Here is a 72,089-nt window from a genome sequence, read left to right on the forward strand (position 1 = left end):
AACAGTGAACAGAATGCTATATAGTGTGGCTGAGCGAGCGGTGTACCACTATTCCCAGCAGACACAGAACAGTGAACAGAATGCTATATAGTGTGGCTGAGCGAGCGGTGTACTACTGTTCCCAGCAGACACAGAACAGTACACAGAATGCTATATAGTGTGGCTGAACGAGCGGTGTACTACTGTTCCCAGCAGACACAGAACAGTACACAGAATGCTATATAGTGTGGCTGAACGAGCGGTGTACCACTATTCCAAGCAGACACAGAACAGTGAACAGAATGCTATATAGTGTGGCTGAGCGAGCGGTGTACCACTATTCCCAGCAGACACAGAGTGGCAGTAAACAGAATGCTATATAGTGTGGCTGAGCGAGGTACACAGAGTGGCAGTAAACAGAATGCTATATAGTGTGGCTGTGCAAGCGGTGTACTACTATTCCCAGCAGACACAGAGTGGCAGTAAACAGAATGCTATATAGTGTGGCTGAGCGAGGTACACAGAGTGGCAGTAAACAGAATGCTGAGCGAGCGGTGTACTACTATTCCCAGCAGCGACACACAATGACTGGGGGGGACCCTGGCTAGCGTGGCTGGAGCGCGAACTACCCTGCCTGCCTACCCAAAGCTAAACCCACAGACAAATGGCGGAGATATGACGTGGTTCGGGTATTTATTTACCCGAACCACGTGACAGTTCGGCCAATCAGAGCGCGTTCGGGTCCGAACCACGTGACCCGTTCGGCCAATCACAGCGCTAGCCGAACGTTCGGGGAACGTTCGGCCATGCGCTCTTAGTTCGGCCATATGGCCGAACGGTTTGGCCGAGCACCGTCAGGTGTTCGGCCGAACTCGAACATCACCCGAACAGGGTGATGTTCTGCAGAACCCGAACAGTGGCGAACACTGTTCGCCCAACACTAATCAGGGCCCTTGGGCTAGAGGGGCCCCGAGAGGCCCACCCCTCAAACACAGTATTAGCTCTTTATTGGTCCTGCACTGATAATATTCACTTCTTCAGTTGATTTGAATAGTAGTGATCATTAACACACAGTTTCCAATCCCCTTCTTGCACCTCTGACACTGAGGTTGTCGTTGATTGGTTTTGGTGTGCTGTATCAATTGTTATCTATAGCATGCTTGGGGGGCCTCAATGCTAAACTTGCAATGGGGCCCCCAGCTTCTTAGCTATGCCGTTGGCAAGGAGTTTGTATGCTCTCCTGAGTACAATTGGTAGTATTTGTAGAGAGCGGGGCTGGGCCGAGTCAGAGGCGAGAGAGGCTCCAGCCTCAGGGCGCAGTGTTGGAGGGGGCGCACAACTCACTCAGCTATCATTCCCCTATTGCGTTTGAAGCAAAGAGAAATAAGAAAAGGGGATACATGGCAGTGACTGCAAGCCAGAAAACTAGAGATTAAGATGTTGCGGGGTTTGGGAGCTCTGGGGCTGCTCTTAGTCTAATAGCAATCAGTGTGAGACGGCTGTGGTTGGAGGGATGGGGGGGCGCACTTTAGTGTCTCAGCCTTGGGTGCTGGAGGACCTTGTCCTTGCTCTGGTAGAGAGAAAGGACCTGAGGATCATGTCTCTAATGGGAAGTATAAGAAAAAGGAACGCAGGGTTTCTGGGTCACCTCTAATCCACAGTGGCATGTCAGTGGACATTGTTGATTGATACCTTCATGCTAACGTAATAGTTTTCAGCATCTTGTAGCAGACTGATCGCAAATTCTTGATACTATAAAATAATTTGTTCAGCACTAATATATGTTCTATAAATTAATAATGAAGTTAGCTTTTTTTTTAAAAAGCATAACTTGTCCATAAAAGTGCCCTCCCATTTGCCAAATGTCTACAATGCTAGGGACGGAGGGTTGCGAGGAACCATAGTGACAGGTGCTGCACTATTTATACTTACCTGGGGCTTCCTCCGACCCCCAGCTCCAGCCAAATTAGTGGAGGTGACCTGGGGAGAATGGAGCACACAAGGAGGACAGCAAGAAGCCCATGGACCACATGGGGCTGGAGGAAACCCCAGGAAAGTATAAATACTGCACTACCTGCCATCTCAGGTACACTTTAATTAAGGACCATAGTTAATTAAATGAAGTGGTTTACCAAACTAGTGCATTGATTTCGGGAGTTACATTGAATATCTGACTGATGTATAGTGATGCTCAAATACCCCTATTTAAAATTCGAGTTTGGTCGAATTCGAATAGTAAATTATTCGAGGTCAGTCGAATATTCGAGTCGAATAATTTTTACTATTCGATTCGACCTCGGACTTCGAGCTCACTATTCGAGTCGGTATTCGAGCTCACTATTCGAGCTGACTATTCGAATTGGCCTTAAATAGCTTCCAACACTTGTTTTGAGGGTGAATGATGCAAGAAACATCTTTTTTTCCAAGTAACAACAGCAAGTGATTATGTGGGGATGTTCCTTTAAAAAAAAAATGTGGAAAGAGAAGTTGTGTCCTAAATTTTGTTCAGTAGTGTTACTGTATATACTTGTTCTTCTTCTTCTTTATCTTTCTTCTTCTTCTAGATCTTCTTCTTCTATATCTTCTTCTTCTTCTTCTTCTTCTTCTTCTTCATCATCTTCTTCTTCTTCTTCTTCTTCATCATCTTCTTCTTCATCTTCTTCTTCATCTTCATCTTCATCTTCTTCTTCATCTTCATCTTCTTCATCTTCTTCTTCTTCATCTTCTTCTTCTTCTTCTTCTTCATCTTCTTCTTCTTCATCTTCTTCTTCTTCATCTTCTTCTTCTTCATCTTCTTCATCTTCTTCTTCTTCATCTTCTTCATCTTCTTCTTCTTCATCTTCTTCTTCTTCATCTTCTTCTTCTTCATCTTCTTCATCTTCTTCTTCTTTTTCATCTTCTTTTTCATCTTCTTCTTCATCTTCTTCTTCATCTTCTTCTTCATCTTCTTCTTCTTCATCTTCTTCATCTTCTTCTTCTTTATCTTCTTCTTCTTTTTCATCTTCTTCTTCATCATCTTCACGTATTTCTCTTTTCAATTTTTTTTTAAAGAAATGCAGCTATTTTTGAGCGTAACAAATAGCTGGTGGGCGCACGCATGTTGGAAGCGCCATTGTATGTGCTCCCTGGCAGTGGAAACACAAAGACAGCAGGAGGTAAATTCAGCAGCAGGAGGAGGAGGATGAGTGTGTGGCAGCAGGCAGTCAATGAGGCAGGCAGCTCGCCGTGACATAATAGCCCTGGTACCTAGCGGTGATACCAGGGCTGTAAATAAACAAAACAGGAGGTCCCAGACAGCGGTCGTGCAGCCCACATTGTGTCCAATACACAACTGGGACAACACAGTTTTCAACCCGGGCACCTCAGAAAAATAAAACCTTTTTTTTTTTTTAATGGTTTTTTGGTTTTTGGTTTTACAACCAATATAGCTATTGTTTGACGTAATAGCTGGTGGCAGAGTGGCAGCAGAAGAAGGTAATGCTGTGTACCCTGGCAGTGGGAAACACAGACAGACAGCAGCAGCAGGAGGAGGAATGGAGGAGTAGGCGAGCAGCTATTGTTTGACGTAATAGCTGGTGGCAGAGTGGCAGCAGAAGGTAAATCATCTGTGTACCCTGGCAGTGGGAAACACAGACAGACAGCAGCAGCAGCAGCAGGAGGAGGTGTGGAGGAGCAGTGTGAGTGTGGCAGCAGGTAGGCAGCGTGACATAATAGCCCTGGTACCTAGCGGTGATACCAGGGCTGTAAATAAACACAACAGGAGGTCCCAGACAGCGGTCGTGCAGCCCACATTGTGTCCAATACACAACTGGGACAACACAGTTTTCAACCCGGGCACCTCAGAAAAATTAAACCTTTTTTTTTTTTTAATGGTTTTTTGGTTTTTGGTTTTACAACCAATATAGCTATTGTTTGACGTAATAGCTGGTGGCAGAGTGGCAGCAGAAGAAGGTAATGCTGTGTACCCTGGCAGTGGGAAACACAGACAGACAGCAGCAGCAGGAGGAGGAATGGAGGAGTAGGCGAGCAGCTATTGTTTGACGTAATAGCTGGTGGCAGAGTGGCAGCAGAAGGTAAATCATCTGTGTACCCTGGCAGTGGGAAACACAGACAGACAGCAGCAGCAGCAGCAGGAGGAGGTGTGGAGGAGCAGTGTGAGTGTGGCAGCAGGTAGGCAGCGTGACATAATAGCCCTGGTACCTAGCGGTGATACCAGGGCTGTAAATAAACACAACAGGAGGTCCCAGACAGCGGTCGTGCAGCCCACATTGTGTCCAATACACAACTGGGACAACACAGTTTTCAACCCGGGCACCTCAGAAAAATTAAACCTTTTTTTTTTTTTAATGGTTTTTTGGTTTTGGTTTTGCAACCAATATAGCTATTGTTTGACGTAATAGCTGGTGGCAGAGTGGCAGCAGAAGAAGGTAATTCTGTGTACCCTGGCAGTGGGAAACACAGACAGACAGCAGAAGGGCAGTACACAGCAGCCCACTGTAGGTGTAAAATGTGTGGCTGCAGGCGACGTAATAGTCAAAGTGAACCAGGCTGGCTTAGTGAGCAGGAGCCAGGAGGTGGTAAAGGGTGGTAAGGCACATTAACGATGGTTCCGGCAGCCAGTTCATGTCCCCCTCTCGCCGACAACAGGGGCCAGGAACTCGCCTTCCACCCACGCCTGGTTCATCTTGAGAAACGTCAGTCTGTCCACAGACTTGTGAGACAGACGTGAGCGTTTCTCGGTGACCACGCCACCAGCTGCACTGAAGCAGCGCTCGGACAGCACGCTGGAAGGGGGGCAGGACAGCACTTCCAGGGCGTACTGCGCCAGCTCGCTCCAGATCTCCATGCGCTTGACCCAATACTCCATGGGATCAACAGGGGCATCGCTGTCAAGCCCGCTGTACGACCCCATGTAGTCAGCCACCATGCGGGTCAGGCGCTGGCTGTGACCGGAGGAGGATGCTGCTGCATGCATCTCCTCTCTAGTCACTGCTGCCGGAGCCTCTACAGTCCTGTAGAGCTCGTGGCTGAGAGACAGCAGGTCTGTGGGGCGCTTGCTGCTGCTGGATGCAGGCACCTGCTGCTGCCTCTGTGCTGGCTGCTGGACAGTGGGGGCGGAAGGCTGGGGGAAGGCTTCCTCCAAGCGCTCAACAAGGGCCTGCTGCAAGCTCCTTATTTGTTGCGCTGGGTCTCCTCCTGCAGGCGGCAGGAACTGGCTCAACTTCCCCTTGAGGCGTGGGTCCAACATCATGCTGATCCAGATCTCCTCCCTCTGCTTCATCTGGATCACCCTGGGGTCCCTGCGCAGGCACGTCAGCATGTGCGCTGCCATTGGGAAGAGGCGGGCCACGTCTGCTGGCACATCGACGTCAGTGCTGTCCTCATCCTCCTCCTCTGCCGCCTCATCCTCTCTCCACCCCCGCACCAACTCAGCTGCGCTGTGCTGATCCCCCTCATCAGCAGCCAGGTCAGGGACCTCCACCAAGTCCTCCTCCTCCTCCCCCTCAGAGGTGGACTGCGCAGCTGGTTGCCGCTCCTGCTGGTCCAAGGCTGCCGCTCCCTGTTCCAGCAAAGCATCGAGGGCCCTGTTCAGCAGAGAAACCAGGGGCACCCACTCGCAGACCATAGCATGGTCCCTGCTCACCATGTTTGTGGCCTGCAGGAAGGGAGCCAGCACAAAGCACACCTGCTGCATGTGCCTCCAGTCATCATCGGGGACGATGGACGGGATGTTGCTGGTCTTGTCCCTTCTCTGAGCTGCGGAAACAGTGGCCAGGGCAAGGTACTGTTTGACAGCGCGCCTCTGTTCAACCAGTCGCTCCAACATCGCCAGGGTGGAGTTCCAGCGAGTCGGAACGTCAAGGATCAGCCGATGGCGTGGCAGATCCAGCTCCTTTTGCACGTCTTCCAGGCTCGCACAGGCTGCAGCCGAGCGCCGGAAGTGACGCACAACATTCCTTGCCGTTTCCAGCAGTTCGCCCATCCCCTGGTAGGTGCGCAGGAACTTCTGCACCACCAGGTTCAGCACGTGGGCAAGACAGGGGATGTGGGTCAGGTTTCCCCTGTCTATTGCGGCAACCAGATTGGCCCCATTGTCGGCCACCACCTCTCCGACTCTGAGGCCTCTGGGGGTCAGCCAAATCCTCTCCTGCTCCTGGAGTTTGGCCAACACATGGGTTGCCGTCAGCTTGGTCTTCCCAAGGCTGACCAAGTGCAGCAGCGCTTGGCAGTGGCGGGCCTTCACGCTGCTGCTGAGGCGGGGGGTTTGGCCAGGTGTGCCGGAGGATGGCAGAGGATCGGAGGAACCTGCTGCAGTTCCCCTGAGCCTGCGGGGTGGCACCACCCACTGTGTTGCTGCTGCTGCTGTGCCCGCTGCTGCTCTCCCATCCTCACCCCCTTCCACCAAGCTGACCCAGTGGACAGTGAAGGACAGGTAGCGGCCTGTCCCGAAGCGGCTGCTCCAGGAGTCCATGGTGACGTGGACCCTTTCACCAACCGCGTGCTCCAGCCCTCGCTCCACATTGGCCATCACAAAGCGGTGCAGTGCAGGAATGGCCTTGCGGGCAAAGAAGTGTCTGCTGGGGAGCTGCCAGTCTGGGGCTGCGCAAGCAAGCAGCGCACGAATGTCGCTCCCCTCCTGCACGAGCGTGTACGGCAGGAGTTGGGAGCACATGGCCCGTGCCAGCAAGCCGTTCAGCTGCCGCACGCGACGGCTGCTGGGAGGCAGAGCCCTAACCACCCCCTGGAAGGACTCGCTCAAAAGGCTCTGGCGTGGCCTTTTGCTGACACGGGAATCAGCAGACACAGCGGAGGAGGCCACTGAGGACTGGCTGCCAGAACAGGCCTCAGTGTCGGCGGCAGGAGTTGCAGAGGGGGGAGGAGCAGTGCGTTTCCGCACTCCTGCTGGTGCTGCTGGAGGAGCAGGAGGGCGGGTGGCTGCTGTTGCTGCTGCTGCTGCTGCTGAAGGCTGTGCAGTGATGGGTGTGGTGCCACTGCCAGCACCAGATGCCTTCAGCCTCTGGAACTCCTCATGCTGGTGGAAATGTTTAGCCGCAAGGTGGTTGATGAGCGAGCTGGTGCAGAACTTTAAGGGGTCTGCACCTCTGCTCAACTTCCGCTGACAGTGGTTGCAAGTGGCGTACTTGCTGTACACAGTGGGCATGGTGAAATATCGCCAGATTGGTGACTTAAACATCCCCCTACGGCATGGAAGCGCTGCTGCCTGTCTCCCTGTGGTGGTTGGGGGGGGGGCTTGGGTGCGGCTGGTGGTGGTACTGGCAGATGCTGCTGCTGCTGAGCCTGAGACACCAGCAGGCTGTGGGACCTGCCTACTGCTGCTGCCAATGCTTGCAATGATGCGCCTCCTTGCAAGGCCCACAAGAGCATCCTCCTCCTCCTCCTCAGAGCTGCTGAGGGCGACATCCCCTGGAGGTGGTGGCACCCAGTCTCTGTCTGTCACCGGGTCATCATCATCCTCCCCCTCCTGAAACATGTCCTGCTGGGATGAGGACCCCCCAAACTCCTCTCCTGATGCATGGATGGGCTGCTTGACTGTCGCCACAGTCTTGCTGTCCAATCCCTCATCCCCCAAAGTGCCCATCAGCATCTCCTCCTCAAGATCGCCAACAACAGCAGACAATTTACTCATGATGCCTGGGGTCAAAAGACTGCTGAATGACAGGTCGGCGAGTGACGGTGAACTGGCCTCCTCCCCAGACCCTGCTGGGCGGCTGCTGCGAACAGGGGTGGTGGTGGTGGTGAGGGTGGAGGCCTCGGATGCAGAGCTGATGGCGGGCTGCTCATCCTCCGTCATGAGTTGCACCACAGTGTCTGCATCCTTTTCCTCAATGGGACGTTTCCGACCCGGCTGGAGGAAAATGGGAGCAGGTGCTACACGCTGCTGCTGCTGTGTCTCTGCAGCGTGAGTTGCAGATGCTCCTGCTGGGCGGCGCCCAAGGCGTCCACGGCCAGTGGCTATGGGAGGAATGTTAGCCACTGACGCTGCTGCTGCTGCTGCGGAACTGTGCATGGTGGCGCGCCCGCGGCCGCGGCTTGCCACAATGCTGCTCCCTCTCCTCCTGATTCCCTTGCTGCCCTTCCCCTTGCCCAAACCGCGCTGGCTGCCACTTCCAGACATCTTAAATGTTTTGGGCGTATAGACAAAAGTTTTGTAAAAGGGCGGGTGAAAAGTGGGGTACTTTAATGGAGTGGGTTGGTTGGTGAGGTGACTGAGTGAGTGTCCCCTAGTACAGTAAGTAAGTAGTAACAGTCAGGAAGTACAACTAGCAGTTACAATAATCAGTAGTAATCACAAGTAAATTTAGTGTGTGTACACTCAGACAGTGAGTGCACGCACGCAGGAGCTAGTAGCCTATGAACACAGTGACTGAGTGTCCTAGACTCCTAGTACAGTAAGAGTAAGTAGTAACAGTAAGTAGAACTAACTAATTACAATAATCAATCAGCGATCAGAAGGAAATGGAGTGTGGGTGGTGTGTGTACACTCAGACAGTGAGTGACCGCACGCAGGAGCTAGTAGCCTATGAACACAGTGACTGAGTGTCCTAGACTCCTAGTACAGTAAGAGTAAGTAGTAACAGTAAGTAGAACTAACTAATTACAATAATCAATCAGCGATCAGAAGGAAATGGAGTGTGGGTGGTGTGTGTACACTCAGACAGTGAGTGACCGCACGCAGGAGCTAGTAGCCTATGAACACAGTGACTGAGTGTCCTAGACTCCTAGTACAGTAAGAGTAAGTAGTAACAGTAAGTAGAACTAACTAATTACAATAATCAATCAGCGATCAGAAGGAAATGGAGTGTGGGTGGTGTGTGTACACTCAGACAGTGAGTGACCGCACGCAGGAGCTAGTAGCCTATGAACACAGTGACTGAGTGTCCTAGACTCCTAGTACAGTAAGAGTAAGTAGTAACAGTAAGTACAACTAACTAATTACAATAATCAATCAGCGATCAGAAGGAAATGGAGTGTGGGTGGTGTGTGTACACTCAGACAGTGAGTGACCGCACGCAGGAGCTAGTAGCCTATGAACACAGTGACTGAGTGTCCTAGACTCCTAGTACAGTAAGAGTAAGTAGTAACAGTAAGTAGAACTAACTAATTACAATAATCAATCAGCGATCAGAAGGAAATGGAGTGTGGGTGGTGTGTGTACACTCAGACAGTGAGTGACCGCACGCAGGAGCTAGTAGCCTATGAACACAGTGACTGAGTGTCCTAGACTCCTAGTACAGTAAGAGTAAGTAGTAACAGTAAGTACAACTAACTAATTACAATAATCAATCAGCGATCAGAAGGAAATGGAGTGTGGGTGGTGTGTGTACACTCAGACAGTGAGTGACCGCACGCAGGAGCTAGTAGCCTATGAACACAGTGACTGAGTGTCCTAGACTCCTAGTACAGTAAGAGTAAGTAGTAACAGTAAGTACAACTAACTAATTACAATAATCAATCAGCGATCAGAAGGAAATGGAGTGTGGGTGGTGTGTGTACACTCAGACAGTGAGTGACCGCACGCAGGAGCTAGTAGCCTATGAACACAGTGACTGAGTGTCCTAGACTCCTAGTACAGTAAGAGTAAGTAGTAACAGTAAGTACAACTAACTAATTACAATAATCAATCAGCGATCAGAAGGAAATGGAGTGTGGGTGGTGTGTGTACACTCAGACAGTGAGTGACCGCACGCAGGAGCTAGTAGCCTATGAACACAGTGACTGAGTGTCCTAGACTCCTAGTACAGTAAGAGTAAGTAGTAACAGTAAGTACAACTAACTAATTACAATAATCAATCAGCGATCAGAAGGAAATGGAGTGTGGGTGGTGTGTGTACACTCAGACAGTGAGTGACCGCACGCAGGAGCTAGTAGCCTATGAACACAGTGACTGTCTGACTGAGTGTCCTAGACTCCTAGTACAGTAAGAGTAAGTAGTAACAGTAAGTACAACTAACTAACAATAATCTATCAGTAATCAGAAGGAAATAGAGTGTGTGTACACACAGACAGTGAGTGAGTGCACACACGCAGGAGCTAGCTAGTAGCCTATAAACAGTGACAGTCAGTGAGTGTCCTACTCCTAGTACAGTATAACTACAATACTATTAGTAAAGGACAGCAGAAATACTGGTATAGATGAGAGAAATAAACAGAGGACAGCTGCCCACAGAGGCAAGGCCCCCCTGAGGCCTAAACCTGTAAGCTTGCAGCAGCTGCCTGTCTCTAATGTAACACACAAGCTACTAACTAAAATACAATGTCTATCTAACTAACAACAATATAGGTGTATATGGCAGGTGTAGGTGAGCAAAAACGCTAGGTAAATGATCACAATAGAGCACTTGCTAAGCCAAAGCACAAAGGAGCAACTCTCTCTCTGTACAAGTCTCAGGCAAGCATGGAGAAACGGAACATGGCGGCCGCTATTTATAGGGTAGGGGCTGGCCAGGGTCCCCCTCTGTGATTGGCTGCCATCAGAGGGCCTGGGAGCCCTCTGATTGGCTCTAAGGACATCAATCTGGGCTATGACGCTATTCGAGCTCGGTACCGAGCTCGAATAGCGCCGTTTGCTCGAATAGCTCGAATAGTGAATGGGCTATTCGAGTGTACTCGGATAGCCCATTCGAATAGCTACAGCTATTCGGAGCTCGAATACCGAGCTCGGATAGCTGAAAAAGAGCTCGAATATTCGAGCTACTCGAATATTCGAGCTCTGCTGAGCACCACTGCTGATGTCGATCAATTTGCTGTTTGTCCCTTTTTGTCAACCAGTCCGCTCAGCACCAGTCTTCACCTCACTTAGTGACTAATTTGTTCATTGCATGCATAATCACTAGATTAGTTAAAGGGGTTCTTCCGCTAATAACAAGTGGTTTATGCATAAACTATTAAACATCCTTCTAATATAGTTAAAAAGTTTTTTAAAAAATGAATGGTTTCATCAATACAACATGTAATGTAAACAGTGACAGATGACGGCTGGGAGGCTAATCCATTTGTGTTTTTTTTTATTTTCTTTTCACAACCATAACTCCTGTCTAAGTAGTTTTCAGTGGTATAACCCACTTCTAGCAGGAATAGCTGTTATAGCCCTAATGGCTGAGCTCTGCTGAGCTGCTGAATATGTGTTTACATTGTTGCTAGGCAACCAGAGGCAATGCAGAGACTCGTTTGTAAAAAGAGTCATAAGGTGCTGGGAGAATGAATCAGTCCCATCTACACCATATGATTCTTTGTCAGATTCGATTCAATTTGATTTGATTCATTGATTTGATTTTATTCAATCTGACATGTCCGATTCATGATTCGATTCAATTTGAATCAAATCATGAATCAGACATGTCAGATTGAATCAAATCAATTTGAATCGAATCTGACAAAGAATCATATGGTGTAGATGGGACTGATTCATTCTCCCAGCACCTTATGACTCTTTTCACAAAGGAGTCTCTGCATGGCCTCTGGTTGCCTAGCAAGTACAACAATGTAAACACATATTCAACAGCTCAGCAGAGCTCAGCCATTAGGGCTATAACCGCGATTCCTGCTAGAAGTGGGTTATACCACTGAAAACTACTTAGGCAGGAGTTATGGTTGTGAAAAGAAAAAAACACCCCTAACAAATGGATTAGCCTCCCAGTCCTTCATCCGTCACTATTTACATTACATGTTGTATTGAGGAAACCATTCATTTTTTTAAAAAACTTTTTACACTATTTTAGAAGGATGTTTAATAGTTTATGCATAAACCACTTGTTATTTTTCTCCTCATTCGCGGAAGAACCCCTTTAAGATAGATGTTCTGTTTGATCAAAAGGTTTCCTATGTAATATTGACTGTAAGACGCTTAAACTGAATGCAAAGATTATATTTTTGGAGCAAAGGTGACATCATACATGACGAGAAAGCCGCTGTCATACATGTAGAGTTTGTGGTCATTCGGGTTGTAGGACAGGCTGTGCATAGTCCCTAGCATCTTCTCTATGATAACACTCAGGTGTCCTTCCTTGCCAGAATTAGTGTCGTACATGTAGAAGAGCTCCTCCATCTTGGTATCATAGGTTCTGGTAGCATAGAAGACTCCGCAGGCCATGAAAGCATTGGTGACGCCTGGCTTGTATAGGGTGGTGTTCCAAGTCTGCCTCACCACCAGTGTAGTAGCATCAAGTTTGCTAATGAGGAGTTTACCTCCCTTTTCCTCAGTAGAATAAATCACCCAAAGACCATCTTCATCAGCAGCTAGGTCAATGTCCTGCCAAGATGTGGCAGCATAGGAGAAGCGGTTGTTGAAAGCGGCATCATTGAGAACTTGTTTTTCATGAATGCTGCTATTCATACTGAGCTTGCAGAGATTCCGGGAATTAAGGCAATTATAGTACATCGTTTTATTGTACACAATCATCCCTGCTCCTTGTCCAAAGGTATAAGAGGTAAGGCCTGTATGTTTGTCGAATTTGTACATCTGGAGGTCATTATAAGATGCATAGCTGTATAGGGAATTCATTGTGCGTAAATCTGGGCTGAGAGGAGCAACCCAAAAAGAACTCTGATCAGATCCTAATAAGGAATCTTTTCCCCATCCTCCACTCTTGTAGCTTACACCTAATACATTTTGCTGGACTATATAAGGTTTGCTGATATTCACAATGTGTCCATGGTGACAGGGACCTGTGCAAAATAACAGAAGGCAAAAAGATATACATTTATTAAAGTGAAAATGGTGTAAGTATATATTGATATGTTTACTCCAGAAACCTCAGGCCCAAAAAAAAACAAAGCAAAAACTATAATGATGGTATCAAAACTCAACAAGCGTTATCACATTTCAGTCAATAACAGTTGCCTGCACTTACCACTTCCAGGTTTCAATACAGTATATCTATGTCCCTTGAGACTTCATCTTAGCTCCAGGGGCGTAGATATGTGTAGTTTGGCGCGATAGCCACCCATTAGTACACTGATTAGTGAACAGGAACATGTGTTTCCAAAGCCAAACAAAGTGCCTATAATGAATGATCACTGGCATCAGCAAGAAGCCAGTAGAGATTGCCCGAACGGTTCGCCAGCGAACGGTTCCCAGCGAACTTCCGTGGTTCGCGTTTACGGAGAACCAGGAACTTTTCTGGAAGTTTGGTTCTCCCCCATAGTGCATCATTAGGGTCAACTTTGACCCTCTACATCACAGTCAGCATGCACATTGTAGCCAATCAGTCTACACTCCCTCCTGGAGCCACTCCCCCCCTTATAAAAGGCATGCTGAGTCAGGGATTTCACTCACTCGTGTGCCTGCATTAATTAGAGAAGGGAAAGCTGCAGCAGACTCTCTCATAGGGAAAGCTTAGGCTCTTGTAGGCTTCTTATATTTCTCCTTGCTGATTCTTATTGCTAAAAAAGCACCCCACAACAGCTCTTTTGAGAGCTAATCTTGTTCTTGTGATCTTTTTTTTTTTATGTGTGTGTGTTTCCCACTGACACTTGTGTTGCATAGACAGCCTTGATAATTCACACTGTGTATGCCACTGCCAGGCCCAGCACATTCAGTGACTGCCTATGTGTGTGACAGGCAGCTGCACATTGTAATACCCATTACTGCATATACCTACCTACCTGTTGTTCACAGTGCACCCACCTACCTACATGAGTTGAGCGCTTGTGTTGCATAGACAGCCTTGATAATTCATACTGTGTGTGCCACTGCCAGGCCCAGCACATTCAGTGACTACCTGTGTGTGTTGCAGGTGCACATTGTAATACCCATTACTGCATATACCTACCTGTTTTTCACATCAATGTTCCCACCTACCTACGAGAGCTGAGCGCACGCAGTGTGATATACCACTCCATGCATACCTGTTAACTGCACCTGTGTGACTGCACATTGTATTAGTCAAGTCAGTGCATACCTTTCACTTCATCCCCCCAATATGGACAAAACAAAAGGCAGAGACAGGCCACCTGGCAGGTCTGTTCCAGGTCGCGCTGTCATGATTTAGTGCGGACCTCGACCAGAGTACAGTGTTCAGAAGAAGGCACGTGCCATCAACCCCCAATATTGTCAGGACGTAGTTGACTATTTAACACAGAACACCTGGGGCTTGATTCACTAACCTGTGCTAAGTGTTAGCGCTGGTGTGAAAAGCCCTTTTTGGACTCTAGTGTGCGCAAACCTACTTTGCGCGCAGCCCCGTGCACTGCGGGTGTGCCGATATTAGTGCACGGTGCGACAATAATGTTGCACCCACTGGCCCTTATGGTGCATCGGGTACCCCCGAAGTGGCGCATCATAGCGCTGCTTAACGGGCACCCAATGCGCCATTTTTGTCGCGCCGGGTGTGACTTTTAAGGGCCAGCAGCGCGCACTATTACCCGTGCTGCGTGCTGCACGCGCAGTGAGCGGGTTTGTTTGAAATGTGTGGGCGCAAACCACCTAACGCCGTGGTTTGCGCACACTAACACTTAGGGCACACTCACCAGCTTAGTTCCGGTTAGTGAATCAAGCCCCTCATCTTTCTCAGCTTCCGCACGGCAGCGTGACATATCTTCCTCCTCCTGCTCTGATTTTGGCACCCTACTTAACACTCAGTTGGCCGCCCCCACCACCAAAGTACCATCACCCCAGGGCTCAGCGGTGTGGAATTTTTTTTGTGTGTCTGCCTCAGATGAGAGCAATGCCATCTGTACTCTCTGCCACTGAAAATTGAGCAGTGGAAAGACCAAGACCCGCGTAGGAACAACTACCTTATGAAGGCACATGATTACAAAGCACAAACTGCAATGGGATGACCACCTGAGGAAAAGCAGCACACAAAAGCAAAGCCACACACCGCAGTGGAAGATACCAGGCTGCAATTTTTTCTAAAAAAGGTGATACCTAAACTGTACCGTGATGTTGAAAAGCAAGTGGTGACATCTCTGGCACACAGCGTTGGGTCAAGGGTCCATCTGACCATGGATACCTGGTCTGCAAAGCACGCTCAGGCCAGCCTGAAGACTAAGTCAGTCCCCACACACAGCATTTCTGCCTGCACGCCGTGTGACTGCCTGCCCCAAGACTAAGTCGCTCTCCACACAGCATCTCTGCCTGTAGGCTGCTTGACTGCCTTCTCTGCCACCAACAACAGGGTCCAGGACTCCAGGCGGATTCCTGAATTTTTAAAGCCGCTATAAAATATTTTCTGGTGTGTGTACATGCCTGCCTAATTTTTTCTGGATGCACTGCGGCTGCAACAACAAAACAAAAGGCATGTACATGTGTCAATACCCCTTCGTGATCGTTACCTTGCTGCGGTGAAGGGGCTTGCGTATCACAATGAAGCAATGACCACCGGTTATATGAGTGTCTCGGGCGGTGGCACACCAAAGATAATAAGGTTGTTGCTTCATTGTGGACATACCAAATTCGATCAGCTGGACAATCACTGTTGTTCTGTCATTGAGCTACCTCAGCCTGGCGACCATATGGGCTTGTAAACCGCTATCGCCTGCACTCTCGCCACGGTGCGCACCAGTCCAGCACGGCCGTCACAACACAAACAGTTGTTTGCAGTGTGTTACACAGTGAATTTGGTGGGTCAGTGTGAAACAGTACTCTAATTACACTCCCTGATTGATGTATACAAATGCAAGATGTTTTAAAGCACTTTAGGCCTCCAATTTAGCATGCAACGTGAATTCTGCCCTTAAAACGCTGCTTTGCGTCAAATCCAGATTTTTCCCTGGGACTTTTGGCGTCTATCCCACTCATCCATGCGCCCCTCCAGGTGTTAGACCCCTTGAAACATCCTTTCCATCACTTTTGTGGCCAGCATAAGTGTTTCCAGTTTTCAAAGTTTGCCTCCCCATTGAAGTCTATTGCGGTTCGCAAAAGTTCGCGAACGTTTGCGGAGGTTCACAAACCCAGTTCGCGAACCCAAAATCGGAGGTTCGGGCCATCTCTAGAAGCCAATGGTAATAAGGTCCCCCACAGTATTGGTGGTAAGCTGCCACCCAGTATAGGTGGTAAGTCCCCCTCCAGTATAGGTGGTAAGGTGCTCCCCAGTATAGGTGGCAAGATGCACCCCAGTATAATTGGTAAGGTGTCCCCAGTATAGGCAGTAAGGAGGCAAACTGGGTGTAGCCATGACATGATGTGGGTGGAGCCACCACTATATAGCCAGATGTAGGTACTGACCCCACCCCCAGTATAGGTGGTAAGATGTCCCATAAGTATGTAAGGTGTCCCTAGTATAGGTAGTAAGGTGCCCTCAGTATAGATCGTTATGTGTCTCCAGTAGAGGTGGTAAGGTTCCCCCACCCCAGTATAGATGGTAAGAGTCCCAAATATAGGTAGTAAGGTGCCCCCCCGTATAGTTAGTAAGGTGACCCCAGTATAGGTGGTAAGGTGCCGCCCAGTATAGGTGGTAAGGTGCCCCCCAGTATAGGTAGTAAGGTACTCCAATATGTGTGGGTTTAGATAGGTAGGTAGCAGTGTGTGTGGGGGTGGTTAGGTAGGTAGGTAGACAGGTAGGGTGTTTCACTCCCCCCTACCCCCGGCACAGACCTGCAGATCAGCGGGGCGAGCGGCGACAGACCTCAGATCAGCATGGGACCTGGCGGGCACATTGGCGCACAGTAAGCAGTCACGCCAGTCACTTCAAATGCAGGAAGTGATGAGTGATTTCACTTTTGGATATGAAGTAGTCGGGGATACTTACTTTGCGCCACTCTGTTCGCTTGGTCGCCATCTGATCTGCAGGTCTGAACAGGGAGATGGGAGGGAGGGGAACATAGGGGGCAGCCCAGCCCGGGGCCCCTGCAGGGAATGTGACCCCAGGCCACAGTGCATCAAAGCGGGGGGGGGGGGAAGCCTAGCACGGCTCTGGGTGTCCCTCCCCCCCACCATGAAGACAAGAGGAGCAGCAGGAGAAGTGAATTAGCCTTGCATTTGCATTTATAACAGATTGCAGGGGTCAAAGTCTGGTCTCAGGAGGCTTAGAAAGGATGGAATTGCAGTAGTCCATACAGGAGATGACCAGAGTATGATCCAGTAGTTTAATGGCGTAGAACGCACGCACGCACACACACACTCTCCTTTTCTCTTTTTCTTTTTATAAAAAGTTATTTTTAAAAAAGTGGTGTGCCCCTATCAAGCCTTTTTTTTAACCCCCTCCCCCCCCCCCATACCCTAAGCAGGCTGGTATTTGCAGAACAGCTTAGAGGGTAAGATCAGCATCGGACACTGTTTTATCAATGCTTGCCTATGCCCACAGACCAATAAAATGAATGGTCTCAGGCTCCCAGACACATTGTATTCAAATAAAAAACAAACAAAAAGTTTTGAGTCAGGATGATGCCATTTAAAAATCAGACATGTTTGAACAGCAACCACAAGAGCATTGAGCAGACTGCATTGGTAAAAAACAAAATGTTTTAAATCAAGCAATTCAAAGGAAGGTTCTACGAGATTTCATTAAAAATTAGATCTCGGCATGTAAGAACTACCCAAGGTGCTTCAGAAGTGCAGATCAAGGTAAAAAATAAAAAATGTGTATTCTAGTTCCAGAGATGTAGCACAGTAAATTCATTTGCAAATTTCAACTATTTCTGTAACTTTGTCCTGCTTTTACTTTTTTTAACTGAGAACCAGAGAAGCTCAACACATTTTAATTCTACTTAACTTTTTATCTGAAACCACATACTTTCTTGGCATTTGTGGTCTATAATTTTCTATGAATGTGACCTCCAATTTATTACCTGTTTTGTTTAGATTAAGCTATGTTTATAATGCCAGATTTGTCCCAGGTCTTATTGAGCTACTTTCATACAAGACAGCTCTGGTCCCTTAAAGAGCAGGTCCGAGTAAATTAAAAAAAAAAATCTACTTACCCGGGGCTTCCTCTAGCCCAGAGGTCAGGAACCTTTTTGGCTGAGAGAGAGCTATAAACACCACATATTTTAAAATGTAATTCCGTGAAAGCCATACAATGTGTTTCAAACTAGATCGATAGGGCTCACGTTCCTGTTGCCATGGCGATCAGTATACAGTTGATCCGCCAGGTAACGAAAGTGTAAGACACATCTTCAGCTTCTCTTGTGTTTCAGCAACATCAGCAATTTCCCCTAGAGCCAGAAAGGATGAATACCGACTAACAGCTTGTACAATTAGCTAGCTGACTTGGGGGTTGATTCACTTTGTAGGATGAGATCCCTGCATTTTGGCCCAATAGGCTGCCTGTCAAGTGACAGACAGCCTATTGGGCAAATCAAAGTGTGGTGATCTCGTCCTAAAAAGTAAGTGGACCTTACAGGGTCCAGAGTAGAAGAATTGAAGCGGCCGTTTGTTTTGGGGTAGTGCGAGTAAGTTAGCAGTGCATGCTACAGCAGTAGCGTGCCTACTTTGAAAATTTTACTTGCCACACTAAGCTGCACTGATTGAGCAGTGGAGCTTAGTGATTAAACCCCTACTGAATTGTCTGTGAGCCAGATGCAGCCATCAAAAGAGCCACATCTGGCTCCCGAGCCATAGGTTCTCTACCCCTGCTCTAGCCCCTGGCAGCCATCCTCTGTCGGCATCTAATGTGTCTGCACGAGAGCCGCTCTTGGTTTCACTCACCTGGTCTGGAGTGTACTGTGCAGGCGCAGTAGTTCGGTGCCTGCGCAGAACACTCCAGACCATGTGAGCGCAACTGCGAGTGGCTCTTGTGCAGGCGCAGTAGATGGCCATCGGTATCTGCTCGGGGCTCGGGACCTCGGGCCACCGGCTGGGAGCAGAGCTGAGGCGAGGGCACAGGACAGCTACCAGGGGCTGGAGGAAGCCCCGGGTAAGTAGTTTTTTTTTTATTTTATTTTTTTTAATTTCTAGCTTGCATCTGTCCTTTTCCTGTTTTGCAGAGTGATTGCTGTGATTGGCTCACAGCAATCATGGGGTCATGAGCCAATTAAATTGGCTCCAGACCGAGATCCAGAAGCCTTGCTGTCAGCATTACAGCAGAGTAAGCAGGTACAGAGTTGCGAGCAGAGAGAGAGCGACAAGACCGTGCAGCAGGGATGATTGAAATCTACGCCCTGGAAGGAATAACAGGACATAAACAGTGCAGATTCCAATAATTAAGGTCCAGAACTGGATTTAATCAGTTGACAAGCAGAAATGGCCAAGGGTGCAGCTTAGCTTTTGGTGGCCCCAAGCAGCGCATAACTGGAGGCCCCCCTGAGACTTTGTGCGCCGTGGCAAAAAAAAGGGTGTGGCTTCACACTACCGAAGAAAGTGCAGTGGTGAAAAATTAGGTGTGGCCATAACATGATGTGGGTGGAGCCAAACACTAGCAGAGTACAGTCCCTAGTTAACAAATGAGATCGGCACTGTATGTCCATTCTTGATCTGAATCCATCCTCTTCTGTCCCCCTCTGTTCTTCCTGTTCCTCTTTTGTCCCGCTCTGTGTCACCTCAGTTTGTGCCTCTTTTGTACCCGTCTGTGTCACCTCTGTTCCCCAATGCCTCTTTTCTCCCTCTCTGTTCCCCTGTGCCTCTTTTGTCCTCCTCTATGTCCCCCTGTATCACCTCCTGTCCCCCTCTGTGTCAGCTCGTGTCCCCCTGTCCTAGTCAGGTATAGGCACTCCCTGTATAGGTATCCAGGTATAGGTCCCCCAGTATTGGTAGCAAGCCTTAGGTGCCCCCTGTATTGGTTAGCCAGGTACAGGTGCCCCCAGTATAGGTAGCCAGGTATAGGTGGTACCCTAGTTTAGGTTAGCTAGGTGCCACAGTATAGGTAGTGAGCTATAGGTGCCCCAGTATAGGTAGCCAGGCACAGGTGGTGCCCCAGTAAAGGTAGCGAACTATAGGTGCCCCAGTATAGGTAGCCAGGTACAGGTGGTACCCCAGTATAAGTAGTGAGCTATATGTGCTCCAGTATAGATAGCCAGTTACAGGTGGTGCCCTAGTGTAGGTAGCGAGCTCTAGGTGCTCCAGTATGGATAGCCAGGTACAGGTGGTGCCACAGTGTAGGTAGCAAGCTAAAGGTGCTCCAGTATAGGTAGCCAGGTACAGATGGTACCCCAGTATAGGTAGCGGGCTACAGGTACCCCAGTATAGATAGCTGGGTACAGGTGGTGCCCTAGTGCAGGTAGCAAGTTATAGGCGCTACAGTATAGATGGCCAGGTACAGTTGGTGCCCCAGTGTAGGTAGAGAGATAAAGGTGCTTCAGTATAGGTAGCCAGGTACAGGTGGTACCCCAGTATAGGTAGCAAGCTATAGGAGCTCTAGTATAGGTAGCCAGGTACAGGCAGTACCCCAGTATAGGCAGTGAGCTATAGTTGCTCCAGTAAAGATAGCCAGTTACAGGTGGTGCCCATGTGTAGATAGTGAGCAAACTATAGGTGCTCCAGCATAGGTAGCTAGAGATGGCCCGAACGGTTTAGCACGCAAACTTATTCGCGCAAACTTCTGTGCCGCGAACCACAAACTATATGCGAGTTCGACCCGTCCCCTATACTACTTCATTATGGTCAACTTTGACCCTCTACATCACAGTCAGAAGGCACAGGGTAGCCAATCAGGCTACACTCCCTTCTGGAGCCCCGCCTCCCCTTATAAAACGCAGGCAGCATCAGCCATTTCACTCACTCGTGTGGCTGCAGTAATTAGAGAAGGGAGAGAACCTTGCTGCTGACATAGGGAAAGCTTAGTTAGGCTCTTGTGTTAGGCTTGTTAGGTTGCTCCTTCTTGCTGATCTTGCTAAAAAGCACTCCTCATCCTCAACAGCTCTTTTGAGAGCTAATGTTGTTCTTGTGATCTATTTTTTTGTGTGTGTGTGTGTCCCACAGACACTTGTGTTGCATATACAGCCCTGTCAGTCAGTCGCAGCTGCTAGTGGGACCTTGGTCCCTGGGCCCCTTGCCACTGCCAGGCCCAGCACATTCAGTGACTACATGTGTGTGTGACAGCTGAACATTTGTAATACCAATCACTGCATACCCACCAGTTAAGTGCACCTACCTACCTATGTGAGCGCACGCAGTGTCACTGCACCTGTTGGCATTACCTGTGTGTGTGACAGCTGCACATTTGTAATACCAATTACTGCATACCCACCGATTCAGTGCACCTACCTACCTACATGAGAGCACGCAGCGTCACTGCACCTGTTGACGGTACCTGTGTGTGTGACAGCTGCACATTTGTAATACCAATCACTACATACCCACCTGTTCAGTGCACCTACCTACCTACGTGAGCACATGCAGTGTATATAGCACCATTCACTGCTCCTTTTCACGGTACCTGTGTGTGACAGCTGCACATTTGTAATACCAGTCACTGCAACCTGGTTACTGCACCTGTGTAACCGTACATTGTATTAGTCAAGTCAGTGCATACCTTTCACTTCATCCCCCCCCAAATATGGACAAAACAAGAGGCAGAGCCTGAGGCAGGCCACCTGGCAGGTCTGTTCGAGGTCGCGATGTCGTGATTTTGTGCGGCCCTCGACCAAAGTACAGTGTTCAGAAGAAGTCACGTGCCATCAACCCCCAATATTGTCAGGACGTAGTTGACTATTTAACACAGAACACCTCATCTTCCTCAGCTTCCGCACAGAAGCGTGACATATCTTCCTCCTCCTGCTCTCATTCTGGCACCCCACTTAACACTCCGTCGGCAGCCATCACCAAAGTGCCATCATCACAGGGCTCAGTGGTGTGGACATTTTTTTGTGTGTCAGCCTCAGAGGAGAGCAATGCCATCTGTACTCTCTGCCACCGAACATTGAGCCGTGGAAAGACCAAGACCCGCGTAGGGACAATTACCTTACGAAGGCACATGATTACAAAGCACAAACTGCGATGGGATGTCCACCTGAGGAAAAGCAGCACACAAAAGCAAAGCCACACACCACAGTGGAAGATAGCAGGCCGCAATTATTTCTCAGAAAAGGCGATACCTAAACTGTAACGTGATGTTGAAAGGCAAGTGGTGACATCTCTGGCACACAGCGTTGGGTCAAGGTTCCATCTGACCACGGATGCCTGGTCTGCAAAGCACGTTCAGGCCTGCCTGAAGACTAAGTCAGTCCCCACACACAGCATCTCTGCCTGCATGCCGTGTGACTGCCTGCCCCAAGACTAAGTCGGTCCCCACACAGCATCTCTGCCTGCAAGCTGCTTGACTGCCTTATCTGCCACCACCAACAGGGTCCTGGACTCCAGGCGGATTCCTGAAATTTTAAGGCCGCTGCTAGCAGCGGCTGCTACAATAATTATTCTGGTGCATGTACATGCCTGCCTAATTTTTCTGGCTGCAACAACAAACAAAAGGCATGTACATGTGTCAAATCCCCTTCGTGATCGTTACCTTGCCGCGGTGAAGGGGCTTGCGTTTCACAATGAAGCAATGACCGCTGGCTATATGAGTGTCTTGGGGGTGGGGGGCACACCCAAGATAATAAGGTCGTTGCTTCATTGTGGACAGACCAAATTCGATCAGCTGGACAGTCGCTGTTGTTCTGTCATTGAGCTACCTCAGCCCGGCGACCATATGGGCTTGAAAACCGCCATGGCCTGCACTCTCGCCATGGTGTGCACCAGTCCAGCACGGCCGTCACTACACAAACAGCTGTTTGCGGTGTGTTACACAGTGAGTTTGGTCTGGAAGTGTGAAGCAGTACTCTAATTACACTACCTGATTGATGTATACACATGCAAGATGTTTTAAAGGGACTCCGAGCAGTGCAGAAACTATGGAAAGATGGTTATCATTTTAAAGCTCTCTTTCTCCTCTTTCCAATGATATATAAACCGCCACCCTACGCCTTTTAGTTTTTGCTATTTTCGCGATTGAAATTGCCGCGGCCGCGATTTCGATCGCGAAAATAGAGAAAACTAAAAGGCGTATGGCGACGATTTAGGTGTCGTCAGAAAGAGGAGAAAGAGAGCTTTAAAATGATATCCATCTTTCCATAGTTAAATTGTATTACACAGGGCGACTTTTTGTCAAAGTCAGCAGCTGCATTCAGCAGAATGGAGCTGCTGACACTAGGGAAAGTGTCGTCCTGTGTAATACAATATAACTATGGCTTGATGGATATCATTTTAAAGCTCTCTTTCTCCTCTTTCTGACGACACCTAAATCGTTGCCCTACACCTTTTAGTTTTCTCTATTTTCGCGATCGAAATCGCCACCCGCGGCAATTTCAATCGCGAAAATAGCGAAAACTAAAAGATGTAGGGTGGTGGTTTATATATCATTGGAAAGAGGAGAAAGAGAGCTTTAAAATGATATCCATCTTTTCATAGTTTCTGCACTGCTCGGAGTCCCTTTAAAATATTTTAGGCCTCCAATTTAGCATGCAATGTGATTTCTGCCCTTAAAACGCTGCTGTGCGTCAAACCCTGATTTTTCCCCCAGGACTTTTGGCATGTATCCCACTCCGCCATGCAAAAACTCCCCTTGAAACATCTTTTCCATCACTTTTCTGGCCAGCATAAATGTTTCTAGTTTTCAAAGTTCGCATCCCCATTGAAGTCTATTGTGGATCGCGAAAGTTTGTGCAAACTGAACTCTTTGCGGAGGTTCGCGTTCAAGGTTCCCGAAGCAAAAATCGGAGGTTTGAGCTATCTCTATAGGTAGCCAGGTAGAGGTGGTGCCCTCAGGCTTACATATCCACATTCCAGCGCTGACTCTTCTTGCCGTGCTCTCCAACAGTGGTGGGCCGAAATTTCGCATTACGCGTCGTAATCGTAATGCGAAATTTCAGAGAAGATCGTAATTAATTTTGTATGTTATAGTATAATTTTGCGTTAATTTTTGCGTCATTTTTGCGAAATTTCGCATAATTTAATGCCGACTTTAGCGGTTAATACCATAGCCCCCATACATGCTATTGCTACCAAAATTGCTACATATGTTAAGCAGAATAGCGGGTACAAGTCAAACATTTTTCAAAAAGACTTTGTAGTTTTTGAGAAAATCGATTTAAAAAATGCAAAGAAAAATGGTTTTTAAACTGTCATTTTTCTGAGTTTAAAAACCATTTTTTCTCTGCGTTTTGAAAATCGATTTTCTCAAACACTACCAGGTCTTTTTGGAAAAATATTTTTCTGACTTGTACCCACTATTCTCCTTAACAGATCAAGCAATTTTGGTGTAAATAGCAGGTATGGGGGCTTTGCTATTCACTGCCAATGTCGGCATGAAATTACGCGAAAATTACACAAAATTTTAGGCAAAATTACGAAAGTCTAAACAAAATCAATTGAATTTACAAATCGTAAATACGTATAGGCGTAATTGCGAAAATGTATGCGAAATTTTGCGGAATCGTAATTAGCTGATTACGATCATCACTGCTCTTCACCTCTGGCGACGCTCTCTTCTTCTCACTGCCTCCCTGTCCCACCACCTGGTTACTTCCAGCGGCACTTCTGATATCATGAGAGGTGCCAACGGGGTAACCATGGAGACAGGAGGCAACCAAGCAAGGCGGAGAGAGAGTGGAGAGAGGAAGAGAGAGCGGCTGCTGCGAGAGGAGTCTGCGCTGGAACAGGTAAGTTACTGGGGACCCCCGGGACAGCACAGGGCAGGCCGGTCGCCGCCAGCAAGAAAGCGAGGCATGCCCCTGCTTGGGGCCTCACCTGAGGTGGCTCTGGAAAATGGCCTTGACTTACCATAGTCTCCTGGAGAAGGGGATAGCAGGCTTGGTTTAGTATGGTTCTTCTCACAATCCTCCAGGCGTTTCTTCAGAACTGCAACCTCCCGTCTAATCAGCAGAACATTGTTCTTGTCATAGATCTCCAGTTGGCTCACCATGATGGAAATGTTGTGGATCTACAATAGAGAAAATAAAATTTAATGGGATCTATTGAGCCAAATGTTGATCCATTTATGATCAATTAAAGGGAACCTGCCAGGGTAGAAGTGTGTGATGAAGTGGCTTCCCAAGATGACTCCGTAAAGATAAAAACTCCTTGACTGTCATCCTGGTAATGGTTTCACTATATGTTGGAAATGCCTCAGCCTACAGACAAAGCATGAAGACTCGGAGGTAGTGTGTGTGCGTGGCCTGCACTGACCACTCCTACCAATGCATTTCGGCCACATGGACCTTTGTAAGGGTGTGGGTGGAGTTACCCGTGGGGTGTCTAAGTATTCTTAGGTTGCATAGCAACTGCCACAATCCTCCAGAATGTCACTAGGCATACTATTGATAAGTGGAGCATAGCATTTTATCAGGATCACTTTTCCTATTCTCTTACAGGAAAACATTCAATTTCAATTCATTGTTTAAGCCATGCGGCGCAAGAGTACCATGGAAAAAGCTGTTCCAGAAAACCGCACCACTCAATAAATCAATATATGAAAAAAACATTAAACAGCAAATGTTATATAAAAACAATTAAAACCATATAAAAATAAGAGGATGGCACATAATAGCCATGAATAGTAAATCATATATGTTACGGCCAGAACCCGAAGTGTGGCCACTTCGCGTTCTGGCCAGCCACTTTGGGTTCTGGCCGGCCAATGTGCGAAGTGGCCGCAGCGCAGCGGCCAATATTAGAAATGTTATGTTTACGCCGTCTCACTGTGGCCAAATTTATTACAACTTGCTCCATTTAATTAAATATAGCCGGCGGCAATGTAGTAGATGAAGCCGCTGGCTTTCGCACTGCCTCTCTCCTCCCCCCCCCCCCCTCTCTCTCCTCTCCCCGCCTTCCATACAATAAGTAGCAGCCGGGGACATGCAGCCGGAGAGTCGTTTGTCGCAGCAGGGCAGCAGAGCCGGGAGGCTGCAGACATCGCTTCTGCCAGCACCCGCTCTGCAGGAACGGCAGGATTCCCCTGCCGCGACGAACGACTCTCGGGATACGCGTGTCCCCGCCGGCTGCTACTTATTGTATGGGAGGCGGGGAGAGGAGAGAGAGGGGGGGAGAGGAGAGAGGCAGTGCGAAAGCCGGCGGCTTCATCTATTACATTGCCGCCGGCTATGTTTAATTAAATTAAACAAGTTGTAATAAATTTGGCCGCAGTGAGACGGCGTAAACATAACATTTCTAACATTGGCCGCTGTGCTGCGGCCACTTCGCACATTGGCCGGCCAGAACCCGAAGTGGCCACACTTCGGGTTCTGGCCGTAACATATATATGGTCCATAAATGAAAAGATCAATGAGTTATGTATACCAAGTACAACCATATATCACATTAACCATATAATACAAATCTGTAGATGTAAAAACTCACTCATACTGTAAGTAGCACATATAGTAAACACATTGGCCTCAATTCACTAAGCTTATCTCCTGTCTTTAATAACGTTTCTCTAGTTATCACCATGGTGACGAGGCATGTAGTATTCAGGAAACATTTTACCTCAGGCAAACCTAAAGTTAACTCTTCTGTCTTTAAGTTAACTCTTCAATCCTTAAAATAACTCCAGAGTTAAAGACAGGTTGTTAATTACCTGCATGTGAAAATAACTACAGAGGAGGTAAGTTAACTACAGAGGAGGTAAGTTAACTGCAGCGGAGGTAACTTAAAGAATGAAGAGATAAGATAATTCTCTCACTGTGTGGAGGTAAGTTTTCTCTTGCCTGATTATCTCCAGCATGATCTTAGTGAATTGAGGCCATAGTGACCATAGGAACCTGAGAAAGGTATAGATCAGGGTGAGACTATGTGATGGAAGGTATGCACCAAATAAACATGAATCTGGGGATAAGTGAACTGTACAACCAGCAGCACAATAAATGTATCAGAGAGAAAAAGGAGTGTGAATATGACCACCCACATAGAATGGATAGGTGAAAAAAGTAATAAGAGATAGTCAGGAAGAGAAAAACCAACACAGGAAGGGACCGGTGCAGGAAGATGGCTAAGACAGGGCTTGCCAGAGTGAGTAGCGAAGAGTGGGGTGCCTCCTATGGCCCAAGAGTGGCCCTATGGCCCTCCTGTTTCAGGTCAGGTGTGTGAATCAGACACTTCTGCAGCAAAAGAGCAACTCTATGCAGTCCAGGACATGGACAAGGTTTTCTGCTGAACACTTTGTATGTGTAAGGAAGCCCTTGCCCAGTAGGTTCAGAGGGCCCCGACACTGGATTGGCAGGGATGAAGAGGATGGGGAAAGTCTCTAGATTATCCACTGGCTTCCCTTTATTGAAGTATGGATCTATCTTTGCCATGACATTTTTTCCATACTGGTACACTTTAACAATTTAACCTAATACTGGGGAGGACGTGGGAAGGTCTAGTACTTTGTTACATGCTAAGCAGTGAAATGGTAGGTAGTAACTGATGTTGAGCTATAGCAGCTGTGCTGACCACAAAGGGTTAATCTCTAAGCAGTGGCACAGAGTAGATGGACAGGGACAGTTGTGTGCTCCGTGAGAAGGACAGGTTCGCACCTCCTGACGGTAATGATGGGAGAGCTAATGAAAGACTAGAGATGTAGCGAACGGTTCGCCGGCGAATGGTTCCAGGCGAACTTTGGGGGTTCGCGTTCGCCTGGAACAAGCGAACTTTTGCGGAAGTTCGATTCGCCCCATAATGCACTATGAGGGTCAACTTTGACCCTCTGCTTCACAGTCAGCAGGCACATTGTAGCCATTCAGGCTACACTAAGCCCTGGAGCCCCACCCACCCCCTTATATAAGGCAGGCTTGCCGGCCATTACACTCACTCGAGTGCCTGCTAGAGACAGACTAGGGACAGCTGCTGCAGACTTGTTCTCCTAGGGAAAGATTAGTTAGGCTCTTGGTCTTGGCTTGCTCCTGGCTGATTGTTATTGCTAAAATAGCACCCCTCAACAGCTCTTTTGAGATATAATGTTTTCCAGATGTGTTTTTTTGTGTGTGTGTTGCTCACTGACATTATACAGCCCTATCTGTTGCAGCTGGACCTTGGTAATTGTTATTACTGTGCCAGCCAGGCCCTGCCTAACTATCTATACTGGGACACCTACCTATGCCTACCTAACTACTGGGGCACCTACTTACCTATACGGGGACACCTACCTACCTATACTAGGGAACCTACCTATGCCTACCTACCTATACTGGGTCTCCTACCTATGCCTAGCAAACTACTGGGTCTCCTACCTATGTCTAGCTAACTACTGAGGCACATACCTATGCCTACCTACCTATACTGGGACTGCTACCTATGCCTACCTACCTATACTGGGACTCCTACCTATGCCTAGCTAACTACTGAGGCACATACCTATGCCTACCTACCTATACTGGGACTCCTACCTATGCCTACCTACCTATACTGGGACTCCCACCTATGCCTAGCTAACTACTGGGACACCTACCTATGCCTACCTACCTATACTGGGACTCCTACCTATGCCTAGCTAACTACTGGGACACCTACCTATGCCTACCTACCTATACTGGGTCTCCTACCTATGCCTAGCTAACTACTGGGACACCTACCTATGCCTACCTACCTATACTGGGACTCCTACCTATGCCTACCTACCTATACTGGGACTCCTACCTATGCCTAGCTAACTACTGGGACACCTACCTATGCCTACCTGCATACAAGAAGATAATAAGGTTGTTGCTTCATTGTGGACAGACCAAATTTGATCAGCTGGGCAGTCACTGCTGTTCTATCATTGAGCTACCACAGCCCGGCGACCATATGGGCTTGAAAACCGCCACGGCCTACACTCTCGCCATGGTGCGCACCTGTCCAGCACGGCCGTCACTACGCAAACAGCTGTTTGTGGTGCGTTACACAGTGAGTTTGGTGCGTCAGTGTGTAGCAGAACTCTAATTACACTCCCTGATTGATGTATACACCTGCAAGATGTTTGAAAGCACTTTAGGCCTGCAATTTAGCATTCAATGTCATTTCTGCCCTTAAAACGCTGCTTTGCGTCACATCCAGATTTTTCCCCGGGTCTTTGGGCATGTATACCACTCCGCCATGCCCCCCTCCAGGTGTTAGACCCCTTGAAACATGTTTTCCATCACTTTTGTGGCCAGCATAAATGTTTCTATTTTTCAAAGTTCGCATCCCCATTGAAGTTTATTGCGGTTCGCGAACTTTTCCGCGAACCGAAACTTCCGCGAAGGTTCGCGAACGGGGTTCGTGAACCGAAAATCGGAGGTTCGCAACATCTCTATCAAAGACTACCCAACATAGGAAGTCAGCACTGCAAACCCAGACAACCAGGTAATAAAAATCTGTAATGGAAAATGGTTTATCTTAAGTGCACACAACTTAGCCCACTGTGAATTATGATATATTTTATACTATATACATGAAATAACATGAGCCTTTGGGAAATATTTATCTCACCTCCCGATAGAGAGCCTCCACAATCAGATTAGATCCATTTACTGAAGTCTTAAGCTGCCATATGAGTGCCTCCATCTCTCTGATCTCCAGTTTGACGAGCTCAAAGTCCAGCTCAGTATAGGAGAGACCTCCCACCTCCATCACCTCCACACGTTTGGTCAGGTTCTTCAATTGCCTCATGTACACATTCAGTGTACTTTCATAGTTTTGGATCTTAATAAGACATAAATTTAGATATTGAGTGCTTAAATACCTTAAACATTTTCCATAATGACTACTTTCCGCATAATGGCTACTTTCTTCAATGCAGCTTATGACTATAGTCATCCAGATACGATTAACTGGCTAAGGTTAAAGGGATACTGTAGGGGGGTCGGGGGAAAATGAGCTGAACTTACCCGGGGCTTCTAATGGTCCCCCGCAGACATCCTGTGTTGGCGCAGCCACTCACCGATGCTCCGGCCCCGCCTCCAGTTCACTTCTATAATTTCAGTCTTTTAAGTCTGAAAACCACTGCGCCTGCGTTGCCGTGTCCTCGCTCCCGCTGATGTCACCAGGAGTGTACTGCAAAGACACAGACCATACTGGGCCTGCGCTGTGCGCTCTTGATGACATCAGTGGGATCGAGGACACGGCAACGCAGGCACAGTGGTTTTCTGACTTTAAAGTCTGAAATTCCAGAAGTGAACCGGAGGCGGGGCCGGAGCATTGGGGAGTGGCTGCGCGGGCACAGGATGCCTGCGGGGGACCATTAGAAGCCCTGGGTTAGTTCAGCTCATTTTCCCCCGACCCCCCTACAGTATCCCTTTAAATACTAACCTGGGAGGAAGGAGGGGGGGGGGGGGGGTTAAGATTAGGCATGGGATGGAGGTGTTAAGGTTAGCCAATGGGGTGGGTGGTTAAGGTTAGGCAGCACAGGGGGTTCTTAGGATTAGGCATAGGTAGAGGGAGGGTTCTGTGTGAATGTAGGGTAAGGTTATAGTAAAATATTGGTAAAGAGTACCAATATTTTACTATCAGAATTAAGCTGTAGTATATTGGTAATTGTACCGATATTCTTCTAGCGACAATCTCAGGTGCTCTTTTTAGCGTGTGCCATTTTTAAAGGTATGCTATGGTATGCTATGGTAGATGTTTATCATTCACTTTGAATATTACCACAGCTCTGTTTATTTACCTTAGAGATTTCCTTCTTCACACTGATGGTCACGTTGTCATTTGCTTTCTCCAGTCTTTCTAAACGATCTGCTGGGAAGGTAGAATCCTGCAGACTAAGAGAGCATTGACAGATCCCATACTTATCCATAGATCCAGTGAAGCTCTGATTCTGTTGAAAGACATACATTGTAAGCAATATCTGCTTCCTTATAGTGTTATAAGGAGGAAAAACGTTTTCTTTTAAATTACTCCTCCATAGGTTCCACTTCTGCTGAACACGGTATTTAGATTATGGGGCGTCCAAAATAATCCTATTGACCTCTTTAATCATTCCTTATTTTTTTGTTAATATTACAGTAGACTGAACCTCAGCTACTTCCCTTTCTTAAAGAGTTAAAGAGGAACTCCAATGAAAATAATAAAGAAAAAAGTGCTTCATTTTTACAATAATTATGTATAAATGAATTAGTCAGTGTTTACCCATTGTAAAATCTTTCCTCTCCCTGATTTACATTCTGACATTTATCACATGGTGACATTTTTACTGCTGGCAGATGATCTTAGTGGAAGGAGAAGCTGCTTGCTTTTTTGGCAGTTGGGAAAAGCTGTAAACAGCTGTTATTTCCCACAATGCAACAAGGCTCCCACCGTGTGATGTCAAGACCCTGGTCCTGACATCACACTGTGGGAGGGGTTTCACCATCATATCAGCCATACAGAGCCCCTGATCATATGTTTGAGAAAAGGAATATATTTCTCCTGGAAAAAGGGGTAACAGCTACTGATTGTGAGTTCAGTTCTTGGTTACAGTTTCTCTTTAACCTCTTCAGGACCACAGGCTTTACCCCCCCCCCCCCCCCCTAAAGACCAGGCTATGTTGTGTGAAATAGGCCACTGCAGCGTTAAGGCCAAGCTGCAGGGCCGCACGACACAGCACACAAGTGATCCCCCCCCCCCTTCTTTTCCCCCACCAACAGACTGATTACCCCAAGGTTTGTTTGTTTATTTTTAAATAAATATTTACTATCTCCTTTTTGATTAATTTTTTTATTACCCTTCCTCCCCCCGTCTGCCTATCACAGCGGATCGCTTTTGAGTCCCCCAGAGGGACAGCCGTGTCACACAAGAGGAATACTAGATTTCAATACATGAGACCTAACCATCTCCAGAAATCTCCGAGTAACCTCTGAGAAGTTACCCGGAAACGCTTAGCAGGATTTTTGTTTTAAATGAAGAGGGGTCTAAAGGTGGCCTCACATCTGGCAATTTTTTAGCCAATCGACTGTCCGATTCAATAATTGTTATCAAATCAATTAAAATCGTTGCTGCAACAAGCATGCCTGATCAATGATTCAACTGATTTTGGGCTGAACTCAGTCAAATGATCGAACATGCTGGGAAATCTCAAGCCGACGTGGTAGATCAGGTGTTCTTCGGTAACGGCGTGCAATAATGCAACCAAATGCTGTGCAAATTCCAGTTTAATATTAATTTGGGGTGGGCGATCGCCAGATCCCTGAATTTCCCATGCGTGGGCCACAGACTAAAACATTGCTGCTGTAGCACCGCCAAACTCAGGTGCATGGCACCAAAATCACCTGCTTCGACGTCTCTTGCTTTGGTTGCCACTTTCTTGGATTCACACAGCTACTAATTTAAGTATCTTTCATTAATCCTTGCTATGATTTATGTGACCCAAGTTCCCGTTGCAAATCATGATCACTTTATATGTAGTGTTTATTTAATCCAGTGCAGGTTTGCTGAATTTCTTATTGTATCCCAGGTGGTATTTAGAAGAAGTATAGAAGGTTGATACTAAATTCTTAAAAATATTCTCAAAAATCATGATGTGAATGAAAATCTTCAGTTTTGTTTAATCACAAAAGTGTGAGCCATCTGTTTCCTTCTGTAACTTAACCATGGTGGAGTATGAACATTTTTAAAGCTTACGGGGAACTGAAAAAAAACAAACAAACATATAGTTACCTATGTAGGGGGAAGGCTCTGGGTCCTATAGAACCTTCCCACTCTTCCCATGACCTCCTCGTTCCAGTGCTGGCTCCCCTTTAGAAGAATTCGACCGATCGCTCAAACACTGTTTTCTGCCACCACAGGAGACTTCAGAGGTGATTCTTACTGCACCTGCACTTGAGCACTCTCTTTCGCGCGCTCACGCATGCGCAGTACAGAGCTGCCTGTCTTCAGGAGCACTCAGCACGGGCGTGACATCGCTGGAACAAGGCGACAGTGAGAGTAACAGGAAGGCTCTAGAGGACACAGAGCATTCCCTCTCCTTAGGTAAGTATCTGTTTGTCTGTTTGTTTTCAGTCCCCATTACCTTTGAAGACTAAGGCTGCTTTCACAGTAAGACATTACAGGTGCTCGTTAGTGCAGCCTGTAACGCAGCCCACCGCACAGCAATGAAAAATCAATTTGCTGTTCACAGTGCCCACGTTGAGTTACATTTTGTAACGCAGCACGTTTAAATAAAGTGCGGCATGCTGTGCGTTATACGCGGCTAAGCCACGTTAGACTGTTTGCACATGCTCAGTAATGTTGGAGGAGGAGGTCTCCCCTCCTCCTCCGCGGCCAGCCACATGGCTAATTAACATTCACTGCACTTAGTGACGTGCAGTATTTACTTCCTAAAGCGGCCGCTCTGTGCGGCGATTGGCTGGCGGGACCACGTGATGCAGATCACGTGGTCTCCGCATGCATGGCACAAAAAAGGCGCACCAAGAGCTGCATAACGCAGCTCTAGGTAGTGTCCTCGTACACCACCACCAGGCGTTGCGTTAGGGGCACGTTAAGCGACCTATAAAGTCCCCTAAAACGCAACGTCCTGGTAGGAAAGAAGCCTAAACCTTTACCAGGTTCCTCTGATTTTCATGGATAGTGTCATATTCAGGGAGTTACTAGGTTAAAAAGCCTGGACTTTCAAAGTTTATGAGCTTTAAAATTATCCATGTAATTTCCCCTCCCCGCCCAGATACTTGTAGGAGTATTACAATTAAAAAGCAACAACAAAAAGAAAAAAATATGACTTCTATTCAGTAATAACAAAAGCATAATGAAGAGCATAATGAAGTGGAACAACTAGTTAGATTTTATGTAGGTAGGTACATTGAAGCTTTCTAGTTAGCTGAGTTATGGATTACTTTCTCTTGTCTCTTAAAGTTCTCAGTTAAGGGCAAGAGAAACCGGAACAGGCAAAAATGGGGCACAGCGCCAAGGGGATAAAAAAGGTGCAGCAGTAATGAATATAAAACGATGTTTATCGTTTTATATCTGAAACTAATGTAGGTAGCGGGGGTCCGGGGGAGATGCAGCGGGCAGGACAGGCAGCGGGGTGGAGGGAGAAGGATTAGGCGGAGGATGTGTGCAGAGGGATACACTACCTAGTCCCAGCCGGCGATCGCTCCTTCACTTCTTCTGTTAGGCCACATACAGACATCAGACCATAGTCTTTGGAAAATGAAGGATCACAGACCAATCTTACCACCCTTCCTGTAGTATAAGAGCCATACTCTACACAGTCTTTTCTATGGAGCTGAACTCCACATCAGGAAAAAATCTTTGCAAGATGCTGCACACACAGATGCTGTACAGACACAAAAGATCAGTATCTGCAAAAGATCTGTTCCTGCCAAAAATCCATTCCTGCAAATTGCAATGATAATCTATGAGATCTGCAGATCATCATACACACATGATTTAACTGACATTCATCTGCAGATCTGAAAATCCATCCTGGTGGATCTGATCTGCAGATGAATGTCAGTTAAATCATGTGTGTATGATGATCTGCAGATCTCATAGACTATCATTGCAATTTGCAGGAATGGATTTTTGGCAGGAACAGATCTTTTGCAGATACTGATCTTTTGTGTCTGTACAGCATCTGTGTGTGCAGCATCTTGCCAAGATTTTTTCCTGATGTGGAGTTCAGCTCCATAGAAAAGACTGTGTAGAGTATGGCTCTTATACTACAGGAAGGGTGGTAAGATTGGTCTGTGATCTTTCATTTTCCAAAGACTATGGTCTGATGTCTGTATGTGGCCTTAGTTTGCAGGAGTCCTCATCCAGCCAATTACCATGCGGCTTCGGTTTCCGCATGGTGATTGGCTGGATGAGGACTCCTGCAAACTAACAGAAGAAGTGAAGGAGCGATTGCCGGCTGGGACTAGGTAATGTATCCCTCTGCACACATCCTCCGCCTAATCCTTCTCCCTCCACCCCCCTGCCTGTCCTGCCCGCTGCATCTCCCCCCGACCCCACTGCCTCACTAACCCCCCTGCAAAAGGCGCACCGTTCGGCCAATAAATGTTTTATAAAACTTTATTTACCGTTTTACTGTATTTACATTAAAACGGTAAATAGCGTTTTCTGATCGGCGAAACGGTGCGCCATTATTCACTCTGCGCCCTTTTTAACTGTTCCCGGAGAAACATTTGTGGCCACTATTTGTGGGTCTAACTGGTGGTTTTGTTGGTATCCAACAGCATCAGCATCACACATTTCTCCAGGGAAGGGGATCTGCAAGTATGGTTAACCAGGGCTGACCCCAAAAGTCCTACCTTTTAAAATGAAAGTTTAAAATTAAAGCTAAATTCAAGTTTTAAAAAATCAGCTAATTTTCTTACACTAGTAGCAGCCAAAAGACATTTATGTAATAAGTTAGGCAAGTAAATCAACATGAAAGGCATTTTACAGAGGTAGATAAAAAATTAAATAAAATAGTAAACTAAAATAGTATTCAGGTCTAACTTTATGCCCACAGTGCAATGGATTTCCCCCCAAAAAAACTTACCAGTTGACTGTTGGCATGATGGTGGCAAATGCCAAGGAACAAGATAATCAGTAACAACATGGTAGGGTTCATGTCTCTGTTTATGAAACCTTACAGCACAGCACACACACTTATATATGGGAACTTTTCCCCACACCCCTTCACAGTCAATCGTCAGTTTAAATTATATTTTGATTGTTTGCCAAAACGATGAAAGAGTAACCATGACTGCAAAATAACGAAAAACAGGCTTAGGATTGATTGAAAATTGTATGAATTATAATAAGTACTGTTATTAGCTACATGATTGCATCCAGACAACTGTGGAAGGTAACTCCTTCGAGCATAAGATGTTTGATTATTCAGAATAGGTCTATGTTAATTTAAGACTATTATTATATATTCAAGGTATATCATTTCACCCACATTTTCCACAATCTAAAGCAAACATGAGCTGTATATTAGGTGTGTCCACTGACCTCCTGCTATACAGTACAATATCTTCTCTGAAAAGCTATTGGTTGTTGAAGCTTGTTCCGTGCCATTCATATGACTGCAAATTACATAATATAACTGAAATTATTTGATAGCTAATAATATAATGAAAGTATATTTTTGTCTCACATGCCACCATAGAAATACATGGTCATATTAATGTGCCCATACACAGTACAATTAAAAAGTTCAATTTCCCCTTTTATTCATACAAAAAGATCAAATAGAGTGGATTGAAACAAACCCCTTTTTTACTGATCCAGAAAAAAAAATGATTATTACATTCTTTCAATAAAAATCTCATCGGAATCTGATGTTGAAATAATCTATCTGATTGTGAAATTGTTTAGTGTATGGTAGGTTGTATAAAAAAAATAATGTTATGGTGGTCATACATGGTACAATTTTTTCATACAATCTTACCATTTCTATGTAGTATAAGGGTAAATTAAGTGAATATACTGAATATACTAAAAGGATAATTTAGGCAGTTCCCTTATATTACATAGAAATGGTAAGATTGTATGAAAAAATTGTACCATGTATGGCCACCATTAGATTAACCAACTTTATCTTCATATTCAATCGTTTTCCTTGGATATTCAGAAATATAGAACGTTAGTGTATGGTACCTAGAAAATAATTTTAAAAACTATACAACCAAATGGGATAATTGATAGAATTTATTTGAGAAAAAAGAAAAAATGTACTGTGTATGGGTACCATTGCAGGGATTTATTTATGTACTAGCTGGTCGCCCGGCGTTGCCCGGGTATGTAATTGGCTAGTGTTACCTCTGCCCACTTTTTCTAATCCTAACACACAATTATTCAAGGATGACCTAGTTTGTGAGCTTTGCGGTCTTTGGCATCAATAATTGGCATTGAAATGAAATAAATCTAATTGGCTGTGGCTGCACTCCTTTAAAAATCAATAGGTGAATTTTGATTAGCTTTTGTAGGCTCCACCCACTTTTCTGAATATTAATCCCAGTCACCCAGTGACCAACTGTGCAAAGTTTAAGAAACCTGCCATTGACAGAGTAAGAAAAACAAAAGTTTGCTTTCTTAAAACAGAAAGAATTTGCGATAATTCAGGTTGGAGTGAGCTTAAAATCTCTCCCAGTGCGTCACTGTTGAATATATGCAAATTAACCATTGTTACCCTTAAAAGCTAAACACACCTCCAGAACTGCTGGAATGCAATGATGTATCAGTTTGTTAATTTGTACAGAGCCATAATAATCCAACATGCATACAGACTGTTTTGGATTGCTTGATCCTCATCAGTGCATGGCATGGATTAATTTGGCTCTATGCAGTAGGGCTTGTAACACCGAGAGGTACAGACTAACCAGCAAGCTCATGGTGACCCAGAACTCATTGGAGTGTGTAAGGGACTACAATGGTCCTAAAAGCCCCCTTACTAAAATGTTAAGAAAAACAAAAGTTTGCTTTCTTAAAAACAGAAAGAATTTGCGATAATTCAGGTTGGAGTGAGCTTGAGATGTCTCCCAGTGCATCACTGCTGAATATATGAAAATTAACCATTGTGCACTTAGAAGCTAAACACACCTCCAGTGTAACAGTGTAAGAATGGCTGCAGTTTACATTTTCCAGTGAAATTTGTATTTGTCTCCGCCCCCTTTTTGGTTATGGGAATAAAAAGTATCCTATACTTTACTCCAGGTAATGTACTATATGTGTGCCAAATTTCAGTTTACATTCTAGCAGTAAAATTTGTATTTTTCTCCACCTACTGATGTCCTAATGTTTCCCGGGTATGTATTTGGCTGCTGTTGGCTGTGGCCACTTTTTCTAATCCTAACACACAATTGTCAATAGTCAATGACCAAGTTTGTGAGATTTGTGGTATTTGGCATGAATAATTTTCATTGAAATGAAACACATCTGATTCGCTATTTTTGGCCCCACCCCTTTTCTAAATATTTAACTCCAGTCACCCAATGATCAACTGTACCAGGTTTGAGGCTTGTGCCATTAACAGTGCAAAAATGGCAGCAATTAAATATTTGCCTTGAAAATCAATAGGTGAATTGTGATTGGTTTTTGTAGGCTCCACCCACTTTTCTGAATATTAATCCCAGTCACCAGTGACCAACTGTGCAAAGTTTTAGAACCCTACAATTAATAGTGTAAGAATGGCTGCAGTTTACATTTTCCCAGTGAAATTTGTTTTTGTCTCCGCCCACTGATGTCTTGGCATTGCCCAGGTATGTATTCGGCTGGTGTTGGCTCTGCCCACTTTTTCTAACCCTAACACAAAATTACTTAATGACCAAGTGTGTGAGCTTTGCGGTCTTTGGCATCAATAATTTGCATTGAAATAAAATAAATCTGATTGGCTGTGGCTCCACCCCTTTTCTGAATTTGAACCCCAATCACCCAATGGCCAACTGTACCACAACTGTACCAGGTACATGTGATTAACAGTGCAAGAGGCTTGTGCCATTAACAGTGCAAGAATGGCATCAATTAAATATTCCCCTTAAAGATTAATAGGTGGATTTTGATTGGCTTTTGTAGGCTCTACCCACTTTTCTGAATATTAATCTCAGTCACCCAGTGACCAACTGTGCAAAGTTTGAGAACCCTACCATTAATAGTGTAAGAATTGCTGCAGTTTACATTTTCTCAGTGAAATTTGTATTTGTCTCCGCCTACTGATGTCCCGGTATTGCCCGATTATGTATTTGGCTGGTGTTGGCTGCGCCCAATTTTCCTAACCCTAACACACAATTACTCAATGACCAAGTTTGTGAGCTTTGCGGTCTTTGGCATCAATAACCTGCATTAAAACGAAACAAATCAGATAGGCTGTTTGGGGCTCCACCCCCTTATATACATTTAAACCCCACTCACGCAATGATCAACTGTACCAGGTTTGAGGCTTGTGCCATTAACAGTGCAAGAATGGCAGCAATGAAATATTCCCCTGAAAAATCAATAGGTAATTTTTGATTGTTTTTCATAGGCTCCACCCATTTTTCTGAATATTAATCCCAGTCACCCAGTAACCAACTGTGCAAAGTTTGAGAACCCTACCATTAACAGTGTAAGAATGGCTGCTGTTTACATTTCCCAGTAAAATTTGTATTTGTCTCCGCCCACTTATGACCCTGCGTTGCCCGCTTATGTATTTGGCTGGTGTTGGCTGTGCCCACTTTCCTAACCCTAACACACAATTAATAAATTACTCAATTACCAAGTTTGTGAGCTTTGCGGTGTTTGGCAACAATAATTTGCATTGGAATGAAACAAATCTGATTGGCTATTTGTGGCTCCACCCCCTTTCTGAAATTGAACCCCAGTCACCCAATGATCAACTATACCAGGTTTGAGGCTTGTGCCATTAACAGTGCAAGCAGGGCCGGATTTGTATTCTTTACCGCCCAAGGCCATTGTCACCAGCCGCTCCCTTTCAGTATAGGTAGCGAGATGACCCCTCCCCCTTCCCTCCAGGGTAAGTTTCCAGATGACCCCTCCCCCCTTCCCTCTAGTATGGTAACCTGTTGCCCCCCCTCCAGTATAGGTAGCCAGATGACTCCTCCCCCCTTTCCCTCCAGTATAGGTAGCCAAATGACTCCCTTAATCCCTCCTTTTCCCACCCCTTTTAGTGTAGGTAGCCAGCTCACCTTCACACTGCAGCAGCCATCAGTGTCACTCATTTCTCCACTCGTCTCCAGTGTAGAAGCTTCCTCTTCCTTTCTGTATCCAATGCTGCCCAAGTCCATAGCCAACAGCCACAATGCAAACGTGCACAGAAAGCAAAGTGGCTGCTGCACAGGCGGCTAGCAGCAGAGTACCGTGGTCAGGCCCTCGCCAGTTTAGCTTGGTGCTTTGGTGCCCTTGCTCCTGTGGTGCCCTAGGCCATGGCCTAGGTGGCCTTGGCCTAAATCCGGCCCTGGGTGCAAGAATGGCAGGTTTGAGGCTTGTGCCATTAACAGTGCAAGAATGGCAGAAATATTCCCCTTGAAAATCGACCAACTGTGCAAAGTTTGAGAACCCTACCATTAACAGTGTAAGAAAAACAAAAGTTTGCTTTCTTAAAACAGAAAGAATTTGCGATAATTCAGGTTGGGTGAGCTTAAAATGTCTCCCAGTGCATCACTGTTGAATATATGCAAATTAACCATTGTTACCCTTAAAAGCTAAACATACCTCCAGAACTGCTGGAATGTAATGATGTGTCATCTTGTTAATTTGTACAGAGCCATAATAATCCAACATGCATACAGACTGTTTTGGATTGCTTGATCCTCATCAGTGCATGGCATGGATTAATTTGGCTCTATGCAGTAGGGCTTGTAACACTGAGAGGTACAGACTAACCAGCAAGCTCATGGTGACCCAGAACTCATTGGAGTGTGTAAGGGACTACAATGGTCCTAAAAGCCCCCTTACAAAGATGTTAAGAAAAACAAAAGTTTGCTTTCTTAAAACAGAAATAATTTGCAATAATTCAGGTTGGAGTGAGCTTGAGATGTCTCCCAGTGCATCACTGCTGAATATATGCAAATTAACCATTCTACCCTTGGAAGCTGAACTCACCAGTGTAACAGTGGCTGCAGTTTACATTTTCCAGCAAAATTTGTATTTGTTTCTTTTTGGTTATGATAATAAAAAGTATCCTATACTTTATTCCAGGTAATGTACTATGTGTGTGCCAAATTTCATTCAAATCCGTTCAGCCGTTTTTGCGTGATCGAGTAACAAACATCCAAACATCCGAACTTTCCCATTTATTATATTAGTAGGATGAATTGCACATGATGCAAGCTACGTATTAACCTGCTTAGCTGTACTTGACAAATGTTTCTTCCCTCAAAATCCAATAAATGTCTTCTTCAGCCATAAATTAGTGAAGTTGAAAAAAAAATCACCCATACTAATTGAGGTACTGATCCAAAGTCCTTTGTAATAGGCAGAGAGCGATTTTCCTCAACATAAATACTCTTTTGAGGCAGGGAACACACTTAGCAGAATTGCATGCGTTTTCCCCATAGCACATAGGCTATCATTTATAAAAGTGTGTTCGGTAAAGAAAATCAGTGCAGGAAAACTGCTAAGTGTGTTCCTAGCCTAAAATAATTCATGGTGAATTATGTGATTGCTTTGGTTAAGAGAAGCGAGACATGAACACATGATCAAAGCAGATCATGTGTTCATGTCTCGCTTCTCTTTCATGAATAGGCTGAAATTTAAACGAAAGTAAGATGTGATCTAATGTGCATAACATGCCAATCAGAAGCTTATAGAACACCACTTCCCCCCAAAAGTCAGAGGCTGTGCAAAATTTAAATATAAAAAAATGCAATGCTTTGCAAATCATTAAAACCCTCTATTTCATTGACTCGTACATCAAAAAAGGGCGTCGGGAAAAAAGGGCGCGTGGCGTAAACGATAAGCAGTATTATCGTTTATAAAAATATTGTGTAGAATTTCGTTTACAAATAGTGTTTTAAGAATTTATAAATCATTAAATAATGTGTATGAAATCGGCAATTCTTAAAACATTAATCTTCCCTGTTTCTAAACTGAAACTTATAATTACGTTTGTTAAAAAAACAGTAATATTTGTTTAAACATTATAATTATATATTGTTATGAATAAACTTGATTTATCGTTTATTATTATAATAAAATGTGAAAATATTGTTTATAACAATGATATTAATATAAGTACATTCATAATAACTGTTGATTAGTATTATTAAAATTGTACTAAAACTATACCTAACCCTACTCTCACACAGAACCCTCCCTGTACCTATCCCTAACCCCTAGACCTCCTGGTGGTGCCTAAACCTGAGACCCCCCTGGTGGTGCCTAAACCTAAGACCCTCCTGGTGGTGCCTAAACCTAAGACCAGGGGGGTGTTAGGTTTAGGCACCACCAGGAGGGTCTTAGGTTTAGGCCGGGGGGGTCTTAGGTTTAGGCACCACCAGGAGGTCTAGGGGTGGTGGTGCCTAAACCTAAGACCCCCCTGTTGGTGCCTAAACCTAAGACCCCCCTGGGGGTGCCTAAACCTAAGACCCCCCTGGGGGTGCCTAAACCTAAGACCCCCTATGGATAATAATGTTTTAAAAACATTAATAAATAAAAAATGTAAATAAAAAAATTTAAATCATTTTTTTTGGGTGGATAATAATGTTTTAGAAATGTTTTACAAATAGTGATTGTAAGAAATATATTGCAATTTACGTTACGTACTGATCGCTTTATTTTGTGAATAATAATGTTTTACAAACAGTAAGGATTAAAATGGTAAATCATGTTTTAATTAAATTGGATAAATATGTTTAGTATTATTATAAACGTTATTCGTCACAGGCTCATTTTCTAAACGTAAATCATCACAAGCATACGCTGGTGTTCTCCTCGCTGAATTACACCGATCCCTATTTCAGAGGAATAAACCTTTTTTTTAAAAGCCCCATCTTGCCCATCCCTCTTTGGTCATCAGTTGCCCGAAGCCTTGTACACTAGCTAGATTAAACTAACAATGACCGTCTCTGCATGGGGGAGGGAGGAGGTGTGTTGCATACAAAGTTATGACGTGGCTAAAGGTGTGGCAGGGCCAGGGACATGTTTAAAGCGGCCCATACACTTAACTATTTTCCCGCCGATATACAGCAGATTAGATCACTGTGATTGAATCTGCTGTGAAATCGTTGCGCAAACGATTGTTCCCGTCGATAGGCAGGAAGTGAAGTGAAGCTGTAGCCCTGGAGCCCAGAGCGGAGAAGTGATAGCGGAGACCAGGGGACTCGCACCGGCTGGATCAGGTAATGTATGCGGGGGGGGGGGGGGGGGGGGCGTTGTCAGCAGCTCCACAGATTGTGAATGGGTTTCATAGTGAAATCGATTCACAATCTGTTTGCAGTAAGGGCAGCCATACGATCCCTCTCTGATCAGATTTGATCAGAGAGGGATCTATCTGTTGGTCGATATGATGGCAAATCGACCAGTGTATGGCCACCTTTAGTGTTCCTTTTTCCTGACAGAAGCTGGTAGGTTTGTGGTAGATGTGTTGATTATAATCATGGTGGTTCTGAGTGTTGATGATTACAGTGGTGGTGGTGATGATGATTATGAAGCTGGTTGGGCTGTTACAATGATACAGTGTACAATAACATTTATAAACTGCTTTTCTCCCATAGGACTCAAATCACATAGATATGTCTCAGATCAATACAGGGTTCAAAGCTGGACTGTGTTACAGAGGAAATAGTCAGGTACTCATAAGTGCCATGCTAAACAGGTGGCTTTTGAGTTTGGACTTAAAGAGGAACTCCAGTGAAAATAATGTAATAAAAAAGTGCTTCATTTTTACAATAATTATGTATAAATGATTAAGTCAGTGCTTGCTCATTGGAAAATCTTCCCTCTCCCTGATTTACATTCTGACATTTACCACATCCAGACATTTTTACTGCTGGCAGGCGATGTCAGTGGAAGGAGATGCTGCTTGCTTTTTTGGCATTTGGACCCAGCTGTAAACAGCTGCTTTTTCCCACAATGCAATGAGGTTCACAGACAGGAAACTGTCAGCACCATGGTCCTAACATCACACTGTGGGAGGGGTTTCACCACAATATCAGCCATACAGAGCCCTCTGATGATCCGTTTGTGAAAAGGAAAATATTTCTCATGGGAAAGGGTGTATCAGCTACTAATTAGGATGAAGTTAAATTCTTGGTCTCGGTTTCTCTTTAAATGCTTCCAGGGATGCAGAAGTCCTGATTGGGTGTGGCAGGGAATCCCAAAGTGTAGGGTCAGCCTGACAGAAGACCCTGTCTCCAAAGGTTTTTAGGTGGACTTTGGGGGTGACCACATTATTAGATCCTTTTAATCTACAATTGTGGGGGGTGTGATGCAGCTGCAACAAGTGCTTCAAGCATCCACGGCCCAGATTGTGCAATGGTTTAAATGTCAGTAAGCCAATATTAAACAGACCTTTCCATTTTATCGGTAGCGGAGTGAGCAAAGAGTTGGTGTTATGCGGCATTGGCGGGGTTGGCTAGTTACTTGTAGATTACGAGCAACAAAGGATGGTTAAAGGAAGTGGTGGTGATGGTGATGGTGATGATAATAATGGTGGTGGAGGCGATAACAATGACAATGCTCAGTTCTTCACTTTTCCGCATAATAGAAACATAGAAATTTTGGTCACATACGCAGTATTGCAGGACCAAAAAATCATGATCTTTGTTGCCTTCATATTTTCTTTGGTCCTTCCTGGCTTAGCATCATGGAATAAAAGCACTTACATTTTTTTTTATTTCTTTCTGATAAGTTGTATGACATATTATTTTGTTTTTAATCCTAATGTGATCTTTATGTAAATATTTTAAGAATATGTTGTACAATCTTTATCTTATCAGTTTTTATAAGTGAAAGTCAAACATCTCTCAAGGCAAGCAGCACATTGACTTGGCAGACAGTACTGAGGACATTACTTCTGCTCAGACATCTCATTGTTTTTGGGTTTGGACTCCTTGTTTGTGTCCTCTTTCACAATAATGTGCCTATTCATTCTATAATCTCTGTTTGATTATAGATTAAAATGATATCCTGAATCAAAACTTTCAGATTAAAATGAAGAAATCAAGTAATGACAAAGGCAGCAGTATGACTTGTCTGAAGGCTTTATAAAGTCAAAGGCAGCTTCATAAAGGCTTTCAAAAGTGATGTTTATCCTGGGGTAATGTCAACTTTCTGGTCGCTAGGGTTTTAGTTATATGCAGTTGGTCTACTTTTTGCATCCATCCCACTTTGGCAGTAATTACTGTTCTAAATTTGATGGGATACTTAAGCCTAAGCAAAAAAATAAATAAATCAATTTTACTCATCCGGGGCTTCTACCAGCTCCCTGCAGCAGTCCCGTGCCCTAGCAGTCTCTCACGGATCCTTCTGTCCCCCGCCGCCAGCCACTCTCATTTTAGGGTTACTGCTCCTGCGCAGGCCTGGCCACGTGTCTCCTTCTACGCGGTCTCATCCACAATAGCGCCCTGTGAAGGCTACGCGTGGCCAGGCCTGTCAGCTAAGTGAAAGTAGGTGGCGGCGGGGGACTGGAGGATTTGTGAGTGATGTGAGTGACTGTGAGGGCACGGGACGGCTGCAGAGCCCCTGCAGCCGTCCCGTGCCCTCACAGTCACTCACTCACAGTCACTCACCTCACTCAGCCCGAGGTCAGTAAAACTGATTTTTTTTTTCTAGGCTTACGTGCCTCTTTAAAGGGAACCAGAGACGAACAAAGCTTAAAAATGAAAAAAAAAAAGATGTTATACATACCTGGGGCATCCTCCAGCCCCATAAGCCTGGATCGCTCCCATGCCGCCATCCTCCGCTGCCTCTATCGCCGCTACCGGGTCCCGTCACTTCCGCCGCACGCGACCAGTCTTCCGCATGCCCAGGGGCTCCCTCTGGCTCTGTATGCATGCGCCTGTGCAGTAGGGAGGGAGCGCACTGCGCTTGCGTCGACTGGCCAAAATTACGGGACCAGGTACCGGCGGACAGAGGCAGTGGAGGACGGCGCGTGGGAGCGATCCAGGCTTATGGAGCTGAAGGAAGCCCCAGGTATGTATACATTTGTAATGTTCGTCATCTCTGGTTCTCTTTAAGGGAAAACACAGACTTTGATTACCATTGATAACCCTTAAAGAGAATCTGTATTGTTAAAATCGCACAAAAGTAAACATCCCAGTGCGTTAGGGGACATCTCCTATTACCCTATGTCACAATTTCGCCGCTCCTCGCCGCATTAAAAGTGGTTAAAAACAGTTTTTAAAAGTTTGTTTATAAACAAACAAAATGGCCACCAAAACAGGAAGTAGGTTGATGTACAGTATGTCCACACATAGAAAATACATTCATACACAAGCAGGCTGTATACACCCTTCCCTTTGAATATCAAGGGATCATTTGTGAGTTTCTTTCCCCCTGCAGCTATCTTCCACTGAAGTGTCAGGCTGTTTCTTCCTGCAGAGTGCCTGTATGTAATTCCTCAGTATGTGAAAGCCCAGCCAGCTCAAAGGAGGATTTATCCAGCTTTTAAAAGATAAGAGAGAAGCTGCCCTACTCTAAATAATACACAGGCAGTGTGCAGAGAGGGCCTGGAGGGGGGAGATGCATCACAGAACCACAACACTGAAGAACTTGGCAGCCTTCCAGACACAGGCTGACAAGTCTGACAAGAGAGAGATAAGTTGATTTATTACAGAGATGGTGATAGTAGAACGTGCTGCAGTAAGCCAGAACACATTAGAATAGCTTTTGGAAGTTGTAGGATGGTAAAAAACAGGATGCAATTTTTGTTACGGAGTCTCTTTAAAGTAAAATCAAACATTTACATAATATAGGAAGAAAAATATCCCACCTGAGACATAAACTGACATGCAGAGGCATGACTACAAATCATGGGGCCCCCCAGTGAAACTTTGTTGCCCCCACAGAGTTCACACCCTTCCCTTGATAATCGCTGGTGACCTTCGCAGCCTCGGGGCCCATCTTGCAAGCATCATAAAACAATTGTAGACATGGTAATCTTCACACCCATAACAAGTGTAGCCACAAAAACACCCGATCTGAAGCATGGATCCCTTTATCAGAGAGGGTGAAGTAGCAGTTGGGGCCCCCTTACAGCTCTGGGCCCCAACTGCTCCTTTGCAGCTACGCCCCTGCTGACATGAGTCTCTTATCTTGTCTTATAGAGGCAGACATGGCAGAAAACTACTGTGTGAGGCAAGCGATTTGGTTAAAGGGGCACTACAGCGAAAAACTGTAAAATGTAAAATATGTGCAAACACATACAAATAAGAAGTACATTTTTTTCCAGAGTAAAATGAGCCATAAATTACTTTTCTCCTATGTTGCTGTCACTTACAGTAGGTAGTAGAAATCTGACAGAAGTAACAGGTTTTGGACTAGTCCATCTCTTTATAGGGGATTCTCAGGGATGTATTTATTTTCAAAAGCACTTAGTGAATGGCAGTTGCTCTGTCCAACTGCCAAAAAAATGTGTAGGGAGCAGGGAAGCTGGCCAGCATCATTGTTTAAATCCTTTTTTGGGAATATCTTTATAAAGAATAAAAGCCTTGCTGAGAACCCCCTATGAAGAGATGGACTAGTCAGATTTCTACTACCTACTGTAATGCCCAATGACCTACTGTAAGTGACAGCATAATAGGAGAAAAGTAATTTATGGCTCATTTTACAGTTTTTCGCTGTAGTGCCCCTTTAATCATCTGAATGGAGAGTTGTAGTTGTCGAGTGTATTCACAAATGAACTGCTCAGATTGTGAGCAAAGAGATTTTTGGTGTACCTCTCGCCAGTCTGTTTATTGTTGTCCTAGTTGCTTATGACAAGCATAAAACTCTCCAGAATGTAATTTTTCACTAACCCAGGAAGTGAAAGAAATGTAATAAATTAAATCCAGGTGTTTCAAGTAATTAGCTGACATGTGGTTGACTATTTTTTTGCCTCCCTAGGCTGGCACTTGGAGAGAATTTTTGCATACTATTACTGATGGAATATTGTCTGGAAATGTCTACTATGTCTGGAAAACTGAAAGGTGCAGGTCATTTTTTATTAATGTTAAAATACAGATTGTCTGTGTAGTTTTTCACCAAGGCCTATTAGTTCTTCACCAGGGGCCCAAGAGTTATGGTTGACTTGAGCCTATTAACTTGTGCATCATGGGACAGCTGTACAAATGGGAGAGTCTTGTCTACCAAGACCATAGTGAACAATTGCCTTAGATTAGGTTTTTTTTTTATAGCATGTGTATGAAGCTTTAGCTGTGTATGATTATGGAAGTACCAGTGAAAATGATCGGTTTGAGTCATCTGGTCATGAACACTGGTTTAATATCCACCTGTGCATGCTTTTTCAAGTACAGCCTAAGTGCTCTATTGGAGATTTTTCATGCTCTAAGAAAATGCTACCATTGCTAAAGTTGCAGAACCTGAAGGACAAGTGTCACATTAGTATTATGATAGAGAACAGAGGCGCCAAAAGGATAAAAACAATATTTAAAAGTTTTAAAATTATTGCTTAGGAGGCAGTGGTGGACTCACCTCCCACAAGCAGACACAACAACTGTGTATTCACAAAAGGGAAATTTATTGGTATACTCCAAATAGGATCGCAACGCGTTTCGCAGGTCAAACCCGCTTCATCAGGCAATTACAGGAAGGAGCACACAACAGCAGTATGTCCAGATAGCACCTGGCGCCTCAGTGACTGCTATCTGGACATACTGCTGTTGTGTGCTCCTTCCTGTAATTGCCTGATGAAGCGGGTTCGACCTGCGAAACGCGTTGCGATCCTATTTGGAGTATACCAATAAATTTCCCTTTTGTGAATACACAGTTGTTGTGTCTGCTTGTGGGAGGTGAGTCCACCACTGCCTCCTAAGCAATAATTTTAAAACTTTTAAATATTGTTTTTATCCTTTTGGCGCCTCTGTTCTCTATCATAATACTGATTGTATCCACCTTTGGTGGAGGGGGATACCCCTTTTTGTTTTTCAAGCCTACAGAGAGCGACTTCTTAATCCTGAGTGGGGACAGGCTAATCTCCTCACCTGCCTATACAGTGGTTACCTGGAGGTAACCCTGGTTTGTGAGTATACAATTCATACTCTTTCTAATAATCCAATTATCTTGACATACTACACCATATCGGGCTCTCGGTTCTTCTCTTTTTCACAAGTGTCACATTAGGCTACTGTTCCTTGCTTATACTTAGGCCTGCATCAATGTATTGGTAGAATTCAGCATTTTAAGCATTATCTTTATTGTTTTAATCAGGCTTGAAGGAGCTTTTCGGCTATGTTCACATTATAAATCACCAGCGCAATAGCAAGCGCTGAGCGATTTATTGAAATGTTTTTTAATCGCTTTTCAAATCGCTCCCTAAGCGTTTTTCTAACCACTTTTGCAGAGCGATTCTTTTTTTTCACTTCCTGACGCAAGTCAGGAAGTGAACTCTTTGACCTGGAAAAGAATAAATACAAAGTGTTCAGGAAATCGTTATACAAAGCGATTTTTCAAGTGCTTAGCGAATTCCCTATACCTTCCATTGAGCCATAGCATTCAGAAAATGGTACAGGCAGCGCTTTTGTAAACAGATCGCAATTGAACCGCTAACAAGTGAACACTCTCATAGAGAATCATTGCACAAGCGCTTTTAGGACGATTTCTGAAATCGCCAGCACTTTAAAAAACCTGCAAACGCTCATAGTATGAACAAGCCCTTACTGCTAAAACGTGTTTAGCTGACCAGCTAGTTTCCCTCATCAGCTAGAAATAGGACGGTGATTGCGGGCATAGCCATGCAATGCGCCCAAATTATGCAGTCTGCACCCTGAAAATTAATGCAGTAATAGCCACACCCCAAATTAACTTGCGCTACTATTAGCATATTCAATTAAAAAATAACAATGTACCCAGTCATTTCTTGGTGAACCAGAACCCTTACATGGAGAAACAGAAGTAATGCATTATGGGAGTTAATTCTTGCTCACATAATGCTGAAGGCTAATTTATATTTTGGTTCAATAGAATTCCTTTGATCGTATGATTTCAATATGATTAAGGACAAATACTGGCTTTAATACTTTAGCTAAAATACAAAAAGCCCATATGCTATTCACTTTCACTTGAGTTTTCTCCTTGGTGATGTTTTCACACCTAGGCCCATATGCAATTAACTTTTCCTCCTGAGTTTTCTCCTCAGTGATATTTTCAAACTTGTCAATAGAGATGGCCCAAACGGTTCGCTGACGAATGGTTCCCGGCAAACTTCCGGGGGTTTGCGATTGCGGAGAACCGCAAACTTTTCCAGAAGTTCGGTTCGTCCTCATAGTGCATCATGAGGGTCAACTTTCACTTACAGTCAGCAGGCACATTGTAGCCAATCAGACTACACTCCCTCCTGGAGGCCCTCCCCCCCCCTTATAAAAGGCAGGCAGCGTCAGGCTTTTCACTCACTCGTGTGCCTGCATTGATTAGAGAAGGGAGACCTATAGGGAAAGCTTAATTAGGCTCTTGTAGGTTTCTTAGCTTGCTCCTTGCTTATTCTTGTTGCTAAAAAAGCGCCCCTCAACGGCTCTTTTCAGAGCTAATCTTGTTCTTGTGATCTGTTTTTTGTTTTTTTTGTTGTGTGGCCCACTTGCATTATATACAGCTCTGTCAGTCAGTCGCAGTTGGCCTTTGTCCCCTTGGTGGTGCCAGGTGCACATTATAATACCCATCACTGTATATACCTACTCCCTGTTGTTCACTTCTGTGCACCCACCTACCTACGTGAGCGCACGCAGTGTCACTGTGCCTGTCCATTACCTGTCTGTGTGTGACAGGTGCACATTGTAATACCCATCACTGCATATTATACCTACTACCTGTTGTTCACTTCAGTGCACCCACTTACCTATGTGAGCACATGCAGTGTCACTGTACCTGCTCGGTACCTGTGCGTGTGTGACAGGTGCACATTTGAAATACCCATCACTGCATATACCTACCTGTTGTGTTCAGTGCACCCACCCACCTACATGAGTGCACGCAGTGTGATATACCACTCCGTGCATACCTGTTAACTGCACCTGTGTGACTGCACATTGTATTAGTCAAGTCAGCACATACCTTTCACTTCATCCCCCCGATATGGACAAAATGGAAAAAACAGGTAGAGGCAGAGGTAGAGGCAGACCCAGAGGACAGCCACCCGGCAGGTCTGTGCAAGGTCGTGCTGATGTGATTTTGTGCGGCCCTGGACCAAAGTACAGTGCTCAGAAGAAGGCACGTCCCATCAACTCCCAAGATTGTCAGGACATGGTTGACTATTTAACACAGAATACCTCATCTTCCGCAGCCACCAGCGCTACTACAAGCACCACATCCGCTGCATTTGACAGTTCGCAGGAGTTATTTGGTGGGGAAATCACTGATGCACAGCCATTATTGTTACAACCAGATGAAGGCGCTAAGCAAGTTACACCACCTCATATGTCTGAGTTAGGCGACACTATGGATGTAACGTGTGAGGAGGAGGATGAGGAAGTACCTGCTGTTGGTGCAGTTTTGGAGGTGTCTGAGGCAAGCGAAGCTGGGCAGGATGATTATGATGATGACGATGATACGGATGCCACGTATGTTCCCAATAGAGGAGATGAACAGGGGGACAGTTCAGAGGGGGAGTCAGAGAGGAGTAGGAGTAGACGAGTTCCTGAAAGAAGCGGGGGGAGCTCATTGTCAGAAACAGCTGGTGGCAGTGTCCGCGCCAAGCCCTTCAACGACAGCTGCTGGTGCCACCATAGTGCCATCACCCCAGGGGGGCTCAGCGGTTTGGAATTTTTTTTTAATGTGTCTGCCGTAGATTAGAGCAATGCCATCTGTTCTCTCTGCCTCCAAAAATTGAGCCGTGCAAAGGCCAACACCCACGTAGGGACAACTGCCTTACGAAGGCACATGGAGAAAAGGCACAAACTGCAATAGGAAGAGCACCAGAGGAAAAGCAGCACACAAAAGAAAAGCCACCCTCCTTCACCTATTCCTCCTTCAGGTGCAGCATCTTCAGCCGCTTTCTCCCTTGCACCTTCACAGCCACCCTCCTCCACTCCGCCTCTGACCTTGAGCGGTTCCTGCTCCTCTGCCCGCAGCAGCCAGGTGTCTGTGAAGGAAATCTTTGAGCGGAATAAGCCAATTTCTGCCAGTCACCCCCTTGCCCGGCGTCTGACAGCTGGCTTGGTGGAACTGTTAGCTCGCCAGCTGTTACCATACCAGCTGGTGGACTCTGAGGCCTTCCATAAATTTGTGGCCATTTGGACACCACAGTGGAAGATGCCAGGCCGCAATTATTTCTCTAAAAAGGCGATACCCAAACTGTACCGTGAAGTTGAGAGGCAAGTGGTGTCATCTCTGGCACACAGAGTTGGGTCAAGGGTCCACCTGACCACGCATGCCTGGTCTGCCAAGCACGGTCAGGGCAGGTACATTACCTACACAGCCCATTGGGTCAACCTGGTGACCGATGGCAAGCAAGGAGTACGTGGCTATGCAGCGGCCCAACTTGTAACACATCCACAGCTTGCAGGCAGGCCTCCTGCCACCTCCTCTCCTCCTGCTACATCCTCTTCGCTGTCGTCATCCTCCTCCTCCTTGGCTGAGTGGCAGTTCAACTCTACTGGTGCTGCAATCTCCTCTCCAGCTACACAGCCCCAGCTCCCCAGGGCCTATGCTGCATGCCAGGTACGATGGTGTCACACCACCTTAGACATGTCTTGCCTCAAAGGGGAGAGTCACACTGGATCAGCTCTCCTGGCTGCTCTTAACAAACAGGTGGATGAGTGGCTGACCATGCACCAGCCGGAGATCGGCAACGTGGTGTGTGACAACGGCAGCAATCTCATTTCCGCATTTGCGATAGCCAGACTCACTGGAATTCAACCCTCTTTATGTTCTCTTGCCTGCTAGAACAGGAGAAAGCCGTCACCCAGTACCTCTACAACTACAGTAGAAGGACACCATCTGGGGAGAGGGGGATGTTCTGGCCCAACAACTGGACACTCACGTGAAATGCATGCAGGCTCATGCAGCCGTTTGAGGAGGTGACCAACCTGGTGAGTCGCAGTGAAGGCACCATCAGTGACTTGATCCCGTATGCTTACATCCTGGAGCGTTCCGTGCGGAGAGTGGTGGATCAAGCTGTGGAGGAGCATGAACAGGAACAGTTACGGGAGGAAGCGTTGTGGGATAATTTCTCATCAGAACCAGATGTTTACTCAACACCTGCGGCAGCACAGAGGGGGGAGTCGTGAGGGGAAGAGGAGTCAGACTCGAATGATGAGAAAGGTGTTTCTTTGGAGGAGGAGGCGGCAGCAGAAGAACAACCGCAGCAGGCGTCGCAGGGGGCTTGTGCTGCTCAACATTCCCGTGGTATTGTTCGTGGCTGGGGGAGAAGCAGCACTTACCTGACGTCACTGAGGAAGAGAAAGAGGAGATGAATAGTACGTCTGGATCCAACTTTGTGCAGATGGCGTCTTTCATGCTGTCCAGCCTGTTGAGGGACCCCCGTATAAAAATCTCAAGGGGAATGACAATTACTGGGTGGCCACGATACTAGACCCTCGGTATAGGCACAAAGTGGCGGACATGTTACCAACTCACCTGAAGGCAGAAAGGATGCAGCACTTGCAGAACAAGCTGGCAACTATGATTTACAATGTGTTTAAGGGTGATGTCACAGCACAATGCAATAAAGGTACCACTGCCAGTAATCCTTCTCCCATGTCCACGCAGGCAAGGACAGGATGATCCAGCGATCTCATGGTGATGTCGGACATGCGGACATTCTTTAGTCAAACGCCTCACCTTAGCCCTTCCGGATCCACCCTCCACCAACGCCTGGACCGGCAGGTAGCCGACTACCTGGCCTTAAGTGTAGATGTAGACACTGTGAGCAGCGATGAACCCTTGGACTACTGGGTGCGCAGGCTTGACCTGTGGCCAGAGCTGTCCCAATTTGCCATCTAACTTCTGTCTTGTCCTGCCTCAAGCATCCTGTCAGAAAGGACCTTTAGCACAGCTGGAGGCATTGTCACTGAGAAGAGAAGTCGCCTAAGTCACAAAAGTGTTCAGTACCTCACCTTTATCAAAATGAATGAGGCATGAATCCCAGAGGGCTACTGCCTGCCCCAAGACTAAGTCAGTCCCCACACACAGCATCTCTGCCTGCACGCCATGTGACTGCCTCCCCCAAGACTAAGTCGCTCCCCACACAGCACCTCTGCCCGCAGGCCGCTTAACTGCCTTCTCCGCCACCACCAACAGGGTCCAGGACTCCAGGTGGATTCCTGAATTTTTAAGCGATAATAATTTTTCTGGTGCGTGTACATGCCTGCCTAATTTTTCTGGCTGCACTGCAGCTGCAACAACAAAACAAAAGGCATGTACATGTGCCAATTCCCCTTCGTGATCATTACCTTGCCTCGGTGAAGGGGCTTGCGTATCACAATGAAGCAATGACCGACGGCTATATGAGTGTCTTGGGGGGGGGGGGGGGGGGCACACCTAAGATAATAAGGTCATTGCTTCATTGTGGACAGACCAAATTTGATTGATCAGCTGGACAGTCACTCTTGTTCTATCATTGAGCTACCACAGCCCAGCGACCATATGGGCTTTAAAAACGCCACAGCCTGCACTCTCGCAATGGTGCGCACCAGTCCAGCACGGCCGTCACAACACAAACAGCTGTTTGAGGTGCGTTACACAGTGAGTTTGGTGTGTCAGTGTGAAGCAGAACTCTAATTACACTCCCTGGTTGATGTGTACACATGCAAGATATTTTAAAGCACTTTAGGCCTGCAATTTAGCATTCAATGTGATTTCTGCCCTTAAAACGCTGCTTTGCGTCAAATCCAGATTTTTCCATGGGACTTTTGGCATCTATCCCACTCCGTCATGCCCCCTTCCAGGTGTTAGACCCCTTGAAACATCTTTTCCATCACTTTTCTGGCCAGCATAAGTATTTCTAGTTTTCAAACTTCGCCTCCCCATTGAAGTCTATTGCGGTTCGGAAAAGTTTGCGCGAACCAAACTTTTGTGGAAGTTTGCGAACCCGGAAAACGGAGGTTCGGGCCATCTCTACTTGTCAATAAAATGACTTTTAAATCACAAGCAAGAAAGAAAATACTTAAAGAGAATCTGTACTCTAATATTCTTACACTAAAAAGCATACCATTCTATTCCTTATTTTCTCCTGTGCCCCTCTGTGCTGTTTCTGACACTCTCTGCTGCAATCCTGGCTTTTAATTAACAGTTTTAGGCAATGTTTACAAACAAACTAACCAGCTTCTAATAGGCTCAGCTAAGCATAGTGTGTGAGTATGCAGGGGGCCTGCAGAGGGTGTGTATCGCTTCTACCAATCACAAGCCGCCCTGCACATTCCACACAATCAAAGCCTAAAGGTGCCCATACACTCGCCAGATTGGCAGCAGATAGATAAGAAATGCATCTGATGGTCTATCTGATGCGTTTTTAGAACATTTTTTACCAGGATAGAATTCCAACAGATTTCAGTTTGAAATCTATTGAAATTCGATCTGATGGCATTTTTTTGCCATCAGATTTCCATTAAGGCCAATGCAAACTGATAAGCAATCTCTTCAGATCTAAATTTTCCACCCTGCAAGTTCGATGGAAATCCATCGAAATCGATCGAAATCGGCCATCGATCGGTCGATTGGCCAACCGATTTGCAATCGATCAATCGATCGATCGGGATCGATCGGTCGGCCAGAAAATCGGCTGAGTGTATGGGCTGCTTTAGCCCGACAAACAGGACAGAGGAAAGATACATTGATTTATTACAGAAACAGTGTAATTAGGAAGAGCTGCAGTAAGCCCCAGCACATTAGAAAAGGCATAGGAACTCATAGGATAGAAGAACTAAGGCTGAAAAAATTGTTACAGAGTCTCTTTAAGATAGTTTTGATAGTACTTTTTCACCTACTTTTTGCTAGGTGTTCAATTGCAAATTCTCCCAGGAGAAAACTCAGGAAAGAATGTTAATTGCTTATGGGTCCTTGTCATAAAATTGTTTTTTAACCACCAGCAAGCAAGAAAATGCTCAACATTATTTTATATTACTTTTTTTTTTTACTCAACTTTTAGGTACTTTTTCAATTGTAAAATGCTTAAAAGTTAATTTAAAGAGAATATGAAATTATCTCCTAGGAGAAAACACAGGGGGAAAAGTTAATTGCATATGGGCCAAAGACTTTGATTTTACGGTATTAGTTTATGGATACTTTTATAGGTTAGCTTACATTTTAAGTGAACGAATAAGGGCAGAAGTATTGATGCTACCATTACAAGATTGTTTTGAAGGTTACAAGCTACAAAGCTGATATTGATATATTGGCTTCACTACCCAGTGAGTTACTGAAATGCAACAAGAAGGAAGACTCTGAGTTTTGTAAAATCTGACCTCTGTGCTCCTCCATGCTTGGCCCAAACCACTGAGTCATTATGAAGTTAAGCCAGGGTGAGGATGGCCCTTGGATAGAACAATGTTTGCAAAGCCATTTTAGCCAAGTTCATAACGAGGGATGAGAAAAATTGTCAAAATCTGTTTCTGAAATCTCCTTCTGGACTAAAATTCAACATGAGTTGGAATGGAAAAGCAAAATGCATTAAGTCAATGGAAAAGTCAACATTTCGAATTCTTGATTTGAAATAATTGCATTATGCTGATATATATATATATATATATATATATATATATATATACATACATATATATATATATATATATATATATATATATATATATATATTATATATATATATATATACCAATTGGGGAAAAAAATTAAAAATAAAGTTATTAAAATTGTGGCAAATCTAAATTGGCACAAAAGGAATATGGTATTTAGAAATTGAATGCATTTCCATTAATGTGGAAAGTTAGTTCTGTGGATGCATAATTATAACTCCATCCATACTGTTGGAAATGTATTCTGCCCAAATTTGTTTTCCAACAATTAATGCCTACAAATGTTTTTTTTACATAAATACTGATGGCATTTGGGTAATGGCCAGTGGGCACATGACAGGTAAGACATTTGCTTTTTGTGTTGTAGGCAGGGCCATGGAGTCGGTACAAAAATCATCCAACTCCGACTCCAGGTACCCAGAAACTCCAACTCCGACTCCCTCTCAGGCAGGGCTTTGTAGTTGGTACCATAATCATCTCACTCCCTTGTTTATGAAACCATTGACTCCACCTCCAATTCCAGATACCCCAAAACTCCTTGATATTGAGTCCACAGGCCCTGGTTGAGGGTGTTGTGCTATGGAATATTTTGTAAATGAGTGATGGAAACAGTTTAAGAGCCCAATGCTTTCAAGTCAATAAGAGCTGCAGAAAGAATTTTGTTGTGATGTATCTTTCATTTTCAGTTTCCATATCCCCCCGAGTACGTTGCAACTAAAACAAACATTTTCCAGAGCTCATCTTACACTTACTGCATTTTATGCTATAGTGATGAGTCTGTTTCTGAATTTTGTAGTGTAGGATAGTAGAATAGGTAGCTAGGAAGATAGCAGTAAATGGTAGAAAACTGTATGGAAAGTCATCTCCTTCACCTTTTTGGCAATTACTTAAGGACCAACAACAACAACAACAACAACAAATAACATTTGTAAAGCGCTTTTCTCCCGTGGGACTCAAAGCGCATAAGCATGGCTCCGACCATCGTGGTACAGAGGAAGAATTTTATAAATCTGGAAATGCCAGGCTAAACAGGTGGCTTTTCAGTCTGGATTTGAATAGCTCCAGGGATGGTGCTGTCTTTACTGGGTGTGGTAGGGAGTTCCAAAGAGTAGGGGCAGCATGACAGAAGGCTCTGTCTCCAGATTTTTTGAGGTGCACTCTGGGAGTGACCAAGTTTATAGAACTTGCTGATCTGAGGTTGTGAGAGGTGTGGTGCAGCTTCAGCAAGTCCTTCATGTATCCAGGGCCCAGATTGTGCAGGGATTTGAATGTCAGCAGTCCAATCTTGAAGAGTATTCTTCATTCTACTGGTAGCCAGTGCAGTGAGCGAAGGATCGGTGTAATGTGACAGTAGCGAGGCTGGTTTGTTAGCAATCTGGCAGCAGCATTCTGCACTAATTGCAGGCGACGCAGGTCTTTTTTGGGGAGGCCAGCATAAAGGGCATTGCAGTAGTCCAGCCGTGATGTGATGAAGGCGTGGACTAGGGTTTGAAGATCCTCTGGGGGAATCAGATGTTTAATCTTTGCAATGTTCTTCAGATGAAAGAAGGAAGATTTAACTACAGATGAAATTTGGTTTCTGAAACTCAATTCCCCATCGATTAGTACGCCAAGGCTGCGCACAAGGTTGGAGCTGTTTATGTCTGAATTCCCAATCCTGATTGGTGTTGCTTTAGGATAGAGCTGTTTTGATGGCGAGCACTGGCTTTGGACAAACAGGACCTCAGTTTTGTCAGCATTCAGTTTCAACCAGTTATCATTCATCCATGCCTGAAGCTCAGCTAAGCAAGAGTTTATTTTTGGGGTAGGGTCTGTTCCACCAGGTTTGAAGGACAGGTATAGCTGTGTGTCATCGGCGTAGCAGTGGTACGTCAGGCCAGGTCGTTGGATAAGTGTACCGAGTGGCAACATGTAGATTGCAAACAGCAGAGGGGATAGGATTGATCCTTGTGGCACTCCGAATTGTAGAGGTGCAGGTTTGGACATTATAGGTCCTAGGGATACTCTCTGTGTTCTGTCAGTCAGGAATGATCTGAACCACTGGAGGACTGATCCACTGATGCCACAGTACTCCTGCAGTCTGTTAAGCAGGATTTCATGGTCAACTGTATCAAAAGCAGCTGAGAGATCCAACAGGATTAGGATGGAGCATTCCCCTCTGTCCCTTGCCATGAGCAGATCGTTGCAGACTTGGATGAGGGCTGTTTCGCAGCTGTGGTGTTTCTTAAAGCCAGATTGTAGAGGGTCCAGGATGTTGTTTACTGACAGCCTGGTTTCAAGTTGCAGATAGACAGCCTTTTCAATAACTTTACCTAAGAAGGGGAGGTTGGAGACAGGTCTGTAGGGGGCTTAAACCCCCATAAAGACCAGGCCATTTTAAACAAAATAGGCAACTGCAGCTTTAAGGCCTTGCTGCAGGGCAGTACAACTCAGCACACAAGTGATCCCCCCCTTTTCTGTCCACCAACACAGCTGTCTGTTGGTGGGCAATGATCTCTCCCAGGATGTTTATTTTTTTATATATATTTGTGTATTTTTTTTTTATACATTTCCTTATTTACTTAATTATTATTTTTTCAAACACCCTCCCTCCCCCAGCCAGCCAATGACGACGATCGCTGTCATAGGCTTCAGCCTACGAGAGCCGGTCACTCGGCTGTCCCTAATACAGCGCTGCCATAGATCGCAATGCTGTACCTAGTAAATAGACAGCGGTCTCGCTGTCTAACAGTCTTCTAGTGGCAATCGCCGCTCGGAGACTGATGGGGGAGCGTAGCTCTATCTTTCAAGTGGAGATGCGCGTGCATCCTGCAAAACATGCCCCCAGGACTGCACGCCGATCGGCTTTAGGCGGTCCTGGGGATGCCGCCGTGTCCACACCAATTGGCGTGGAACGGTCCTAAAAAGGTTAAAGATATTTGGCAGGGCGTTCCTACTGACAGGTAGGTTACACCTCGGGCAGGTCCACCCATAAGAATAAGATTTTTAAATAGGTAGGAATTTGCCCATCCTCAGACCATGGTAGATATCTGCAACAATCAATTCACAAGCAGCAAGATCCTACACTATAGTGTGAAGTAGAATGTTCAGCATTCAGCAATGGCTCTTTATTTCCATAGACACTCTGGCTGAGGGAATATTGACAAGGCCTCAGCAAGATCATGCCAGATGCAGGCTTAGTAGGACAATGCTAGAAGCAGGCTTACAATAAAAAACATAGTAGTGGAACCCTTTTTTAAATGTGTTTATTTATTTACTTTTATTATTAGGGAATAGGGACCCGCTTTGTAGTGCCAGTACAATAATCTGTGATGAGATGGACCCTTCTGTTGACCGTGTGGTCCAGTGACAGGCTTACCTGCTCAAAGACGTTGGTGGATTGAGGTGACAGTTGTGCTGATGAAATAATGGGATACACCATTGTGGGTATGCATAGCTCATCCACTCACAAAAGCTAGGGCTTTCCATGACCTGATCAGTATGGAGAGCAGGTCTGCTGTGTGTTGGCCCCATTTGATCTGGCAAAAAAGTGATCAATAGGAAGCAGTCCAGCATCTAGGACTAGGACATGCCCTTTCTATTGTTCCTGCTGGAGAGGGCACAAGGCTAGAGTTGAGCTGAAATTTTCGTAATTTCGCATTACTAAAATTACGCATGCGAAATTTGCGATTACGATGCGAAATTACAGTAGCGTAATTGCCATTAAAATCGTAATTGAAAATACCGTAAGCATAATTTTCAACGCGTAATTTCGCGTTTCGTTCATGCCGTAATTTCACATTAAACGCTACCGTAATTTCGCGTTAAACCGTAACGCTCCGTATAATATAAAAAAGCCGCCGACTTTAAGAGTTAATAGCAAAGCCCCCTTAAATGCTAAGAGCCTCAAATTTGGAGAATATATTAAGGAGTTCAGGAGGAATAAGAGGAAAAAATTTTTTTTCAAAAAGACCTTATAGTTTTTGAGAAAATCGATGTTAAAGTTTCAAAGGAAAAATGTAAACATTTAAAAACCCGCCGACTTTAACGGTTAATATCAAAGCCTGCTTAAAGTTTAGGAACACCAAATTCCCAGGGTATATTAAAGGGAAGGTTCAGGGAGGGTGGGTAAAAAATAAAAATCAAATTCCACTTACCTGGGGCTTCCTCCAGCCCGTGGCAGGCAGGAGGTGCCCTCGCGCCGCCGCTCCGCAGGCTCCCGGTGGTCTCCGGTGGCCGACCCGACCTGGCCAGGCCGGCTGCCAGGTCGGGCTCTTCTGCGCTCCAAGGCCCGGAACTTCTGCGTCCCACGCCGGCGCTCTGACGTCATCGGACGTCCTCCGGGCTCTACTGCGCAGGCGCAGGGAGAGGGAGAGCTATATAGCTCAGAGCTCTGTCGGGTCCTGCGCAGTAGAGCCCGGAGGACGTCCGATGACGTCAGAGCGCCGGCGTGGGACGCAGAAGTTCCGGGCCTTGGAGCGCAGAAGAGCCCGACCTGGCAGCCGGCCTGGCCAGGTCGGGTCGGCCACCAGAGACCACCGGGAGCCTGCGGAGCGGCGGCGAGGGCACCTCCTGCCTGCCACGGGCTGGAGGAAGCCCCAGGTAAGTGGAATTTGATTTTGATTTTTTACCCACCCTCCCTGAACCTTTCCTTTAAGGGGATCAGTGGAAATAAGAGGAAAACATTTTTTTTCAAAAAGACCTTATAGTTTTTGAGAAAATCGATTTTTAAGTTTCAAGGGTGAAAATGTCTTTTAAATGCAGAAAATGTCAGTTTTTTTTGCACAGGTAACAATAGAGTATTATTTTCATAGATTCCCCCAAGTGGGAAGAGTTTTACTTACTTCGTTCTGAGTGTGGGAAATATTAAAAAAAAACGACGTGGGGTCCCCCCTCCCAGACCTCTTTAACCCCTTGTCCCCCATGCAGGCTGGGATAGCCAGAATGCGGAGCACCGGCCGCGTGGGGCTCCGCACCCTGACTATACCAGCCCGCATGGTCCATGGATTGGGGGGTCTCGGAAGGGGAGGGGCAGCCAAGCTTTCCCCTCCCCCTCCGAGCCCTTGTCCAATCCAAGGACAAGGGGCTCTTCTCCACCTCCGATGGGCGGTGGAGGTGGAGGCCGCGATTTCCTGGGGGGGAGGTTCATGGTGGAATCTGGGAGTCCCCTTTAAAAAGGGGTCCCCCAGATGCCCACCCCCCCTCCCAGGAGAAATGAGTATAGAGGTACTTGTACCCCTTACCCATTTCCTTTAAGAGTTAAAAGTAAATAAACACACAAACACTTAGAAAAAGTATTTTAATTGAACAAAAAACATAACCACGAAAAAAGTCCTTTAATATTCTTAATTAACCATTAATACTTACCTGTCCCTTTAAATAAATGATCCCACGCAATATCCTCGGAAATGTTCTATCAGTTACAATGTAACAAAGTTATTACAATGTAACAACTTTGTTACATTGTAACTACGCCGCACCGACGTCACTCGCCGCTCAGCCGCCGCAGCAATTACGTGTCCGTGCAGGACGCTAAGTCCCCGCAGCTCCCGCTGTCCACCCCGCCCACATCTGTCACCCACATGTCACCCACATGTGAGTGACATGTGGGTGACATGTGGGAGAGGCGGGGAGGGCAGCGGAGCTGGCGGGGACTTAGCGTCCTGCACGGACCCGACAGAGCTCTGAGCTATATAGCTCAGAGCTCTGAGAAGCATATTTGTATTTTGGCTCCAAGGAGCCCCATTGGTCCTTAGCAGACCAATGGGGTTCCTTTTGATTTGAAGGAACCCCATTGGTCTGCTAAGGACCAATGGGGCTCCTTGGAGCCAAAATACAAAGATGCTTAGAGAGCTCTGAGCTATATAGCTCAGAGCTCTGTCGGGAATCTGTGCAGGGCAGACGCGTATGCGGCGGCGGCGAGTGACGTCGGGTGCGGCGTAGTTACAATGTAACAAAGTTGTTACATTGTAATAACTTTGTTACATTGTAACTGATAGAACATTTCCGAGGCTATTTCGAGGGATCATTTATTTAAAGGGACAGGTAAGTATTAATGGTTAATTAAGAATATTAAAGGACTTTTTTCGTGGTTATGTTTTTTGTTCAATTAAAATACTTTTTCTAAGTGTTTGTGTGTTTATTTACTTTTAACTCTTAAAGGAAATGGGTAAGGGGTACAAGTACCTCTATACTCATTTCTCCTGGGAGGGGGGGTGGGCATCTGGGGGACCCCTTTTTAAAGGGGACTCCCAGATTCCACCATGAACCTCCCCCCCAGGAAATCGCGGCCTCCACCTCCACCGCCCATCGGAGGTGGAGAAGAGCCCCTTGTCCTTGGATTGGACAAGGGCTCGGAGGGGGAGGGGAAAGCTTGGCTGCCCCTCCCCTTCCGAGACCCCCCAATCCATGGACCATGCGGGCTGGTATAGTCAGGGTGCGGAGCCCCACGCGGCCGGTGCTCCGCATTCTGGCTATCCCAGCCTGCATGGGGGACAAGGGGTTAAAGAGGTCTGGGAGGTGGGACCCCACATCGTTTTTTTTTTATATTTCCCACACTCAGAACGAAGTAAGTAAAACTCTTCCCACTTGGGGGAATCTATGAAAATAATACACTATTGTTACCTGTGCAAAAAAAACTGACATTTTCTGCATTTAAAAGACATTTTCGCCCTTGCAACTTAAAAATCGATTTTCTCAAAAACTATAAGGTCTTTTTGAAAAAAAAAATTTTCCTCTTATTCCCACTGATCCCCTTAATATACCCTGGGAATTTGGTGTTCCTAAACTTTAAGCAGGCTTTGCTATTAACCGTTAAAGTCGGCGGGTTTTTAAATGTTTACATTTTTCCTTTGAAACTTTAACATCGATTTTCTCAAAAACTATAAGTTCTTTTTGAAAAAAAAAATGTTTCCTCTTATTCCTCCTGATCTCCTTAATATATTCTCCAAATTTGAGGCTCTTAGCATTTAAGGGGGCTTTGCTATTAACCCTTAAAGTCGGCGGCTACCTAACATTGATACATGCGTCAACTTTTCCGCTTCGGGAGCATGACCATACGCATTAATTTCGTAATACCCGTTGCAATGCGAAAATTATGCGAAAATTACGGTTACGCGAAATTTCGCGAAATCCTTCTTCATTACGATTATGTACTTACGGCCATAAACGTAATTACACTAATTACGCGAAATTTCGCGAAATCGTAATTACTCCATTACGCTCATCTCTACACAAGGCCACCTGGTCAAGGAGGGGGAAGAAGTTCTGTGGCATATTGATTGGGAAATAGTGGAAGAGTATAATGTCTAGAATAGATCAGTCTTTCTTAACCTTTTACCTCCCGGAGAAACCCTTCAAATAAGTTCAGCTTTTATATATAGCCAAATGCTGGCTACAGATAGCGGCAGTGTTAGCCGTGGTGTTGCAGCAATGAACACATATGTATAGTATAGCCGAGTGCTCTGTGGCTCCAGCATTTCGGACAGGCATCATTACGGTAATGGGCACTTGCCTATGGTATATCTGACTGCCAGTAGGTCAATTTGGGTGTCAGAATTAGTGGTTGGGACTCGGCTATAGTTTGGCCTAATGCCAGAAATGCAGGATATCCGCGGAGGCAGCAGCGAGGGTACATAACCATGCACCGGGGGTGCGGATGTTATGTTGCCAAACCCCACTTCCACTATAGGTTAGTGTTAGGTAGGTGGGAGGGAGGTTAGTGTTAGGAGTAAGTGGGACGGAGGTTAGTGCTAGGAGTGGGTGGGGGGAGGTTAATGTTAGAAGTAGGTGGGAGGGAGGTTAGCGTTAGGAGTAAGTGGGCCGGAGGTTAGTGCTAGGAGTGGGTGGGGGGAGGTTAATGTTAGAAGTAGGTGGGGGAAGGATAGTGTTAGGAGTAGGTGGGGATGTTAGTGTTAGGATTAGGTGGGTGGAGGTTAGTGTTAGGAGTAGGTGGGGGAGGTTAGTGTTAGGATTAGGTGGGTTGAGTTTAGTGTTAGGAGTAGGTGGAAGGAGATTAGTGTTAGGAGTAGATGGGGAAGGTTAGTGTTAGGAGTAGGTGGGGGTGGGTTAGTGTTAGGAGTAGGTGGGAGGAGGTTAGTGTTAGGAGTAGGTGGTGGGTGGGTTAGTGTTAGGAGTAGGTGGGGTTAGGTGAGTGTGAAAGTTAGGTTAGTTAAGGTGATATTAGAATATCAGGAGCATTACCGATATTCTACTATTGGCATTACCTGGTGGCCAAGCTATTTGCCGGCTTTATTCCATGTATGCAGTTATTGTGTGAATGTCCAGTTTTGTGATACTTGTCCAATAAGGGATGTTTAGATTTCAAGTTTAAAGATTGAAGCAGTTAGGCCTCTTTCCCACCAGAATGTTGCGCTTTAGGGGACGTTATAGGTCGCATAACGTGCCCCTAACGCAACGCCTGGTGGTGTTGGAGGAGGACGCTACCTAGAGCTGCGTTATGCAGCTCTTGGTGCGCCTTTTGTGTCGTATGCGCTCCGCATCACGTGGTCCCGCCAGCCAATCAGCGGACGCTCCAGGAAGAAAACAAAACACTGCAGTGCAGTGAATATTAAGTAGCCATGTGGCTGGCTACACTAGCGGACTCTCCCCGCCTCCTCTCCTGCCCCAAACTTAAAAAAATAACAGCCTAACGCGGCTAAAGCCGCTATAACGTACAGCATGCAGCACTTTCTTTAAACTTGCTGTGTTACAATGTAACGCAACGTGGGCACTGTGAACAGCCCATTGATTTTTCATTGCTGTGCGGTGGGCTGTGTTACAGGCTGCTCTAACATGCACCTGTAGCGTCCCACTGTGAAAGCGGCCTTAATGTTAAAGTCCTAATTTGGATTTGTACGTCATCCCTTTTCTTTCTGATGAGCTTCCATCTTTTGAGGAAAGTGTCCAGGAAGCAGTTCAATATATTTTAAAACTACTATTGTTTTATGCTCTTGTTTACTTTCCCTAGTGTGCTGACTATTCTCAGAAACTCTTGTGTAATTATTGATTGTTCATGTGTTAATTAGTCTAAAAACAAGTTGTGCAAACTTATTAATTTGAATAACTACAAGTCAAACATTTGCTGTGACAAACAGGTGTGTGAAGTTCCTTATTGTTAGAAATCTCAAGGGATACTATTTGCCCACGGAATAAGTTCAATAGAATGGTCAGGTTAAGGTGCATACACATGTCCAACTTAATGCCTTCTAGTTGTTTGGTTTGGTCTTTTGAACGACTTTAAGAGCAAACAACAAGTCATCCTGTAAACATTGAACAGCAAAGCGGCCGATAAACTAATTTACATGTCGTTTAACCAACTTGCTAATGGACAATGGACTGGATGGAACAATGGACTGGATCAAATGACTGTATATCTGTACGTCTATTAGTTGGTCAAAGGACTAGAAGTCGCTTGTACACACGCACTGACTTAACAGTCTTTTGCCCGATAGTCGTCCCAACTGATCCGCAAGTTGGATCAGGCAAACTACTTCTTATCAGTTGGTCGTTTAGGCATCCACACGTCCAACTTATCATCCGCCCAACAAGTTTGAATGACAGTTGGTTGGAAAAGTTGGATGTGTGTACGAGCCTTTAGTAATTTAAGAAGTCAGTTCTCTTGACCTATTTTCAATTTTAGAATTATATTTAACATAATAGATTTTTTGTTAGATTCAGTGCTCGTCACTCCATTGTCATGTTCTTAACTTAAAGGAGTCATCAGGGAAAATGTAATAAAATAAGTGATACTTACCGGTGGCTTCCTCCAGCCCCAAGCTCCCATCATGTCCCTCGCCGCAGCTCTCCAAGCAGCCGTTCGCCGCAGCTCCGTCCCGGTCCCCGGCGATGACATCAAGGTGACCTCCAGGTGGGCCTGTACTGCGCCTGCACGAGCGGCGCTGTCAATCACCACCAAGTGGGCCAGAGCGGACTGCGCAGGAGGTCGGCCTGACGTCATCGCCGGGGACCGGGAGCGAGCTGCGGCAAATGGCTACGGGGAGAGCTGCGGCGAGGGACATGCTGGGAGCTTGGGGCTGGAGGAAGCCCCCGTTAAGTAGCACTTGTTTTATTACATTTTCCCTGATGACTCCTTTAAAGTGAATCAGAGAGCTCGTAAAGGAAAGATTTGATACTTACCTGGGGCTTCCTCCAGCCCCATATGCTCATCCGAGTTCCACGCCGTCCTCCCACGGTCTGTCGTTCAGCCGCGATCAGCCCCGCTAACTGGCTCAGTCGGGTCCAGCCTGGGTCTTCTGCGCATGCACATGTCAGACTGCAGAGAAACTGCCATTTAGCCTTGGATCCTCAGCCTTTGCAGTGAGAATAATAAAAAAAAAACACAGACACAGACGTCGGGAAGTTGCGGTGGGACGCTGATTAGCGGCGGTAGTTCTAATTTACCCGACCGGAAAACGCAGCTGCTGGACGTTACGAAGCTCCCATATGCGTTGTAATGTAATGCTCTGGAATGCTTCATCTAATGTGAAAGTTAACATGAAAGTCATGTTACCTTTCTATACCCAAGCTAGGAGCGATCCGTCAGAACGCTCGGATCAGCTCCTTGTGTGAAAGAGCCCTTGGAAGGAACATAAATAAGACAGCCACTATATGTCTCCCATTTCAGGGGTCCTTTAACTTAGTTCAATGCCAGTGCTGTTGCTATTGATTTATTTAATTCTTAATTAAGGTGGCCATACACCTATAAATGGCCATCAGATCGACCATCTGATAGATTCCTCTCAGATTTAATCTAATCAGAGAGAGATCTATTGGCTGCCCACACACTGTACACAGATTTTCAATCAATTTCAGCATAGTTCAGATTTTCAATTGATTTCATCCCTCACCTGCCTCACCACCCAGGTCACCCCCATCTGTGCTCTCTCCGGCAAGTAGCAGAGCTCTCACCTGTGTCCTGTGGTGGGTGTACTTCATGCCATGGGTCTCCTGTCCTCCTCCGTGTCCTCTTTTCTTCCTGGTCATGTGGCACAAGCAGCATATACGCTGGACCTCTAGTGTTTGAACTTCCGTTTGAGTCACATGACCAAGAAGAGAAGAGGGCACAGGGAGGTGTAGACTGGCAGCATGAAGTAAACCTCCGGACATGGGAGGAAATGCATCAGCAAGAAAGGCGAGAGTACTGCCAACACTCTGCATCAGTCATCCCCTAATCGAGCACCGCTAGTAATGCGCTCACAGCCACCCACTCAGTATTTGTATAGATACAAGCGGCTGGGCACATCCAGTAGAAAACAACCTTTATTTGTATCCAATTAAAATGTGTACATCCACAGCAGCAATGCAGCAGGAGAGAGAGGGGTCAGCATGAAAAGAGGTCGACAGCTGTTTCGCACCCTGCAAATGGGCGCTTCGTCAGGACCACACACAGCCACCCACTGATTGAGCAAAATTTGCCATCCTGCGCGATTGACCAAATCGATTGATTTCACGTGGAAATTGATCAAATGGGCAACGTTTGCATTAGCAATTTCTAGCAGATTTGATCACAATGATTAAATCTGCCGTATATATCTACAGGTAAACAGACCTACTGCACTCCAGGCACAGACTGTTCCGGGGGAGGGGGGGGTTGCTAAGGATGGGGGCAGGGTTGGTTGAGTTTTCCCCCCAGGCCGCTGCCTCCTCTTACTGTGAGGCCCGCTGTTTGGTGCGATAAGTTAACAAAACTTTCAAACCTGCACCACTGCTGCCACAAGAATTTTTAGCTCCGCCGCCAGCTCGTCCATGGGAGTCTTCTGGTCTGCCTGCTTCTCCCTTTTACAATAGGCTTATCGGCCCGACCTGAAGCTGAATACTGTTGCTGCAGTTGTGAGTGAGGGGTCTGACTGACAACATCCTCCCAAGCAGGCCGAGGATGACAGAGAGGATGGAGAAAGGAGAGTAACCACCAGGCTGCAAGGACTAGGTTATTGCTGGGGTAGATGGGGGGGCTGGGTAAGGGAACACATGGACAATGTGGCTGCACTATGGGGTTGGGGCACATGCTTCAAAAGCACACAAAGTGTGCAAAAACATTATGCTTATGACATAACATGTCAAGTTTTGTAATGGCAAGACCATGTGAGGAAAAAAGTCCCCAATTTGGTTAGTTACCTTGGTAAGACAGAAGCCTCAGGAGAATCCAGAGGCTTTCCCATCCCCTCACCATTCCAGCACCGGGACTTGTCGACAGAACTTGGCCGTACTGCGTAGGTGCCAGTGGCGTAGCTAAGGAGCTGTGGGGCCCGATGCAAGTTTTACAATGGGGCCCCCCAAGCACTCTATACATAGCAATTGATACGGCGGACCAAAACCTGCCAATGGCAACTACAGTGTCAGAGGTGCAAGAAGGGGATGGGGAATAGCTTGTTAATGATTACCACTGTTCAAAGTATCTATAGAAGTGATTATTATGAGCACAGGACCAATAGAGAGCTAATACTGTAAATGAGGGTGGGCCCTTCGGGGCCCCGATGCGGTCGCTACCTCTGCACCCCCTATTGCTACGCCCCTGGTAGGCAGGGACGGATCTAGACCAAGTTGCCCAAAGTTGCGCCTGGGGCAAGGTAAGGTTTTGGCGCCTAAACTGCCATTCCCCATCCAAATTTTGCCGCCTTTTTTAAGAATTCAACAAACTGCGCCTGGGGCAAGAGACCCGCTTGCCCCCCCCTAGATCCGTCCCTGCTGGTAGGTGAATGACAGCTCACGCCTCTGCACTAGCTTACAGCCGAACGGGCTAGGCTTTTTGGTGGCTCTGTGCTACTGAGCAGGTATGAGCCATCCTGCGCAGTACAGCCTTGCTCATGCTCAAACAGAAGCGCGGCTGTGAGGTTCCCGGCACTGGAACGGCGAGGGGGATGCGGAAAGCCTCTGGAGGATGTACTGAGATAAGTACCCAAATTGGGCACTTTAAAGGTTACCAGAATGCAAAAATTATTTAAAATGGGGGGCGTGGAGCAGGCATGTGTAGTGGGCTCTCCTTATGCCCACTGCTTCCCCCGTTTTCGTCCAACCTATCCCCCCCCCCCTTCCTGTTACCGTGTACTGATCCAAACTCACTTCCTGGTCAGGGTGGTCGCAGCTGACTGTGCAGACGTTGCCCAGCGACGTGCGTCTTTAATCGCATGCCCGCACTCTGAGAATGCACACTACATAGTTGTGACATAGCGAACAAGCACAGAGTGCTCCAAGATGCGCAGCACCTATGCAGTCAGCCGCAAGCTCCCCGACCTGGAATTAAATTCAAGGGATTGGTACGCAGTAACGGAGTACCGATCGGTACCGGAAACAGAGTACCGGCAGTAAAATGTATGTGTTTTAATATTTATGGGGCTGCCGCGAAAGGGCCTCTAGGTTGTGTTCCCCCGCCCCAGTCCAAATGTCCTAGGTGTACTCTCTTCCTAGTTTAGTCCTACTCCATTGTTTTCTGTACCAATTTTGTCCTCATCATCAAATGTGTGTTTGCTCTCACTTCACAATCTTGCAAATGAAGTAAGTAACAAAAGTAAGATCCTGGAACTAATTGAGCGGGTTTTTGGGATCCAGTTGCCATGAGATGAGTTCTCTGGCCTCCTGTCCTTTATAGACAATCCAGCGGTAGATGACTTTGCTTTCCTAGCAAGGACTCTGCTGTACTCATTCCAAGGCTGCTCCTTTTACATCATTGGAAGGACCACCTTCCTTTGACATATGGACCTCTGTTATTAATAAAATGCATTGCAGATGATTTGGGGTTCTTGGTTGAATACTCTAACACCAGGAGTTTGTCAAAAGACAGTATGAGCTCTAAGAGGTCTTTCCATTTTACGTGTTTATTCATACCATTCTATGTGTAGTGTTGTTCTCTGATTGCATAGCTGTTTGCTGACATTTTATTGTGTGCGTACTCCTTTCCCTCTCCCCTGAAGTGTTTTGACACAGCTTTTCGTTTTTTGTTTGTTCTGGGGGGTTTTAATTATGAATGGCCTCACATTATTTGCCCTGCGTTTCTTATATAGGGCATTATGCTTTTCTTTTTTTCCATAAACTCACCTTATGTTTACCATTGTAACGTAGCTGTTGTTATGTCCTCTTGTTTGGTGTTTGTTTTTTTGATCATTACTCAATTTGTCTCTGATTAAAAAAAAAAAAAGAAGAAAAAACCTACTACGCAGTACGCTGTGGACAACGTGGGCTTGATTGACAGCGGCGCTTCACGCAGGCACAGTAAGGACGACCTCAAGGTCATCCTTTGCACTGTGCGGGGACCCCGGGCCGGCGGCTGCGGACGGAGCTGTCAGCGTGGGACAGACAGCTGCGAGGGGCTAGAGAAAGCACCAGGTAAGTATATCAGATTTACATTCATATTGGCATATTGATTCCTTTAAGAAAACAATATTGTGTTATTAACATTAATGTAAGCAAGCAGGTATATACAGTGAGTGTGACATGGAAGTAGACCTATTGCAACCATCTGACTAAGCATAAAATATTAGCAGGCAGTAATGTAAGCTCTTGCGCAGCAAACTGCACAGCCATGACTGTGATATTAACTGGTATTAAGGCCCCGTTCACACTGCATGCGTTTCCAGCCGCATTTTGGAAACGCGTGCAGGTGGCCGACACGCACGACATCAGACAGTGCATAGAGTGATGTTCACATTGCATGCGTTCCGGACGCATGCTGCACGCATTTTTTGCAATAACGCGTGGCTGTCCCATTCACTTTTCAGTGATGGGATCAGCCACGCAACGCACACAAACGCGGATGGCGTGCGTTCGCATGCGTTGCGTTCCGCATGCATGGCCATCCGCGTTTGTGATGTGAACGGGGCCTTACTGCTAAAGCATCCCAGAAGTGTGTCAAGGGTTACTGGCAGCGAGCACAAGCTTCAAGGGAACCTGACCTGAGTAAAATGATTTAAAATAAACACATGATGCTGCTGCAAATGAATATGGCATACTTGCCTCGCTGTCAGCTCCTCTCAAAAGCTTACCATTTTCTTCTAACAACGATCCCTTCCAGTTCTGACAAGAATTTGTCTGAACTGCAATATATATATATTGCTGCCAGTTATATATCAGTTGCTGTCAGTTATAACTGAAAGGACAACTGATGTGCAAGGTAATGTCCATGTTTCCCTATGGCTCAAGTGGGCGACATTAGACTTTAACAATGTGCTGGCCCGGAAGCTGGGGTAGCGGTCATTTTCAAAATGGAGAACAGGGAATTCCATCGATCACAATGGACAAACAGGATGCAGGAGAGGAGAAAGAGATTGAGGAGTAGACTATGCGGGAGGTAAGTATGACCTGTGTGCAGGGCAGTTTTTAGGCTAAATTGCACCCAGGGCGAGGGTGTAAAAATTGCGCCCCTCGCGAACACTTACTCTTTAGGGACAGTCACACAGCCACAGGTCACAAGTAGATCTGCCTACTTACTAGTGACCAGCCGCTCATCCAGGAGGAAGCAGGGACCAGGAAAACAAATAGGCGAAGAGAGCCCGGAAAGCTGACTCCTCCCAGGGGCGCCGCGCACTGACAGCCTGCAGTACCGCTACAGGACATCAGGGGTCATCACGTGGTGGTGATGTGATGATGACTTGACATCTGACGCAGGCAGCCCAGGAGGAGTCAAGGAAGGTGATCGCGCTGGTAATCATCTTTCTTCTTCCATTTGACTGCACCACACATCACCAGCTCCCTAGGGCTTATGTCCTTCTGCCAGCGCCCCCTTCTTCTACTTGCCGGTCTGCGCCCAGGGCGGTCGCCCTTTCCGCAATGCCTAAAAACGGCCTGGTGTTTATGTTTATTTTTACTTTTAATTTTCAGTTCAGGTTTGCTTTAAGCAAATTTAAAGTCTTTCTTGCACTCTGTTAATAGAGTGGTCATTTCTTACCGCATTAAATTTAATCGTAAGTAAAAAAAAATAAAGATTTTTACTTACCTGGGGCTTCTTCCAGCCCCCTGGACTCCTACTGTGCCCATTATGTCCTCCTGATCCCTCCGGGCAGCAGCAGCAACACCCACAACGCTGGGCTGTCGCCACCGGTCAGCGCCTACTGCGCACTCGCGGCCAAGAGCCTTTTGCATTTTGCGAG

At 45.9% G+C, this 72,089-nt stretch overlaps 1 protein-coding gene across 1 annotated transcript; it reads right to left on the reverse strand.

Moving 5' to 3' along the window:
- Positions 1-11,807: 11,807 nt before the first annotated feature.
- Positions 11,808-30,599, reverse strand: LOC137528200 (olfactomedin-4-like). The gene is made up of 4 exons (XM_068249462.1): positions 30,459-30,599; positions 29,282-29,494; positions 24,635-24,794; positions 11,808-12,666 (listed from the first exon to the last, which is right to left on the reverse strand). The coding sequence occupies exons 1-4, from the start codon at positions 30,585-30,587 to the stop codon at positions 11,864-11,866; spliced, it is 1,305 nt and encodes a 434-aa protein (XP_068105563.1). The 5' UTR covers positions 30,588-30,599; the 3' UTR covers positions 11,808-11,863.
- Positions 30,600-72,089: the final 41,490 nt, after the last annotated feature.

The sequence above is a fragment of the Hyperolius riggenbachi genome, chromosome 8 (genome assembly GCF_040937935.1).
Source record: "Hyperolius riggenbachi isolate aHypRig1 chromosome 8, aHypRig1.pri, whole genome shotgun sequence".
Classification (NCBI taxonomy): Eukaryota; Metazoa; Chordata; class Amphibia; order Anura; family Hyperoliidae; genus Hyperolius; species Hyperolius riggenbachi.

What these genes read in the sequence shown, in the direction of transcription:
- LOC137528200 (XM_068249462.1), bottom strand. Translation starts at nt 30,587, where the DNA reads ATGGATAAGTATGGGATCTGTCAATGCTCTCTTAGTCTGCAGGATTCT. An exon ending in TGAAGAAGGAAATCTCTAAG is followed by an intron (nt 29,495 to 30,458) that starts GTAAATAAACAG and finishes TGTCTTATTAAG; the next exon opens with ATCCAAAACTATGAAAGTAC. An exon ending in TGGAGGCTCTCTATCGGGAG is followed by an intron (nt 24,795 to 29,281) that starts GTGAGATAAATA and finishes TCTCTATTGTAG; the next exon opens with ATCCACAACATTTCCATCAT.